The 72,089-nt window shown below is 34.0% G+C and overlaps 4 pseudogenes; all 4 read right to left on the bottom strand.

Annotated features, from left to right (window-relative positions):
• Positions 1-16,684: 16,684 nt before the first annotated feature.
• Positions 16,685-20,988, bottom strand: LOC107009843 (annotated as a pseudogene).
• Positions 20,989-36,882: 15,894 nt separating this feature from the next.
• On the bottom strand, positions 36,883-38,967 carry LOC107009841 (annotated as a pseudogene).
• Positions 38,968-40,724: 1,757 nt separating this feature from the next.
• Positions 40,725-44,391, bottom strand: LOC107009840 (annotated as a pseudogene).
• Positions 44,392-45,006: 615 nt separating this feature from the next.
• LOC107010913 lies at positions 45,007-47,004 on the bottom strand (annotated as a pseudogene).
• Between the last annotated feature and the right edge of the window lie 25,085 nt (positions 47,005-72,089).

Below are 72,089 nucleotides of genomic sequence, written 5' to 3'. Positions count from 1 at the left end.
ACCGAGTGAACTTGAATATGAGTGGTGTCCCTTTCTTATGTGGGAAGGAAGGTCTACCATAAATCTCATGAGGTGGATAACCACAATGCCTCAATAGGTATAAATAGGGTTTCCATAAGTGAATAACCATAATGCCCCATCTTGGCATAAAGAGGGTTTTCACATGTACCAAGTTCCATAACTATGCTTGCCACATAGGATCTAGCAAGTGAATTCACTTAGTATGCTAGCATGTGTTAATGTTCTACCTTGGCTAGGTAAGAACACCTTTCATTGGTGTAAAGCTCTACAACACCAAATTCCATGTTTAACACCCATGGACTTAGACTAAGTTAAGGCTATATTTTCCCTGAAGTAAAATGGACAATGGAAGTAAATGAATAAGACCCTAACTAGGATGACTTTAGGGAGCTTACTTAGGATACGTGGAAGTACATCTAGATATTGCACAAGTAGCTCCTTAGGAAGTTCTACGAAGGTGTTCTAAAGTGTATGATTATGATTATGTCTTTATGCATTGAATGGTAGTATTTTTCTATTTGTTATGAAGATTTCCATGGTATGAGTCTATGTGATGTGGTCTTATTCTTATATGCATTATGTGAGTCTTAATGATTATATGATGAAGATTGTTGACATGAATGGAGTTGTCTTCACTTACTTGTTGATGTATGAAAATAGAATGTTAAGGCTTGTGGTCTTATGATAGGTTTCCTAAGTATATGTGAGGTTATGGGGCTTTACACACACATTGCACTAGGATACTTAGTAGGACTATGAGTAAAGTCTTATAATTCATTGATGTGAAGTGAAAGTATATGTGTAAGTTGATGTAGCTTACTGTATTATTTCTAAGGCCTTTAGTTAAATGGGTCTATCATATGCTATACTTATATGATGATATGTGATTACTTGTGTAGGTTGTATGTATGCTTTCTTTGTGGCCTAAGGTGATGCATTGCACCAAGTATCACTAGAGAGTTACTTGGGAGGTTAATGAGTAAAATAAAGAATAGTTCACTGTAAAGCAAAAAGGAGCTCACTGTAAAGTGACCTAAAGAATGACTTAAATTCTATATGTGATTTTCTATGATGTTTGGCCTTTTAATATGTCAATATGAAGTATGTGAATGATATAAATGCAACTATCTTAAGGTTTTATGAAGATTTACTCAAAAAGGCATGAAATATGATTTCAAGAAAATGTCCCTTTTAAATGCATGTTTTTGCATGGTGGCCATACTTAGTGCATTCTTGTACTAATACCATTATTATCTACTTTTTACACCAAGTGTAGGTTATGGATGCTTAAAGTATGTCTTGAATGGTGTAGAGCTTGATAGATGATTCCCAAGCTCAATGAAATGAATCTTTAAGTTCAAGGATATCATAATTATGTTTACTGTAAAGTTTTATAAGTTGTATACTTAAGATTATGTAGTAAGGGTCGTGTCCCTATTGTACTCTCATGTTGTTTTGAATGTATGATGGCAAAGATACTTAGAGTTTAACTATGTAATAATATATTTTATATATATCAAGTGAAGTTTGTAGCCTATGATGTGCTATGAATAGTTTTAAATTTTCTGCTAAATTTACTATGACAATGCGATGAATAATAAATATGGGCTTGTATAAGACCTCCGAGAGGTGAAGTATGCCATGTTACTTCTAGGGGGTGCTACCCGGATGTGACATATCACTACTTTCTCTCTCCATAATTCGTTCTTTGAAGAAGGAACAAAGCTGAAGAAGAAGGTCAATTTTTCTAGGATTTCATTTCAATTTCATGGATTAATCTTCACTAAGGTATGAGTTTTTCACTCTTGAGATTCCTTTCCCCAATAGGTCCTTTCAAATTTGAATTCTAAATTACCCAATTCCATGGGATTCTCCAATTCTAATGGTTTTTCTTCTAAACTTCAAATTGTTGATTGATCTTGATTTATTGTGATTACTTATGATTGATTGAGTATATATTGTTGGTTAATTGATGTTAATTGATTGAATTTCATAATGATTATGTCCCTCCCCTAATTTCCCAAATCTTGGATCTTGATTGTAAATTGATGGGAATTGAAGTATGAATTGATCATTAGACTTTTTTTATATATTCTAATTGATGTATGGATTTACTAGGGTAAGGTATTGTTGGGAATGGATCGAATTCGTGATGAATCTATGATGAACCCTATTTCCCCTAACCCTAAGTTATGAATTGATGTTAATTGGGTAGTGATGATGCGATTCACCTAGTTCTTGTGTTAATTATTATTGATTGATGTTACTACACCTATTTATGGATGCAATTGGTTGGTTGATGTTAAAACCATGAAGATGTCTATTAAAAGAGATTGAGTAAGTCTTTATGATCCTAACCTTTCCTTCAATTAAGATGGCTAGTGATTGATAATGTAGTTCAATGATTAGCTTAAATAGGTGTTGGTTTGATGATGAATTGAAATGTCTTTACTATGTAATTGTGAGATTATGCTTAAGATGAAATAATATAAGGTTGGTTATGAAGTACCTATGTACCTTATTATGACGTGATGATGATGTTACGCTAATCTCACATATGAAGGTTGCCATGAAACGATATTCTCATGCAATTCCTAATGAGCTAATGACAATGACTATACAAGGTATTAGACCCTATGACTTACACTAAGCTATGATAATAAATAATTACATTAAACACATCTTAAAAACTGACTCTAGCTTAGCACCGACTGAACTACAATGAGGAGTGTCCCTTCCCACATAGGGAAGGTAGGATCACTAATGTACTCTTGAGATTGGAGACTATAATGCATGTATCTTAAAGAGGGTCTCAACTATATCTCCTAGTTCTTGAACTATGTTGCTCCCATAAGAATACTAGCTAGCGGATCCACGTAGTTGCTATGTTTATGTTTTGGTTCTACCTTGGCAAGTAGGCCGTCTTCCTTCGGTGTAGGGTTCCATGACACCAGATTCTACATTGTCTCATCTGGTCTATGTCGGTTAAGGCAAGATAGTTCCAAAATGTAAAATGAACTAAAGGAATGAACTCTAACTAGGATAACCTAAGTGGTTTAGCTTAGTCTAGGTAAGATTGTGGGAATGTACCTTAACATTGCACTAGTTAGCCTTGAAAGAAGACTTAGGAGGATGTTCTTATGTATGAATATGCTTACAATGGTACATGATATGTATATGATGAACTTGCACATTGTAGATACTATATGTTGATTGGTTTCGCTTATGAATATGTGTTGGTCTACATTGTTAAAGCATGATGATATGCACTCTTAAATGTCATGCTATTTGAAGTGGGATGTTGGTGATGATTCTTTTTGGGATACTTGATTAAGGTTATGGGGCTTTGCTTGGTCATTGCACTTGTTGACTTAATGAGGGTTCATGAGTATCTGTCTTGCTTTATTTATGTTACAATGAAATCTTATTCATGCTTGTGACTATTATAACTTGATGATAGAGTTTCTTGACTATGTGTCCAATCATGTGATATGCATGTTGACTTGACTAGACATAGTATTGTTGGTCTTGCGATATACATGTTTTGGACTTAATGAATGTGTCTAGTTAATTGGTATGGTCTTATTGAATGTGCATAAAGCTTTTCAAAGTAAATTGCATACTTTAATGAAATGTCCCTTTTTAGCATGCTTCATGATATGTGTGCATATGGTCTAATACTTAGTATAAGTGGTGTACTAACCCGATTTCTTCCTTTTCCCCAATATTTTAGGTTCCGGTCGTTGAAGGGCTTTTGGAGAAAACTTTAAAAAAGACTTGCAATTCTTAATCATCCAAGATGGTTAGGTCCTCACTTTCCGAGGGCAATGCTACTATCAATCTATGAAGTGGTTTTAGTTTTAAGACTCTTATGTTCTTTCCTTTTCATTTGAGTACTAAATATTGTATGACCTATACGTGGTCTTGTTATATTGATGTATACTCTTGTTAGATGGTTATGAGATAAGAGAACTATTTGAGACTATGTTATATTCTATATATTTATATGCAATAGAAGTAGAAGACTAAGTAATCTTGCTATACGAAAGGTCTATGTATACTTGTTATATAACTATTATGTGTATGTAGAGGTCTATATAAACGTCCATGTAGAAATAATGAAAAGTTTTTAAAATTTCTTTAATTTTGACCTATGAATGTAATGATGTAAGCTAAGAGGCTAGTCTTAGTACTCAAAGATTACGACGAAGCCGGTTACGTCTAGGGGTGCTTCCAGGATGTGACACTTCCTCCCATGGAGTCCCCTAGCATTCAATAATTTGAAGAAGAGTTTCCTCAATTTTAGATAGGGTTTATTCTAATGTAGTGGTTATGTTGAATGTTGATCCAATTGAGTAGATTATGATAGTTTATAATTAAATTGATATGATTACATGTACCTAGGCCTATTTCATGATTTGACCTAGAATTGATATATTTGGGTTGACGCCTTGAAGGGAAACTTTATGCATATTGATATCTCTTTATAGTATTGATGAATTACGATTAGAATTCATTTATATCAAAGAATATATGATGAATATGGTGTTAATTCTTGATAAGAAATCTTAGATGATGAAAATGTGAATTAGGGCTTTGAGAGTAAAGCTTGTAATATGAATCGTTGGTCATTGATGTTATTTTTTAGGAAGACATACTTCCCACGTGAATTGCTTAATTATGAATGTGTCAAAGTGAAAGTTTTAATCACATGAATGATTGTAAGTGGAAAGGATTGATCGCCTAAAATGAATATAGGCTATCATATGTAATTGATGTGGCTGGAGGCAATTACCCTTGATAATCCATATGTAAGGATATGAGATCATTCACACATTCCTTATAATTGATTAAGAGGTCAATCATTACGTTCTTACTATGATGAATGGACTTGGAGGCGAGTACAATTCTCCTTATGAAATGATGTGAAGGAGAGTACCCGTTTCATATAATGAGATTGTGGCAGCGAGTACATGTGATCTTAAAGTAAGTAAGGTAGGAGGCGAATACCCATTAGCCTTTGGAAGTTAGGCAAAGAGGCGAATCTCCATGTCTTTAAAAGTAAGTATGAACGATATGATTATGTTATGTAGATATTTTTCTTGGACTGTTGCTAAATGTTTCTTCCATGATGTGAGCTTGACTACAGGCTGATGACCAAAGTGTGGGCTAAGGTTAAGTGACGTTACTAAAGGGAGTATTCCTCTTTCATGACGATGCTTACTATGTCTTAATTATGTTTATGACTTATATGTTATGTTGACTAATGCAAATGTTATTGTCACATCCCACAAGTACACCCTAGAAGTTAGAGTATCCTTGAGATGTCACACGGCAAATGAGACTTCAAGAAGTCTCATCTAAGACTCTCGTATCATTCATTGCATAATAAGCATAACTAAAATGAGTAAAAATTTAAAACTTTCTCCACACACGAAGAACTGTTTCATAAACAATACGCATGAGGAAGACATTCATATAAGACAATAGAACTATACAACATCTCATTGAACCATCTAGACTTCAGAGGTTACAACACTTGGGACTAATCCCATACAAGACATAATATAAAGAGTTAAGTCTAAAGGAACATGTGGCTATTGTCCTCGAATCGATGAGGACTCACCAATACTTCATCTTCAACCATTACAAACCTATCCATCCATCATGAAACATCAATATTTCCATTTCCCTACACTTTAGTCAAAAAGTAAAAGAAGGGGTTAGCTCATTAGATGTACTAACTATGGAAGCCATGCAAAAACCATGAAAAATGGACATTTAGTAATAAGCATGTTTTTCATGAATTTCAATTAAAACATCATATTATAATCATAAGAACAACATTTAACAACTTAGAAACACATAACAAATGATTTAGGCAAAAAGTCACATTTTTAGCAAACATTACAGTGAAGTCACTTAACTTCACTTTAAACCCCCTTTAGCATGTAATATTCTCAGTCAAAGTTATCCTAACATTCACTTGAGTCACACAAAAAGAAACCGCTCATACACCCTCTCTAGATGTGCCTAAACGAACCTCAAGATTACTTATAATGAGTCACATACACACTTAAGAGACATTAACATAAGAACATGAGATTCTCCTACCAAGGTGACTCTAAGGTTCACTTGAGTGAGTTGTGAAGCGCCCGCCCATACAATCCCTTGAACACACACTTAAGAGATCCTATAGACTCCCTAAGATAGAGTCATTTTCATTTAACACATTACCATGTATGTGATATGACATTCTCCTTCCAAAGGCTATCAAAAGACTTACTTAGTAAATCAAGAAGATAACGTCCATAGTGACCTCTTCAAGATTACCTAAATAATCCTTAATATTACCTAAAGCTTAGATCATGTCCACATAATTGACCAACTTCCCTAACTAGAGTCATTATTAATACTTATCTAGGTAAGATAAGAAGTGACCATTCCTATGCCCCTTTACACATTAACTAGACAAACCTTAATTACTCTAGATAAGTACTACTTCATTTTAACATACTTCCTTAACTTAAGTCATTATTTTCATTAGTTCATTAAGAGACATTCATTACTTAAAGGACATTCAAGTAATGGTCTTATACAAGACCTAGGAACTCCAAATAAAATCTTCAAAGCATATTGTGCAATGTCTAGATAGCGTCCCATACCACCACCTAAACTTCATAGAACTTCTCAAATGCGAATTGGTATCCCACATGATGAGAATAGGCAATAACCGACATAGACCATGTTAGAAACTCATTGAATCTGGAGTTCTAACCTACTCCAATGAGGGTTTTCTACTTGCTAAGAGTAGAACTAGGACACATCTCATGAAGGCTCATGGTTAAGGACTATGAAGGGATTTTATGTATTGTAGTCTCATTCTCAAGTAGAGGTACATTGTACTCTAGTCTCATCTCAAGTAGAGCTACTTCCCATAACATAATCACTCGGTGATAGACTTCGTTCTCATAGAGTAATTCACATTAAGGTTCATATAGATGGGTCCCAAATCTAGTTCATGACCCAATTACATTCAACCAACCAAAGCAAGGTCCACTAGGGCATATATCACTATGGCGACAAGAATCACATCGGACTTTCCTAAGGTATGATATGATGTTGTTCCAGCCAATCAACCATAAGTACATCACTCATTACATGAAAGACACCATTACGGCTAACTACTTCACAATTTATAACCTTACCACTTGGTTCAAGGTTCCACATAAATTACCTTCGTATCGTCATGCAAGGTCTCACCTATATTCATTTATTATAGACTAAGACCCTTTAGGTTCCTAAGTCAAGACATCACATATTCACATAAGCATCAAGTAAGGGACACAAGTCAACCAAAACAAGACACCACATACTTCACCTTAACACATATTACTACTCATTCTATAAGCACATAGGAATAACCATTATTGTCTTTAAGTCATCCTACACACTACCATATCATCATCATCATAAATATTATAGAATCATATAGCCAAGTAGCAACAACCATGCATCAACCCTAAGACTACACATAGAAGCACATAGTCATAGTTTACATGATTTCCTAACATACATAACATGAACACATACTTTCATATTTCTTCACATAGAGATAGATATACTCATACTTCACATAAAATAACTATACAAAACATCATAGTACTTCAAGTAGTGCCGACAAGGCCATGATCATCATATTGCATAGAAGTAACGCCGGCAAGGCCACATCAATTGCAAGTAAAACACATAACACCGCCACCATATGTGGACCATACGAATCACAACATAATTGAAGTCTAATTAACATCAAAATAAAGGAATTAGGGCAGCATACCCCACTTTATCTTACCACTTCAATTTCAAGGCTAAATCATCCAATTCGATATTACAAGACCCTTACCCAAGGCCATAACCAAAAACTCAGTACAATTATATCGATATTCAATGAAACTAGGTAAATTCAATTCATACTTATCAATCTAATACAACCTAGATATCAATTGAATATAATTATTTTATCATTAGAAAGCCCATAGAAAATTACATTAGAAATCATAAGTCTTAAGTCAATATCAATTCAATAAGTTTAGCGTGCAATAGATCTAAGAGTATCCATTACTCAATTAATAAAATTGGAAAAGACTATACATCATACATACACAATATATACATGAATCAAAAGCCTATAACAATCTACACATGAATTCATGAATATCTAAGCATAATCAATTCACCCATATTTTAGTGAAATCTAGAGACTTGAGAAGACCAAGGGTTCATGGAGAATTTCATTGGAAAACATAAATTAAACATCAATAACATAATATCTTTACGTTTGGAAACCATTTTTGCAAGAACACAAGACTTAGAGTAGAAATTTGACTTTTTCATCTTTTTTCATCATTTGAAATCATCTTTGAAATTGTCTCTAAGGTGATAGCAATCCTTTGATGAAGAACTCCCATACCTTATTTGAAGAATCCAAAGCTAATTGAGAAGAAACTCCATTGAAGACGCATCTTCAAGCTCCATCTTCACTTTGAACTCACATGGAGGTTTTGGGATATTTTCTTAGTGTTTTGGGTTTATGATTTTGAAGAATGAAATCTTCCATGTGATTACCCCATATATACTTAATTAAAATATTCAAAATACCCTTAATAAACCTCCAATGACTTAATTTAGAAGTGAGGTGAATTTACCAATTCACCCCTTAATTGGAAGCAGCACCTGCGCAGGAACAAGTTGCGCATAACCCCTGCCCTTGACGGGGTGTCAAAGGCACGACGGGGCGTTCAGACCTCCGTCGTTGGATACAGTGGCTGCCCAAAGTTCCTATCTTAATCAATTGGCTATGTCCCTCATGACGGGACCCTTTGATGGGGCGTCACATCCACGACTGGTCGTTGACTGTTCCGTCGCTAGGGTCTACCTAGGACAGCCTGCACACTGATTTTTGGTCCTTCCTCAAGTACCCTTTGGTGGTCCTTGGGGATAATTTCCTGGATATTTCAAACCCAAGTACGACCGTCTGTAAGTTTAACACCTCTCACATGAATTTCATCCAAAACTAACACGAATAACTTGACGAAACTCGCCTAGACATACAAGGTTAACTCAAGACATATCTTTCGAACGTCATGGACGTTCTTGGTCTTTTGTCCTCCAAACTTCATGAAACTTAATACACTGTCTTTAAACACCATATAAATTCATTTAATAACCATATAAACTCATTAATCACACATAAAAACATAAAACCACATATGAGGCACTTAGGTGACTTAGTCGTCGAACGTCTTTGTCATCCCTTGATGTTTGACTTCCACTGCACCTAAACTCTTATCTAATGCCTCTTAACCACATTATAAACAAAATTTGGACCTTATATCACCATGGCAACCATGTTAGGCTCTAGATTTACCTAAATCATTTTAAGGGTCTTACAATCGGACAACATTCGTCCTCGAATGACATTTGTCACTCTCCGAACACTTCCAAGAGTAAGGATTAAATTAGAAACTCACTAAAATTCCATATAACACATAATCAAGAAGAACACATCAATCTCAAATAAATAAGAGAAACACAACACAACAAGAAACTAGAAAACATTCTATAACTCATCATGCTATAAAACTCACATGCTTCATTCCAATAGAAAAATCTCATTTTATATTCAATATCATACTTATATACATCAGTTCTAACCATATCACCACATTTTAGACCAACGAATCAATTATTCAAAAAATATCACAGTGAACTGGCAATGTGCATTACAGTGATTTGAGAAAATTTTTCAAAAATGCAATTTCTAGGCAATTCATGCTATAGATATGCTAATATTCAAGGTAACATCATATAAACATCTTTTACAACATAATCATGGCTTCATAAAATACAAAATTCAAGAAGTTAATGAAATTCAATTTCAACAAAACATCAATTAAACATGCATATCATAAGGAGAAAGTTAGGAACTCAAAATTCCACAAAAGACTCCTCTACAACCAAGTTACCAAGAACTCTTTGGTTTAGGCGTGAATAAACATATTATGAAAGGTTAAGGGAACTTCACTCCCAACAAGCATTACCCTTCACCATACTCTCCCACTTAGGAGAAACCCATTCTAAGGTCAACATAAAATTTACTATAAGGAACTCTCTCAAGGCACCTTAAACCATACTAATACTTTATCACCCAACTCTATCTCATGGAGACTGAAGGCTCTCAAAGGTCTCATTATCTAACAACTACATCCCCCTTACTAGGAGAACTCACCTTTACTGCTTCAAATCCCATCACCTCCCTTCCTATGGTTGGGGTCTTAACAGCATCAAACTATCTTAACAACTACTCCTTCATATTCTCACACTATATCTTACCATTCTTTCCAACTTAACTACCCTTCAAAAGGTAACCAAGCCAATCTAAGGTCAAAATCACCATCTATCAGGCCTCATCTGACAATTCACATCTTATCTTTTCGCTCCCTCAACCCAAACTTTATAAAGTCACCCTCTAGGGACCAACATATAAGGGAAACAAGGGAAAGACACCATATACCAAGCTCTTAGGAATGATTAGATGAATGAAGAACTGAAACTTTTTAGAAACCCATAGCCTCCTATTTATAACGTGGCGCGCTTCACATTATAAACAAGACTCTAATAGATATGGTTCATGACACAACTAAGACACTCCCAAACCTTATGCTCTGATACCAAGTTTGTCACATCCCACAAGTACACCGTAAAAGTTAGAGTATCCTTGCGATGTCACACGGCAAATGAGACTTCAAGAAGTCTCATCTAAGCCTATTGTATCATTCATTACATAATAAGCATAACTAAAATGTGTAAAATTTTAAAAATTTCTCCACACACGAAGAACTATTTCATAAACAATACGCAAGAGGAAGACTTTAATTTAAAACATAAGAACTATACAACATCTCATTGAACAATCTAGACTTTAGAGTTTACAACACTTGGGACTAATGTCATACAAGACATAAAATAAAGACTTAAGACATAAAGGAACATGTGGCTATTGTCCTTGAATCGATGAGGACTCATCAATACTTCATCTTCAACCCTTAGAAACCTATCCATTCATCATGACACATCAAGATTTCCATTTCCCTACACTTTAATCAAAAAGTAAAAGAAGGAGTTAGCACATTATATGTACTAAGTATGGAAGCCATGCAAAATCCATGAAAAAGGGACATTTTGTAATAAGCATGCTTTTCATGAATTTCGATTAAAACATCATATTATAATCATAAGAACAACATTTTAACAACTTAGAAACACATAAGAAATCATTTAGGCAAAAATTCACATTTTTAGCGAACATTATAGTGAAGTCACTTCACTTTACTTTAAACCCCTTTTAGCATGTAATCTTCTCACTCAAAGTTATCCTAAGATTCACTTAAGTCACACAAATAAAGACCGCCCATACACCCTCTCTAGATATGCCTAAACGACCCTCAAGATTACTTATAATGAGTCACATACACACTTAAGAGACATTAACATAAGAACATGAGATTCTCCTACAAAGGTGACTCTAAGGTTCACTTGAGTGAGTTGTGAAGAGACAGCCCATACAATCCCTTACACACACACTTAAGAGATCCTATAGACTCCCTAAGATAGAGTCATTGTCATTTAACACATTAGCATATAGGTGATATGACATTCTCCTTCCAAAGGCTATCAAAAGACTTACTTAAGTAAATCAAGAAGATAACGTCCATAGTGACCTCTTCGACATTACCTAAATAATCCTCAATATTACCTAAGGCTTAGATCATGTACATATAATTGACCAACTTCCCTAAGTAGAGTCATTCTTAGTACTTATCTAGGTAAGATAAGAAGTGACCATTCCTATGCCCCCTTTACACATTAACTAGACAAGCCTTAATTACTCTAGATAAGTGCTACTTCATTTTAACATACTTCCTTAACTTAAGTCATTATATTCATTAGTTCATTAAGAGACATTCATCACATAAATTAAATTAAAGTAATGGTATTATACAAGACCTAGGGACTCCAAATAACATCTTCAAAGCCTATTGTGCAATGTCTAGATAGCGTCCCATACCACTACCTAAACTTCATAGAATTTCTCAAATGCTAATAGGTATCCCACATGATGAGAATAGGCAATAACCAACATCGACCATGTTAGCAACTCATGGAATCCGGAGCTCTAACCTACTCCGATGAGAGTGTTCTACTTGACAAGGGTAGAACTAGGACACATCCTATGTAGGCATATGGTTAGAACTGTGGGGGGATTTTATGTACTCTAGTCTCATTCTCAAGTAGAGGTACATTGTACTCTAGTCTCATCTCAAGTAGAGCTACTTCCCGTAAAATAATCACTCTGTGCTAGCCTTTTTTCTCATAGAGTAATTCACATTAAGGTTCATATAAGTGGGTCCCATATCTAGTTTATGACCCAATTACATTCAGCTAACCAAAGCAAGGTCCACTAGGGCATATCTCACTATGGCGACAAGAATCTCATCGCGACTTTCCTAAGGTATGATATGATGTCATTCCAGCCAATCAACCTTAAGTCCATCACTCATTATATTAAGGATACCATTACGGCTAACTACATCACAATTTATAACCTTACCACTTGGTTCAAGGTTCCACATAAATGACCTTTGTATCAACATGCAAGGTCTCACCTCTATTAATTTTTTCAAGACTAGGACCCTTTAGGTTCCTAAGTCAAGACATCACATATTCACATAATCATCAAGTAAGGGACACAAGTCAACCAAGACAAGACACCACATACTTCACCTTAACACATATTACTAGTCATTCTATAAGAACATTGGAATAACCATTATTGTCTTTAAATCATCATACACACTACCATATCATCATCAACATAACTATTATAGACTCATATAGCAAAGTAGGAACAATCATGCATCAACCCTAAGACTACACATAGAAGCACATAGTCATAGTTTACATGATTTCCTAACATACATAACAAGAACACATACTTTCATAGTCCTTCACATATAGATAGATATATTCATACTTCACATAAAACAACTATACAAAACATCATAGTACTACAAGTAGTGCCGACAAGGCCATGATCATCATATTGCATAAAGTAGCACCGACAAGGCCACGTCAATTGCAAGTAAAACACATAACCCCGCCACCATAAGTGGACCATACCAATAAAAACATAATTGAAGTCTAATTAACATCAAAATACAGGAATTAGGTTAGCATAACCCACTACATCTTACCACTTCGATTTCAATGATAAATCATCTGATTCGATATAACAAGACCCTAACCCAAGGCCATAACCAACAACTCAATACAATTATATCGATATTCAATGAAACTAGGTCAATTCATTACATACTTATCAATCTAATACACCCTATATATTAATTGAATGTAATTATTGCATCATTAGAAAGCCCATAGAAAATTACATTAGAAATCATAAGCCTTAAGTCAATATCAATTCAATAAGCTTAGCATGTAATAGATCAAAGAGTATCCATCACTTAATTAATCAAGTTGGAACGGCCTATACACCATACATACACAATATATACATGATTCAAAAGCCCATAACAATCTACACATGAATTCATGCATATCAAAGCATAATCAATTCACCCATATTTTAGTGAAATTTAGAGATTTGAGAAGATCAAGGGTTCATGGAGAATTTCATTAGAAAAGATCAATTAAACATCAATAACATCATATCTTAATGTTTGAAAACCATTTATGCAAGAACCCAACACTTAGAGTAGAAATTGGAGTCTTTCATCTTTTTAAAATATTTGGAAATCATCTTTGAAATTGGCTCTAAGGTGATAGAAAGCCTTATATGAAGAACTCTCATACCTTATTTGAAGAATACAAATTTAATTGAAGAATAAATTCCATTAAAGGCCCATCTTCAAGCTCCATCTTCACTTTGAACTCACATGGAGGTTTTGGGATATTTTCTAAGTGTTTTGAGTTTATGATTTTGAAGAATGAAGTCTTCCATGTGATTACCCCATATATACTTAATTAAAATACCCAAAATATCCTAAATAAACCGCCAATGACTTAATTTATAAGTGGGCTGAATTACCCAATTCACCCCTTAATGGCAGCAGCACTTGCCAGACGCCTGCCCTTGACGGGGCGTCACAGGCACGACGTGGCGTCACAGCCCTCCGTTGTTGGCTAGAGTGGCTGGCCAAAGTTCCTCTCTTAAACCTTGTATATGTCCCTCACGACGGGACCCTTTCATGGGGCATCACAGCCACGATTGGCCGTTGACTGCTCCGTCGCCAGGGTCTGCCTGGGACAGCCTGCACACTGATTTTTTGTCCTTCCTCAAGGACCCTTTGGTAGTCCTTCGGGATAATTTCCTGGACGTTTCCAACCCAAATACGAACGTCTATAAGATTAACACCTCTCATATGAATTTCATCCAAAACGAACACGTAAAACTCGATGAAACTCACCTAGACGTACAAGGTCAACTCAAGACATATCTTTCGAACGTCACAGACGTTCTTGGTTGTTTCTCCTCCAAACTTCACAAAACTTAGCGCATTGAAATTAAACACCATATAAGATCATTTAACAACATAATCTCATTCATCACACATAAACACATAAAACCACATATGAGGTACTTAGGTGACTGAGTCGTCGAACGTTTTGGTCGTCCCTTGACGTTTGATTTCCAATGCACCTAAACTCTTAGATACTGACTCTTACTCAAATTATAAACCAAATTAGGACCTTATATAACCATTGAAACCACGTTAGGCTCTATCTTTACCTAAATCATTTTTGGGGTTTTACAGTTATGTTGCTTATGCTAGCCATCATATTTAGAACTTATTTATACCAACGCATACTCTTTCCTACATTATTATCAAATATACGGTCTAGAAATATATACTCTCACACTCCTGTCTAGATTCGTTGTTGATCAAGGAATTGATGATTTGGTGAGTCTTCATTGTGTTCGAGGATGTGATCACCGCATTCTTTTATGCCTTTCTTTTATGTCTTGAACTATTATATAGGGTGTGACCAAGACTTTATTCATGTTGTTAGATGGTTTGAGACAGTGTTGTTAGACTTCTAGTCATTTTACAAAAGGTATTTATTGTGTGGAAATGTTTTAAATTTTCGCACCTTTTTTATTACTTTATGTTATGATATGCTAAGTGTCTTGTATAAGGCCTCTTAGGGTCTTATACGCGTTGTTAAATCTAGGGAGCACCCTTAAGTCGTGAAAAACTTGATAATTAGAGCACAAGGTTAACGGTTCTAGGATGTTTCAAGCCACGTCTAGTACAGTCTTGTTCATAAGTGTGAAGCACACCACGTTTATGAATGAGAGGCTATTAGACCTTTAGGAAACTTCACTTCTTCATTTCTCTAAATTTTTCCATGGATTTTAACTCTATAAGTCCTTGTCTTAATTCTTACCAATTGTTTTCAGGATATGACTACTATAAGGGCTAATTCTAGAAGTATGGAGGGAGGCAATGTTGATCAACAGGTTCCTAAAGCTCCGACTGACCCATTAAATGAGAATGTAACATATACGGAGATTAGGTCGACTTTCTAAGCGCTAGTTCAAGCTGTGACGGCACAAGTCAATGGAGAGGTGGTAGCCCCCATGAACCCAATTATGGGTATGGCGGCGGTAAGAGTAAGAGGATTCTACAAGGATGAACCCTCTCTAATTTTATGGCTCCAAAGTAGACGAAGACCCTCAAGAACATATTGATGAGGTCGACAAGGTACTTTCTTTTAATGGAATGACACCAATATAGAAGGTGGATTTCGCGACTTACCTAATCAATGGAGTTGTACATATTTGGTTCAACCAATGAAAAGAGGCAAGGCAGGTGGAAGTTGGTCCCATAAAATGGGAAAGGTTCAAAAGTGTTTTTCTTAAAAGATCCTTCCTTCTTTACATAAAGATTCCAACAGGTTCATTAACCTTAGGCAAGGTAGGTAACATACCCATCGTCATCTTCTTATTTTTTTACTTGTTAGTTAGGACATTTGGTATAGATTGACCTAGAAATTACCTTAGCAAGCTGGAATCTTAATTTCTCAATGTAGATTTAATGTTATTTATCTCATGAAAATCAAGAAATTGAACGAAAAACAAATTCTGAAAAAGCTAATTCTCTCTCTCTCTCTCTATGTCCCTCTCTATCTAATTTACTATGAATAACAAAGAAAATAGTAGATTTAATTCATGTTATTGATAAATGTCTCAAATAAAAGTTAAATATTTGATATGTAGAGTTATTTAATATTTTTGTTGTTAAGAGATAGCAAGTGTTCGATATAATAGTTGAAATGTGTCTGATCAAAACCCAGGGGTTTGATAATTAAAAATTAAAAAATCGACAAACTAAGACAATCAATAGAAAAGTTTCATAAAATTGCTATGAAAGTACAAACTTGATTCCAATAAAAAACATACTAAAAGAAACAAGGTTTTTAAGTTCCAGGTGAACATAAAAAGTAAAGTCCGGTGCAGAAAGCATCTTGCATTCACGCAACGTTTAGAAAATTTATTTAACAACATATTCTGATTAAATAATTAACAAAATCCTATTTTGTCTCCACTAAGACACTTAATATCATCTTCAATAGCTATAACATCCATTGAAATACCAATAATTCCTGTTTTAGAAAATACAACTCAGTAGAGCCCATTCATTCCTTTCCAATTTATCAATGTGTCATATTCATGGAATATTGAGCTATAATCCTACATACAAAAAAACTGAGTACATTATTTGAGATAATGATGGTAAAACAAATAGTAAGTGAAATTAGTAATCAGGAGAACTTTTCGAGAAAAACATATACGCACAATATTTATAGGAAAGTGGAAAATTTTAAGACTCAAATTCAGAATTAAAAAAAATGAACATAGTGATAACTTGCAAAACTTACCTTTAGCCATTTGGTCACATGTTCTTGTATCCAATAGCGAAAATGATTGCATCAAATTGATGTTCATCTCCATTGTCAAACACTACTGTATGTTCCTTCACGCCTGATATTCCAGGAAGTACCTAATTAACAATTCACCAAAAGTTATTTCACAAAAAACCCAAGTATTATTTCCTTTTTTATAATAGACTATTAATGCATATTAAATGAACTATTTATACAAACTTATTGTATTGGCGAAAGTTACTAAATTCTACAGATTTCATATCTATAACATTTAAACTATTTCTCATGATAATGAACATGTCTTTTTACATTAAGTAGTACTACTAGGTTTTTTCTAAGAAACTAAATTTGAACTCGTGATATGTGCCTAATCATACATCACATGTTGTACTTTTACAATAAGACCAAAACCCTCGGGACACTAAAGCCATCTAATTTTCACATAATGTTTTTCAAAAAGAATGAAATAAAAAAAAGATGTATCATACCTTAATTTGTCCTAGTTTAATCTTTTAAATAGCACCAACATTAATTACTTGGGATCAACCTTTCTATATTTTAATAGAAAATGGGTCTTCTTCTGGTTGTGATATTCCTTATTTTGTGAAATTTATGAACTTAAATTTTGTGTACTTTGCAATTACAGTATCAACCAAATATATTGGTAAAATATTTGAGCCTTTTCCCTTTTTATTTTTAGCAAGATTTTTTTATAAAATTAAAAGGTAATTATTTTAAATAATTAATTTAGGAACCCCGCTAAAACTAGGCAAATATACTTTTCATCAAGTATCTTGAGGATCAAGTAAAGTATAAGAATCTCGAACAAACATATTTACACATTGAACTAGCGACAGCCAAATTGGGACAATGGACCACCAGACTCTATCTGTACAAAAAGGAAAAGATCAGATGAAACCCAAGGAGTCTTCTTCTTCTGAATAGTTGGGAAAATATACATAAAAAGTTGGTCCAAAATAAAGCACAACATTAAGCATGCACCTAAGTCTAAGTGGTCAAAAATGAAGATAAGAGGTTTGGGAGGAAAATAAATTAACCATTTGGTTCTGGATTAAGAAGGTTGTGTATATATAGATGAATCATCTGCAACAACTTTTCCATTCTTTCTAGGATGTTGAGAGTATTTCTTATGAGCTAGGTAACGTACCCGTCGTCATCTTCTTATTTTTGTACTTGTTTGTCAGCAAATTTTGTATATATTGACCTAGCAATTACCTTAGCAAGATGGAATGTTAACTACTCAATGTACATTTAATTTTATTTACCTTCTGAAAATCCAAAAATCCAAGGAAAAACAAATTCCTCAAAAAGCTAGTTCTCCCTCTCTCTATGTCCTCTCGATCTACTTTATTATGAATAATAGAGAAAAATGGAAGCTTTCATTCATGTTGCCAATAAATGTCTCAAATAAAAGTTACCCTATTTGATGTGTCGAGTTATTTAATATTTTTGTTGGTAAGAGATAGCAAGTGTTCAATATAATAGTTGAAATGTGTCTAATAAAAAACCCACACCATTATTAAAAATTAAAAAAAATCAACAAAGTAAGCCAATCAATAGAAAAGTTTCATAAAATTGCTATGACAGTAGAAACTTTATTCAAATAAAAAAATACTAAAAGAAACAAAGTTTTTAAGTTCTAGCTGAACATAACAAGTCAAGTTCGGTTCAGAAAACATATTGCATTCACGCAGGGTTTTGAAAATTTATTTAACAACATAGTTTGATATAATAACAACAATAATAATAATAATAATAATAATAATAATCTAACTTTTATCTCCTCTACGACCCTTAATATCATCGGCAATAGCTAGCATCCATTGAAATACCGAAAATCCCTCTTTTAGAAAATCCAGCACAGTAGAACTCATTCTCTCCTTTCCAATTTATCAACGTGCCATATTCATGGAATAAGGAGCTATAATGCTACATACAAAAAAAGAGTACATTATTTGAGATAATGATGGTAAAACTAATAGTAAGCGAAACTAGTAATCAGGAAAGCTTTTCGAGAAAAATTATCTGCACAAAATATTTATAGTAAAGTGGAATATTTTAATAATCAAATTTAGAATTAAAAAAATGAACGTAGTGATAATTTGCAAATGTACGTTTAGACATATGGTAGAAATTTTCTTGTATCCAGTAGCGAAAATGATTGCATTAAATTGATGTTCATCTCCATTGTCAAACACTACTATATGTTCCTTTATGTCCGATATTCCAGGAAGTACCTAATTAACAATTCACCAAAAGTTATTTCACAAAAATACCAAGTATTAATTCCTTTTTTTTATAATAGATTATTAATGCATATTAAATAAACTATTTATACAAATCTATTGTATTGGCCAAAGTTACTAAATTCTGCTAATTTCATAACTATCACAGTTCAACCGTTTCCCATTATAATGAACATGTATTTTTACTATTCTACATTAAAGACTACTACTAGGTTCTTAGAAGTAATCAAATTCGAACTAATGATATGCGCCTAACCATACATCACATGTTGTACATTTACAATAAGACCAGAACCCTCGAAGAAACTAAAGCCACCTATTTTTTACATAATATTTTTCAAAATAGAATGAAATAAAATAAATATCATACCTTATTTAATATTGTAAATGCACCAACATCGATTACTGGTGATCTACCTTTTGATATTTTAACATAAAATGGGCATTCATATGGTATTCCTAATTTTGGTAAATTTCTGAACTTAAATTTTGTGTACTTTGCAATTACAGTATCAACTGAATATATTGGTAAATATTTTAGCAAGACACTGCATTGTAAACCATCTCCCTTGTTATAACATGAATTTGAAAAAACATTATGATAAAATATATTAAAACTTTTAGAATTAACAATCATATTTATCAAAAAAATAATAACAGTAAGTAATTGTGCATGTGAAAAACTTGCATCATCTAACTATAGAAAGTTATAGCAATTTTTTAGAACATCATGAAGTATAATGTACATATTTATGTTTGGGTGGTCAATAAAGTAGAATAAAAATCATCACAAAATTATGTCCATATTCCGACCCTTTCATATAAGGGCATGACATGTCATTGATGATCAAGAAACTCATACCCAATCTCTTGATGAATCGAGTTACAACATTACAAATGTTAATATAAAGTAACTTGTACCATGTAAAATAGTTGATGTGCAACTAAACTAATCGAGCACGACCATTTCTTTATAACAAGCACAAACCTACTCACACGAAAACAAATAACGATAATAGCAAAGATAAAGCATAAAAAATAGAGAGACTTACTGGACTTCTTACAACAATGGATGTGTGACTTTCATAATTTTTGTAAGACCAAAAGCTATTTCCATTCTAGAATTACCTGATCCAACGATCAATACTTTTTTATATTTTTCATCAGATCTATAATTACTTGAATGGATTATTTCGCCTCCGAAATTTTCTATTCCTACCAAATTTTGAATATAACCGTCATTATTTTCTCTAGTTGCCAAAATCAAGAAATCACTAGCATATAATTCAATATCTTCGCTTGTCAAATTTCTTGATTTGACATTCCCTTTCTTTTCCTACTGTTGAAAAATGTCAATTCAACATAAGGTGTAAATTTCGGATTGATGTTGAAATGCTCAACATACTAATCTAAGTATTGAATAAATTCTTTTTCGGCATATACTTAGGTGATGAAGTTTTATGTGGAATATATGGCAATGAACAGAAGTCCTTTGACAGATGCAAATGAAGTCTATTATAAGTTTTTCCTTCCACAAATAAGCACAACAATATTGTTTTTCTAAAACAACGTTGTTTATACCCAAATTTTTTAAGATGAATGCAACAGTTATACCGGATGGTCCAGCTCATACAACAACAATGTCAATTTCTATCTCTGTGAAATTAGCCATCACAAATCTTTTGGGAAATAAAAGAGAAGTTCTTTTTGGGAATGTTTAAAAGAAAACTGTAAAAAGATTTCAAGAAAGAAATTCAGACGATGATGTACGTATATATGGTTTTCAAACAGGATAAATATGATACTTATTATTTTTTATCCTTTTTTAAAGTGTAATAGAAAACAATAGTAACAAGTAGTAAAACTTTTATTTTTGCAACAAAATCTGAGTTTTTTTCTCAACTCTGTGGAAGATGTAAAAACATTTAATTGCAAGTTATCTTTAGCTTAAGGTAAAATGTTTCATATTGATCTTTCTAAAAATGAAATTTACATTTTTCAGAAAGAGTTAAATTTCAAAAAGATTGAATTAGATTGAACTTTATTGATTAGCTAAAGTCAAAGTATATTTTTTTGTCTTTTATATGTGCCTTAGTTTTTGAGATAAATACTCAACTAATTAAATTTTATCAATTAATTTATATCAGCAAATTATTTTCTTTGTTAAAAAACAGAATTAAATACAAAGATGATATTTTGATATATTAAATAGGAAAAAACCTTAAATATGCCATTTAAAGAAAAGGCCCATCTATGCCTTTTATTTGAGCTATTTTTCAAACGGAAATGTCATATATGAGCTAAACTTGTAATAGATAACATGTAAGACCCCGAAATGACTTAGGTTAAATAGATCCTACATGTTGGCATTGATTTTCTGAGGTCCTAAATATTTCCAATATATGGTGTAGAGGCAGTAGCTAAAGTATTAGGGGTGTTGGAAGTCAAACATCAAGGGACGACTAAGACGTTTGACGACTAAGTCATCTAAATGTCTAAAATGTAGTTCTATGTGTTTATGTGTGTTTAATGGTGTTTTAAGGTTTTTAATAGAGTTAATATAGAATGTATAGGCAGTGTTTAAAGTTTCGTGAAGTTTGGAGGTCAAACGACCAAGAACGTCCAAGGTGTTCGAAAGATATGTCTTGAGTTGACCTTTTACGTCTAGGCGAGTTTCGTTGAGTTTTATGTGTTATTTTTGGATTAAATTCATTTGATAGGTGTTAAAGCTTATAAAGGTCATATTTTTGTTGGAAACGTCCGGTAAATTATCCCCAAGGACCACCAAAGGGTCCTTGAGAAATGACCCAAAAAGCAGTGTGCAGGCTATCCCAGGCAGACCCTGGAAACGAAGCAGTTAACGGCCATTCGTGGCTGTGAGGCTCCGTCAAAGGTTCCCGTCATGAGGGACTTAGACAAGGCTGAATAGAGGAAGCTTGCCAGCCACTGTTGCCACTGATGGGGGCCTGTGACGGCCCGTCGAGGGGGTGACGCCCCGTCAAGGACAGGCGTCGCACGCACCTGTTCACCTGTGTAGGTCTACTGCATAGTCAAGGGGTGAATAAGGGAATGAAGGTATGCTGCCCGGATTTCGTTAATTTGATATTAATTATAATTCGATTCTATTGTGGTTGGTATGGTCCACTTATGGTGGCGGTGTTATGTGTTTTACTTGCAATTGATGTGGCCTTGTCGGCGTTACTTTATGCAATATTATGAGCATGGACTTATTGGAAACTACTTGAAGTTATGTGGATATTTGTGTAGTTTGATTATGGAAAGCATTACATTATCTATCTACATGTGAAGTTATATAGTCATATATGTATTCTTCTAGTTATGTTGCCTTAAGTGATTATGTTAGACTTTGACTTGACATTATGAGTATAGTGTTAGGTTAAGTCTTGGTTATTCCTAATTGACTTTATGAGTCTATGTGGAGTATATTAATGATGTTATGATGATATATAGGATGACTTGAAGATGTTAGGTTGTTTTAGAGGTGTTTCTAGAATGACTAGTATTATGTGTTAAAAGTGAAGTATGTGATGTCTTGTCTTGAATGACTTGTATCTCTTGCTTGATGTATATATGGTTATGAATATGTGATGTTTTGATTTACGGTGTTAGAACTCTTATTCTTGAATATATGAATGATATGTGACCGTAAATTATGATATGAGAGTCTATTATGTGAAAACCATGATTTAAGGGTTAGGTTAAGATTATTGAAGCGTAGGCCGTAATTGTATCCTTCAAAGTAAAGGAATGATGGACTTAAGGTTAGATGGATGGAACTGCATCATATTAACACTTAGTAAAGTCATCATGAGATTCTTGTCGCCGTTGTAAGGTAGCCCTAGTGGACCTTTCTTGGTAGGGTAAATGTGATTGGGTTATGAACTTGTTATGGAACTCTTTTATGTGAACCTAATGTATGAATTACTCTACAAGAACAAGTCTAGCACTGAGTGAGTATGGTAAGGTAAAGTATTTCTAGTTAAGTATGAGACTATATTACAAAGCATGCCCTTCATATTCCTTATCCATGTGCCTACATGGGAAGTGTCTAAGTTCTACCATTGGCAAGTAAAACAACCTCATCGTAGACGATAGAACTCCGGGTTCCATGTCTAGCTATCATGGTCTATGTCGGTTATTTCCTATTCTCATCATATGGAATACCTATAAGCACTAGAGTAGTTTAAGAAGTTTAGGTGGTGGTATGGGACGCTATCTAGATATTGCACAATAGACTTTGAAGATGTTATGTGGAGTTCCTAGGTCTTGTCCAAGACCATTATTTGAAAGTCCTTTATGTGATGTATAAGTCATAACGAACTAATGAACTAATGACTTATGTTAAGGAGTATGTAAATAAATGAGTACCGTGACTTAAGGATTCCTTATCTAAAGTGTGAAGATGGCATAAGGGATGATCTCTTCATGTCTTATCTTTGGAAGTCTTGAGGATGACTCTAGTTTGGGAAGTTGGTTGATTTTGTGGACATGATCTAAGCCTTAGGTAGTCTTAAGGATTATTTAGGTAATCTTGAAGAGGTCACTATGGACGTTATCTTCTTGATTTACTTAAGTAGGTCTTTTGATAGCCTTTGGAAAGAGAATGTCATATCATCTATGTGTTGGTGATTTATGTTAGCATGATTCTATCTAAGGGAGTCTATAAGATCTCTTAAGTGTGGGTGTAAGGGATTGTATGGGCGGTCGCTTCACAACTAACTCAAGTGAGACTTAGAGTTCAACTTTTGTAGAAGAATATTACCTTGATGTTTATGATCTTACCTTGATGTTTATGATTGCTTTGTAAATATGTATGTGACTCATTATAGGTAATCTTAAGGGTCGTTTAGGCACATCTAGGGCGGTCTCTCTTTGTGTGACTTAAGTGAATCTTAGGATGACTTTTTGTGAGGAAATCACATACTAGAAGTATCTTATGCGTTTCTAAATTAATTAACGATGTTATTATGATTAAAATATGATTTGAAAAATTAAAAGATGCATTTTTCCAATAAAGTACATTTTCATGATTTTTTATGCATAAAGTCATACTTAGTACATATGGTTGTACTAATTCCATGCTTTTATATATCTATATAGTTCTTGTTAGGTGAGGAGCTTTGATAAGTGTAGACTTGGACTTAGAAGATCGTTCAAGAGAAGTTGAAGTATGTCTTCACTTGACTCGAGGGAATGTATGTCTTTTATGTTTTCATTCAAAGTATTGTAATAGACTAAGTATTTATATATTCCCATTTTGAAGTATGGGCCGTTTCCCAAGTATTCTTGTGTCTTAAGATGATGAGATTGAGACTTAGTATTTCCTATTACTTTTATATGAAAGAGATTTTGAAGACTATATTATTTTTTGTGAAAAGTTTTAATTCCGCACTACTTTTCACTATGTATATGCAATGAATGATATGAAAGAGGCTTGTCTAAGAACTCCGAGAGTTCAACGACGCCGGTTAGAATCCAAGATTGTACCCTATCTTCTAGGGTGTGGTCTTGGGATGTGACAAGCTTGGTATCAGAGAATTGGTTGGCGAAAGTAGTATTAGGAATCAAGAAGTCTCATCAAGACACGTATAGTAGAGTCTTGACCATCAATGTGAGTCGCCACACATCTATGGGCGAGAGGCTATAGGACGATAGAGTTTCCCTTCTTTTCTACTCCTATGTCGTGCGGTAGAGTAAATGTTATGATTATCCTTCTTATGAGTTTCCTTGTGTTTTCTAGGAGATGAATACTAGAAGGATGGCCGCTAGAAGGGTGGAAGAGGAGAGGGTGAATGAGGAGGTTCCCCCTCAAGTTGAGCAAGTTTGTCAAGGTGGGCAAAGAGTTCAAGGTGCTCAAGATTCCCAAGTGCCTCCCCAAGGTGATCCTATTCCTAATGTGAAAGGAGGTATTGAGGTACCGGAGATGTCTAATAGGGAGACTAGAGAGTCTTTGATTGCTATAGCCTGAGCCGTGACTATGCAAGCTAATTTGAATATGATTCCTAGGGTTGTGGAAAGCACTATGACATCTAGTTTGAGAGATTTTGTGAGGATGAATCCTCCTATCTTTCTTGGCTCTAAGGTAAATGAGGATCCCCAAGAGTTTCTTGATGGATTGTACAAAGTTTTGAGTGTTATGGGGGTTACATCTAGGGAAAAGGCGGAGTTGGCTTCGTAAAAATTGAGGGATGTTTCTCAAATTTGGTACACTCAATGGAAGGATAATAGGCCGGAAGGATCGGGTCCTATTGAATGGGAAGAATTTAAGGAAGCTTTTCTTGCTATGTACTTTCCCCGAGAGAGGAGAGAAATTAAGGTGGAGGAGTTTATCAATCTCAAGAAAGGAAATATGAGTGTTGCGGACTACTCTTTGAAATTCTCAACTTTGTCTAGGTATGCCCCTTCTCTTGTGTCTAATCCAAGAAATGAAATGAGTCATATTGTGACGGGGGTAGCCGACTTAGTTGTGGAAGAATGTCGTACCTCTATGTTGCATGATTATATGACCCTAACTAGACTCATGGTGTATGCACAATCAATTGAACAGTCTAAACTTAGGAGGATGGCTAGAAGTTTGAAAAGGAGTGGTGCTAGTAATCACGAGCAAACCAGGTTTAAGAAGAAGGTTCAATCTCAGGGAGAATCTAGGAGTGCTAAGTTCAAGGTTGAGAAAGGAGGTGGTTCCAAGGATGGCAATCCTACTTTGGCAAACTATGGCAAGAAATATTATGGTGAGTGTCTATTGGATTCCGGGAGTTGCTTTGGTTGTGGTAAAGATGGGCACAAAGTGAGAGATTGTCCTGTGATTGCTTCTAGAGGTAGAGAGGGTAAGAAAGTTGCTCCTAGTGTTCCAAAGGATGATGCTCCAACAAAGAGGCGTTTCTATGAGAAGCCGGATGAGAAGGAGAACGATGATGATGTTTGTAAGTTCTCTTCCTTTTGTTAAGATATGAGTTCCTTCTAATTGGGGTAGTATGGTTTGTAGATGGGATAGAAGTCCTTGAAATTGTTGCTTATGCATGATATTTTGGAGTTTGGTTGAAATTGAATTTCATTAACTTCTTGCATTATGTGTTGTATGAAGCATTGATTTAATTGTAAGAGGTGTCTATATGGTGTTACTTTGCATATTAGCATTTTTATATCATGAATTGTCTTAAATTAGAACTTTCATTTGAAAAATTGCTTTAAAATGGCTTAAAAATTCACTGTTGCATTAAAACTGCATGCTGCCATATTTTTGAGAAAATGACTAATCGATTATTTTGCCTAAAAATATTGTAATGTGGTTAGAACTAATGTATATGAGTAGGATAATGAATATAAAATGATTTTTTACTATTTGAATTGAAGCATGTGAGTTTGGTAGCACAATGAGTTATAGACTTGTCTTCTACTTTCTTGTTGTGTTGAGAATATCTTGACTATGTGAAATTGATGTTTTCTTCTTGGAAAGGGGTTTTATGGTTTGGTTATGTGCTGCTAGTCGAGTCTCTAATCTTGGAAGTGTTCGGAGAGTGGCAAGTGTCATTCGAGGACGAATGTTGTCCAAGTGGGGAAGATTGTAAGACCTCGAAAATGAATTAGGTTAACTAGAGACTAACATGTTGGTATTGATGTTCTGAGGTCCTAAGTATGTCTAATATATGGTATAGAGGCAGTAGCTAAAGTATTAGGGGTGTTGGAAGTCAAACGTCAAGGGACGACTAAGACGTTTGACAACTAAGTAACCTAAATGTCTAAAATGTGGTTCTATGTGTTTATGTGTGTTTCGTGGTGTTTTAAGGCTCTTAATAGAGTTAATATAGCATGTATAGGCAGTGGTTAAAGTTTCATGAAGTTTGGAGGTCAAACGACCAAGAACATCCAAGGTGTTCGAAAGATATATCTTGAGTTGACCTTGTACTTCTAGGCGAGTTTTGTTGAGTTTTACGTGTTCGTTTTGGATGAAATTCATGTTACAGGTGTTAAACTTATAGACGGTCATATTTGGGAGGCAAACCCTGGAAACGGAGCAGTCAACGTCCAGTCGTGGCTGTGACGCCCCGTCAAAGGGTCCCGAAGTGAGGGAATTATCCAAGGGTGAAGATAGGAAGCTTGGCCAGCTAATATTGCCACCGACGGAGGCCTGTGACGGACCATCGAGGTCGTGACGCCCCGTCAAGTGCAGGCGCCGCATGCACCTGTTCTCCTGCGCAGATCTGCTGCCAAGTCACAATTCACCCCACTTCTAAAATAAGTCATGGACTGTTATTTAAGGGTTATTTGGGTATTTTAATTAAGTATATAAAGGGTAATCACATGGAAGACCTTCTTCTTCAAAATCATAAACCCAAAACACTTAGAAAATATCCCAAAACCTCCATTAAAGTCCAACTTGAAAAGGCATCTTGGTAAGGGATTTTTGTGTCGAAATTCTTCATAAAAGTGAAGAATTATCATCCTTGAGGTATGGATTTTGATCCTTGAAACTTGTTTCATCAAGGAACTCAACTCTCAAGATGTTTTTCAAAGTTTTTCTAAAGTAAATTGCCCAGTTTAATGATTGTACCATGGGTTCTTGCATAAATGATTTCTAAACGTTGAATTGTGATATAATTGATATTGTATTGATGATTTCAATCTACAGTACCTATAAAACCATGTAAATTGATGAACCCTAGTTTTTAACTATAATGTGGGTTACTTGATATTAAGCTAATATTGATGAATTGTTATGTAGTTTCTTATGGGCTTTCTAATGATATAAGAATTGTATTCAATTGTTATCTAATTGATCCTATATTGTTAAACCTAGATTGAATTGATAGAGATTTCATTGGATTTTATGATTCTTGCTTGAATTGTTGGTTATGGCCTTGGGTAAGGGCCTTGTGATGTTGGATTGGACGATTTAGCATTGAATTGAACTATGAATCAGGGAATGAAGGTATGCTGCCCGGATTTCTTTAATTTGATATTAATTATACTTTGATTCTATTGTGATTAGTATGGTCCAGTTATGGTGGCGGTGTTATGTGTTTTACTTGCAATTGACGTGGCCTTGTCGGCGTCACTTTATGCAATATTATGAGCATGTCCTTATTGGCAACTACTTGAAGTTATGTGGATATTTGTCTAGTTTGATTATGTGAATCATGGAATTATCTATCTACATGTGAAGTTATATAGTCATATATGTATTCTTCTAGTTATGTTGTCTTAAGTGATCATTTTAGACTTTGACTTGACAGTATGAGTATAGTGTTAGGTTAAGTCTTGGTTGTTCCTAATTGACTTTATGAGTCTATGTGGAGTATTAATGATTCTATGATGATATATAGGATGACTTGAAGATGTTAGGTTGTTTTAGAGGTGTATCTAGAATGACTAGTATTATGTGTTAAAAGTGAAGTATGTGATGTTTTGTCTTGATTGTTGTATCTCTTGCTTGATGTATATATGGTTATTATTATGTGATGTCTTGATTTAGGGTGTTAGAACTCTTAGTCTTGAATATATGAATTATATGTGACCTTAAATGATGATACGAGAGTCTATTATGTGAAAACCTTAACTTAAGGGTTAGGTTAAGATTGTTGAAACGTAAGCCGTAATGGTATCCTTCAAAGTAAAGGAATGATGGACTTAAGATTAGTTGGCTGGAACGGCATCATATTAACTCTAAGGAAAGTCATCATGAGCTTCTTGTCGCCATTGTGAGGTAGCCCTAGTGGACCTTCCTTTGTAGGGTAACTGTGATTGGGTTATGAACTTGTTATGGAACCCTTTTATGTAAACCTAATGTATGAATTACATTATGAGAACAATGGCTAGCACCGAGTGAGTATGGTAAAGGAAAGTAGTTCTAGTTAAGTATGATACTAGATTACAAAGTATGCCCTTCATATTCCTTAACCATGTGCGTACATGGGATATGTCTAAGTTCTACCATTGGCAAGTAGAACAACCTCATCGGAGTAGGATAGAACTCCGGATTCCATGTCTAGCTACCATGGTCTATATCGGTTATTTCCTATTCTCATCATATGGAAAACCTATTAGCATTAGAGGAGTTTATAAAGTTTAGATGGTGGTATGGGACGCTATCTAGACATTGCACAATAGATATTGAAGGTGTTATGTGGAGTTCCTAGGTCTTGTCCAAGATCATTATTTGAATGTCCTTTATGTGATGTATGAGTCTTAATGAACTACTGAACTAGACTTATGTTAAGGAGTATGTAAATAAATGAGTTCCTAATGTAAAGAGACATAAGGATTCCTTATCTAAAGTGTGAAGATGGCATAAGGGATGATCTCTTCATGTCTTATCTTTGGAAGTCTTGAGGATGACTCTAGTTTGGGAAGTTGGTTGATTTTGTGGACATGATCTAAGCCTTAGGTAGGCATAAGGATTATTTAGGTAATCTTTAAAAGGTCACTATGGACGTTATCTTCTTGATTTACTTAAGTAGGTCTTTTGATAGCCTTTGGGAAGAGAATTTCATATCATCTATGTGTTGGTGATTTATGTGAGCATGATTCTATCTTAGGGAGTCTATAGGATCTCTTAAGTGCGGGTGTAAGGGATTGTATGGGTGGTCGCTTCACAACTCACTCAAGTGAGATTTAGAGTTCACCTTTGGTAGAAGAATATTACCTTGATGTTTATGATTGCTTTGTAAGTATGTATGTGACTCATTATAGGTAATCTTAAGGGTCGTTTAGGCACATCTAGGGCGGTCTCTCTTTGTCTGACTTAAGTGAATCTTAGGATGACTTTTTGCGAGGAAATCACATACTAGAAGTATCTTATGCGTTTCTAAATTAACTAATGATGTTATTATGATTAAAATATGATTTGAAAAATGAAAAGATGCATATTTCCAATAAAGTCCGTTTTCATGATTTTCTCTGCATAAAGTCATACTTAGTACATGTGGTTGTACTAATTCCATGCTTTTATCTATCTATATAGTTCTTGGTAGGTGAGGAGCTTTGAGAAGTGAAGGCTTGGACATAGAAGATCATTCAAGAGAAGTTGAAGTATGTGCTCACTTGACTCGAGGGCATATATGTCTTTTATGTTTTCACTCAAAGTATTGTAATAGACTAAGTATTTCTATATTCGTATTTTGAAGTATGGGCCGTGTCCCAAGTATTCTTGTGTCTTAAGATGATGAGATTGAGACTTAGTAGTTGCTATTACTTTTATATGAAAGAGATTTTTAAGACTATATTATGTTTTGTGAAAAGTTTTAATTCCGCACTACTTTTCACTATGTATATGCAATGAATGATATGAAAGAGGCTTGTCTAAGAACTCCGAGAGTTCGACGACCGCCGGTTACAATCAAAGATTTTACGCTACCTTCTAGGGTATGTTCTTGGGATGTGACGCAACATAAATGAACGTTTTCTCATAATTTGATAAAAAAATGAGTCTTTTCCCTTTTATTTTTAGCCAGATTCTTAACAAAATTAAAAGGTAATTATTTTAACTGATTAATTGAATAACCCGCTAAAACTAGGAAAATATATTTTATGTTTTGGATAATGGGTCGCCCATGTGGATCGATCCCACCCAATCTGTTTTAATGTCTTATCCAATTAATTAATTAATGAGTTTATTAATTAGGATAATCCTTTAATGGACAAGACTGAACAGTTACATTGTAACTGTTCAACCTCTCTTTAAAAGACTCTTAGCGGAAGCGTTATCTGATACGTATGAGATGAAACAAGGAACGTGAAACATGATAACTGAAAAGTTAAACATGAAAAGAGATGAAAATCTGAAAAACAGAAAGTCAAAAACCAAGAGTTCAGTCTAGAAACAAAAGTATTGAGTTTCTCAGGCAGATTCATCAACACACAAAAACAGACTTCTTGTTTGTGAACAAAATATCTGTTTCCTAGTGATTCAAAGATGGACTTGAGCACCAACTTGTCAAAGAAGCAGATCGACGACTTTCGCTGTGAATTACAAGATACACATCTTGTTGTTGATTCCTCTTAAAAATCCTACAATGGTATTAGAGCCATTGTTTTTAATATCATTATACGTTAATTTCTAAGCTATTCACTTTGTTTGTTTATAAGAAAATAAATTGAGTATATTTCTTTTAAAAATCAGTGAATAGAAAGAAGAAGAAAAATTTGAATAAAGTTAAATTCTTATTTCACGTTTTTTTATTGTGAATTAATAATATGGAAAATAGGATTCAAAATCCTAATAATTGTATATCATGAAAGAGATAGGATTACTTGTCCTACTATGAAAATAACTCTGCAAAATTTTTTTTTAATGAAAAAAAATTGCTTCTATTTAATAGCGATTAGAAATTGTTTGAAAGATATTTTTGATCGAAACTTATTTGATCAAAATCTGGTTGTGTATATCTTTCCAAAAAAAATATCATAATAGAAAAAATGAAATTAAAACGAGTTAGATATGAATTGTTGAAAAATTGGTTGTTTATTTGACAGTTTTCCGAAAAGAACTTAATCTGTCTGGAGCAATCTGAAAATTTGTTTTGCAGTTTTTGGATGTAGACTTAATTTTTTTAAGATCTGCTCATTCTAAGCTTTCCGAAAATATATTATAATAGAGAAATTGCCTTAAAACGAATACGATATGAATTTTTTAAGTTGGGCTAAAAAAGAATTTTTAAAAAAATATAATTATATTTTTTTGGATTGAGACAAGAGTCCTATTCAAAAACAATTTATGTGTCCTCTTTAGGATCTTATTGGTTTTTTGTATTCATTTAGTCCTAATGTTCCTCAAACAGTTGCTTGCCTTTTATGAAAAATTTGTGACATGTATTGTCACATTAAATGGATTTACCATATTTCTTTTTGTTCCAATTTCAGATGTGGCTGAAAAGGAACATGCTCAAATTACTCCAAGTGGGAGTTCTCAAAGTAGAGAAAAAGGACAAGGTCGAAAAGCAACCCGCCGTAAGATGTGTTTCAGATGGCGAGAAATCGTACATATTGGTGTCCCAAAAGAGACACAAAGCATGTTAAGGAATGAAAGGACCATTCGAACAAAAAGGAAAAAAGAGCTAAGAGAGTTTGAGCCTTTGAGCATTCAAAGAAAAAGAGAAAAAGATCTATGAGAGTTTAAATCTGTTAAGATGAATCCCCATGGTTGTTTAATAGGATTCTTCCAGATGTTTATCAAAAAATTTGAAAAACTTAATGAAAGTGAAATTCAAGTTTCAGAGAGAGAAGGGTATGATGTTTTGCATCATTCCTTGCCAGAATACTTGAAGAATGAACTAAATCAAGTTAGAATTGAAATTGGGGATAATGAAGAATTATGGAAATACTATGTAAAAATAGTAGTTAAGTGGGTAAAACTTCACCGACAGTGTATTCACATACTCCCTTTTTTTTATCAGAATAGTTTTTTATTATCGTAATTTTTTTATTAAACTTTGAAGTGAACATATTTAATTATGGTTTAATTTGAATATTTAGAGTTTTAATTCTCTTTTATTTTAAATGATTGAATGATTATTCTATTGCCTTATAATATGGTGTTTAATAGTTAGACATGCAAATATGTGTGATTATAGTCTAAAATAAATTAGTGTACACATTAAGAAGTTAATTTCAAATATTGGTTAAATATTTAATTCGTAAATGATGAATGGATGTTTAAGTGTCTTTTCGATTTTACATTTAAATATGAAAGCTTTATGAGAATCGATTTGCTTGAATGTGTATGTCACATGCATACTCATTAAAACTCTTGTCAAATTATATGTCATTAATAGACATGGTATGCTAGAATAGGTCACATAGGGCAAGATTGAATGAAATAGTTGGCAAAAGAAGGACATTTAGGTTCTTTGATCAAAATTGAAATCCCAACCTATGATAATTGTCTTGCTGGAAAGATTACGCGTAAACCATTTGAAAGGCTAAGAGAGTTGAATTTCCACTTGAATTAATATTTGTGGTCCAATGAATATAAAGACAAAGTCTGGTGCTTCATACTTCATTAAATCACTTGAGTGCTTTAAAAGATATATAAATGATGTTGAACTTCTGTTTGAAATGTTTAATAGAGAAGATCAGATAATATTGTCACACATATTTGTTAATTAAATTGATCAAGAAATGATTCCTGGACCAAGGGGGAGTTATGAATCCCTACCTCTACACCAAATATTGAATTAGAAGATCATATAATGTTGTCAAACATACTTGATAATTCAATGGATCAAAAAATGATTCCGGTCCAACTGGAAGTTATGAATCCTAAAATCCTATCGAGGAATCTGAAGAAGTATAAGAAAAAGGTGTACATAAACGATCTTATGAGATTGAGGATTATATTTTCTTTCTATCTCCCACAGAATTAGATGAACCTAATTCGGTGGAGGCTTTATCAAACCCTAAAAGGGATGAATGGTTAAAAGCGATGAAAAACTAACAAAGTCTTGAATCTAGTTGACCTTCCTAAGTAACGTTAAGCTATTAGGATCAAATGAATTCTTAAAGTTAGACGTAAATCAATAAGTCAATAGAAAAACAAGTCTCAACTTCCTTATTCTAGTATTGTCAGGAGTTTGACGTATGATATGATGTGTTCTCGCCCAGACATTAACTATGTCACGAGTCTAGTTAGCAGATATCAATCCTATATTAGAAAAGATCACTGGAAAGTAGTAAAGAGAATATTCTGATATAAGAAGAGAACTACAGATCATATATTGTGTTAAGGTGGATCTAATTTATTCATAAAAGGTTATATAGATATTGATTGGACTGATGACCAGGATGATAGAAAATCAACATCCGTTTTTTTTTTCTTTCTTACTAAATAGTGGTACTATTTCATGGAAAAATAAGAAGCAAACTTGTACAGCTCTTTCAACTATGGAATTTGAATTTGTGGCATGTGTGTGTGCATTACAAAAAGCTATTTTATCATGGAGATTCTTTGAACATTTGAATATTACAAAGAATTTGGAGGGTCCAATAATTCTACACTATGATATTCAAGCCACTATCGTGTACGTAAAGGATCCTAAGTATCACAGAAGAATAAATCTCATATCAAGTATAAATTTATGAGAGATATAGTGGCAAGATGAGAAATAACTTAACAAAATATTCATACACGTAAAAAATTTTTATGGTCATCTCTAGAGACTTGTTTGAAAAACATTTTAAGGCTCTAGATTTACATAGAGTATGATGATATTTCAATATTGTAAACTGACTTGATTGTCTGGTATTCTATTTTATATTGAACTACTGAATTTATGTTCTAATATAGTATGCATGTTATAATATGTAAGATATATAATGTGTCGAACAAGTCGCGAGATTGTCTCTCTCACACGAGCAATCACCTCTTACGTCGGGGAACGTGAAGAGATGTATTTCACCACCATCTGTACGATGTTGAATAATCAATAGAATGAGACACATACACCAATTTAAGGTGTAAACATCGTAGCACGTGTTTCATACCACGTGTGTGTAGTGATCAATGGGTCAATGAAAGAATATTCCCTACTTCTTCATTGTGTGAGACCTAGAAAAGTTAAATAAACTTTTCAATGAAATATCCTTTGACCATTTGTGGTTTCTTGAAGTTTCAATCAGTGTTGCTACTTTAGCATGTTACTAATAGATATGAGCGATTCAGCAATGCAGTACATGTCTAGAAAAGCAGTTGATATGGAACAGATAGATTCGAGTAGAAAGGGAAGATTATTTAATGAACAATTCAACTTGTATGCATAAGCCGGCTATTACACAATTGTAATTTTGTGTATAAAGTTAAACATGAACTCGAGTTCACCTCATTAAGAGGTTGAGGGATCGAATAAGTAACTACTGAAGTAGAGAATAACGTCTAGGGTATTGTGAGTAATAGTGATCTTTAATAGCATTGAATTCTTTCCACATGTGATTGAATTCATAAATAGGGCTTGTAAAACTTAAAGATAAGCTCTTCATGCTCACAGGTCGCACGAACTATTTGTCGTATGAATTGTGTGTCTAAATGACATAATATTGACTTGGGTCTTGCCCACCATGTGTGAAGTGGGAGATGTAAGTTTTGGGTAATGGGTCGCCCATGTGGACCGACCCGACCCAATCTGTTTTAATGTCTTATCCAATTAATTAATTAATGAGTTAATTAATTAGGATAATCCTTTAAAAGATAAGACTGAACGGTTATATTGTAACTGTTCAAGCTCTCTTTAAAAGACTCCTAGTGGGAGCATTATCTGATACATGTGACATGAAACAAGGAACGTGAAACTTAATAACTGAAAAGTTAAACGTTAAAACAGAGGAAAATCTGAAAAATAGAAGGTCAAAAACCAAGTGTTCAGTTTAGAAACAAAATTATTGAGTTTCTCAGGCAGATTCATCAACACACAGAAACAGACTTCTAGATTGTGAACAAAATCTCTATTTCCTAGTGATTCAAACATGGACTTGAGCACCAACTTGTCAAAGAAGCAGATCGACGACTTTCGCTGAGAATTACAAGATACACATATTGTTGTTGATTCCTCTTAAAAATCCTACATATATTTTTCATCAAGTATCCTGAGGATCAAGTAAAGTATAAGAATCTCGAGCAAATATTTTTACATATTGAACTGGCGACATCCAAATGGGGACAATGGACCACGAAACTCTATCTGGACAAAAAGGAAAAGATCAGATGAAACCCAGGAAGGCTTCTTCTTCTCAATGGTTGGAAAATATACAAAAAAAGTTGGACCAAAATAAAGCACAACAACAAGCATGCACCTAAGGCTAAGTGGTCAAAATGAAGATAAGAGGTTTGGGAGGAAACTAAATTAATCATTTGGTTCTGGATTAAGTAGGTTGTGGATATCTAGTTAAATCATCTGCAACAACTGTTACATTCTTGCTAGGACATTGAGAGTATTTCTTATGAGCTAGGTAACGTACCCGTCGTCATCTTCTTGTTTTTGTACTTCTTTGTTTGGATATTTTGTATGGATTGACCTACCAATTACCTTAGCAAGATGAAATGTTAACTTCTCATTGTACATTTAGTTTTATTTATCTTCTGAGAATCTAGAAATTGAAGGAAATACATATTCTAAAAAAGCTAATTCTCTCTCTCTCTATGTCCCTCTCGATCTACTTTACTATGAATAACAGATAAAAATAGAAGATTCCATTCATTACGTCAATAAGTGTCACAAATAGAAGTTACCATATTTGATGTGTAGAGTTATTCAATATTTCTATTGGTAAGAGATAGCAAGTGTTCGATATAATAATTGAAATGTATTTTATCAAAAACCCACACCATTATTAATAAATAAATAAACCGACAAAGTAATACAATCAATAAAAAAGTTTCATAAAATTTCTATGAAAGTAGAAACGTGATTCCAATAAAAAATATATTAAAAGAAATAAGGTTTTTAAGTTCAAGATGAACATTAAAAGTAAAGTCCGGTGCAGAAAGCATCTCGCATTCACACAAGGTTAAGAAAATTTATTTAACAACATAGTCTGATATAATAATAATAATAAAAATCTAAATTTTGTCTCCTCTAAGATATTTAATATCATCTGCAACCCGCGTTTTAGAAAAACCAGCTCAGTAGAGCCCATTCTGTCCTTTCCAATTTATCAATGTGTCATATTCATGATATATTAAGCTATAATCCTACATAGAAATGAAAAAAAAATTGCACATTATTTGAGATAATGATGGTAAATTTAATAGTAAGTGAAATTAGTAATCAGGAAAACTTATTGAGAAAAACTTATCAGCACACAATATTTATAGGCAAGTGAAAAATTGTAAGACTCAAATTTAAAATTTAAAAAAAAAGAACATAGTGATAAATTCAAAATGTACCTCTAGTTATTTAGTCGAAATTTTCTTGTATCCAGAAGCAAAGACGATTGCCTCAAATTGATGTTCATCTTCATTGTCAAACACTATTGTATGTTCTTTTATGTCTGATATTCCAGGAAGTACCTAATTAACAATTCACTAAAAGTTATTTTGCAAAAAAGTAACTTATTATTTCTTTTTTTTTTTATAATAGATTATTAATGCATATTAAATGAACTATTTATACAAATTTACTGTATTGGCAAAAATTACTAAATTCTAGCGATTTCATAACTATAACAGTTCAATTGTTGCCAATGATAATGAACATGTATTTTTACTCTTCTTCATTAAGTACTACAACTAGGTTCTTGGAAGAAATCTAATTTGACTTTTTGATGTGCACCAAACCATACATCGTATGTTGTACATTTACAATAAGACCAAACCCCTCAGAAAAATGAAAGCCATCTATTTTTCACATAATACTTTTAATAATAGAATGAAATAAAATAAACATAGTATCATACCTTTATTTGTCCAAGTTTAATTTAGTCAATAGAACCAACATCAATTACTAGGAATCTACCTTTTGATATTTTAACCGAAAATGGGCCATCTTCTAGTGGTGGTATTCCTAATTTTGTTAAATTTCTGAACTTAAATTTTGCGTACTTTACAGTTACAGTATCAATCAATATATTGGTAAACATTTTAGCAACAACATTTCAATGTACACCATGTCCCTTATTAGAAGATGAATCTGCAAAGCATTCGGACAAAATATATTAAAACTTATAGAATTAACAATCATATTTATCAAAAATTATAATAACTATTTGTGCATGTGATAAACTTGCATCATTTAACTATATAAAAGTTATAGCACTTTCTGAGAACATCATGAACTACAATGTACATATTTATGATTGGGTGGTCAATAAAGTAGAATGAAAATTATGAGAAATTAATGATGATCAAGAAACTCATACCAAATCTCCTAATGAATCGAGTTACAACATTACAAATGCTAGTAAAAGTAACTTATAGCATGTAAAATAGTTGATGTACAACTAAACTGATCGAACACAATCATTTTTTATAACAAACACAAACCTACTAACATTCAAACAAATAACGATAAAAGTAAAGATAAAGCATAAAAAGATAGAGAGACTTACTGGAGTTCTTTCAATAACTGAGGAATAACTTTCATAATTTGAAAGATCAAAAGTTATTTTCATCCCAGAATTACCTGATCCAATGATCAACACCTTTTTATATTAATATTTTTCACTAGATTTATTATCACTTGAATGGTATATTCATACCATTTTTGCAACATAACCTTCGTTTTTTTCTCCAGTAGCCAAAATAAGAAAATCGTTAGCATATAATTCAATATCTCCGATTGTAAAATTTGTTTATTTGACATACCATTTCTTTTCCCCAATATTGTAAAATACCGATTCAGCACATTTTGAATTTTGGCTTGATGTTGAAACGCTCAACATGTTCATCTAAGTATTGAATAAATTCTTTTTTAGGCATATACTTAGGTGATGAAGTCTTATGTGACATATATGTCCATGAAAAAATGTCCTTTGATAGATGCAAATAAAGTTAAGTCTTTTCCTTCCACAAATAACCACAACAATCTTAATTTTCTAAAACAACATTGTTTATGCCCAAATTGTTTAGGCAGTCTGGAACAGCTATACCAGATGGTCCAGCTCCAACCACAACAATGTCAATTTCTTTCTTTCTGAAATTAGCCATCGCAAAATTATTGGGAAATTAAAGAGAATTTTTTTTTTGAGAATGTTTAGAAGAAAAGTGCAAAAAGATTTAAAGAAAGAAATTTACAGGATGATGTATGTTTATATGGTCTTCAAACAGGATAAAGATAATACTTATTATTTTTTATCCTTTTTTAAAGTTTAATAGAAAACAATAGTTGAAAGTAAATGTAGAATTTTTATAATTGCAACAAAATCTGAGTTTTTTCTGAACTCTTTGGTAGATGTAAAACATTTACTTGCAAGTTATCTGTAGCTTAAGCTAAGACGTGTCATATGTATTTTCCTATAAATAAATTTTACATTTTTAGAAAGAGTTAAATTACAAAAAGATAATTGAATTAGACTCAAGTTTATTGACTCGCTAAATTCAAAGTATATTTTTCTTGTGTTTTTATCTGTGTCTTAGATTTTCAGATAGACACTCAACTAATTAAATTTTATTAATTAATTTATGTCAGCAAATTAGTTTCTTTGTTAAAAAAAAGAATTAAGAAGAAAGATGATTTTCTGATATATTAAATAAGAAAAAAAGCTTAAATATGGCATCAAACTTTGAGAAAAGGCTCATCTATGCCATTCATTTGAGCTAGTTTCAAAACGAAAATGACATATTTGAGCCAAACTTTTAACTGATATCACAGATGAACATTTTCTCAATGTTTGATAACATAATTTTTTATTTTCCTTTTTTATTTTAAGCTAGATTTATAAATAATAAAAAGGTTATTATTTTAACCAAATAATTGAAGAACCCCGCTAAAAATGGGAAAATATATCTTTCATCAAGTATCTTGAGGCTCAAGTCAAGTATAAAAATCTCGAGCAAACATTTACATATTGAAACCGGCAACAACCAAATCTGGACACTGCACCACTAGACTCTATCTAGAAAAAAGGAAAAGATCATATGAAACCCGCGGAGGCTTCTTCTTCTCAATGGTTGGGAATATACACACAAAAGTTGGCCGAAAAGAAACCACAACAAGAATGCACCTAAGGCTAAGTGGTCGGAAATGAAGATGAGAGGTTGGGAGGAAACTAAATTAACCATTTGGTTCTGGATTAAGCAGGTTATGTGTTTCTAGTTAAATCATCTGCAACAACTTTTACATTCTTTATAGGATGTTGGGAGTATCTCTTATGAGCTAGGTAACATACTCGTCGTCATCCTCTTGTTTTTGTACTTGTTTGTTAGGACATTTTTTTTATATATCGACCTATCAATCACCTTAGAAAGATGTACATTTAAATTTATTTACTTTACGAAAATCAAGAAATTGAAGGAAAAGTAGATTCTCACAAATCATATTTTCTCTCTCTATGTTTCTCTCAATTTACTTTACTTTGAATAACAGAAGAATAGAAGATTTCATTCATGCTGTATATAAATGTCTTAAACAACCCCATTTGATGTGTAGAGTTATTCAATATTTTTTTTGGTAAGAGATAGAAACTGTTTGATAGAATAGTTTGAAATGTGTGTGATCTACACCCCACACAATTATTATAAACATAAAAAATTCGACAATGAAAGAAAATCAATAGAAAATTTTCACCAAATTTCTATGAGAGTAGAAACTTGATTCCAATAAAAAAAAACATACTAAAAGAGACAGGGTATTTAAGTTCTAGCTTAACATAACAAGTCAAGTCCGGTGCAAAAAGCATCTTGCATTCACACATGGTTTAGAAAATTTATTTAACAACATAGTGTAAAATGATAATAATAAAAATCTAATTTTTTTCTCCTCTAAGACTCTTGATATCATCGGCAATGGCTATAGTATCCATTAAATTACCAGCAATCCCTCTTTCAGAAAATCCAGCGCGGTAGAACCCATTCTCTCCTTTCCAATTTATAAATGTGACATCTTCAAGGAATATTGAGCTATAATCCTATATACAAAAGAAAAAAAATGTACATTATCTGAGATAATGATGGTAAAATTAATAGTAAGTGAAACTAGTAATCACGAAAATTTATCGAGAAAAACTTATTCGCAAACAGTATTTACTGAAAAGTGAAAAATTTAAAGACTCAAATTTAGAATTTACAAAAAAGAACATAGTGATAACTTGCAAAACATACCTTTAGCCATTTGGTAGCAATATTCTTGGATCCAGTAGCAAAAATGATTGCATCAAATTGATGTTAATCTTCATTGTCAAACACTAGTGTATGTTCGTTTATGTCCGATATTTCAGGAAGTACCTAATTAACAATTCACCAAAAGTTATTTCGCAAAAAAAAATATTATTATTTCATTTTTGATAATAGATTATTAATGCATATTAAATGAACTATTTACACAAATTTACTATATTGGCAAAAATTACTAAATTCTAGCGATTTCATAACTATAACATTTCAACTGTTGCCCATGATGATGAACATGTATTTTTACTCTTCTTCATTAATTAGTACTACTAGGTTCTTGAAAGTAATCAAATTTGAACTCATGATGTGCGCCTACCATACATCATATGTTGTACTTTTACAATAAGACTAAAACCTTTGGAGGAATTAATGCCGTCTGTTTTTCACATAATATTTTTTTAAATAGAATGAAATAAAATAAAGATAGTATCATACCTTAATATGTCCAAGTTTAATCTTGTCAATAGCACCAACTTCAGTTATTGGGGATCTAACTTTTGATACTTTAATAGAAAATGGGCCTTCTTCTTGTTGTGGTATTCCTAATTTTGTTAAATTTCGAACTTAAATTTGCGTACTTTGAAATTATAGTAATCAACAAAATATATTGGTAAATATTTTAGCAACAACATTGCAGTGTACACAATGTCCCTTGATAGAACATGAATCTGCAAAAAACTTTAGGACAAAATATATTAAAACTTTTAGAATTAACAATCATATTTATCAAAAAAAATAATAGCTAATTGTGCATGTGAAAAAATGTCATCATCTAACTATAGAAAAGTTATAACACTTTGGGATAACATCATGAACTCTAATGTACATATTTATGATTGGGTGGTCAACAAAGTAGAATAAAAATCATGAGAAACTATGTCCATACTCCGACCCTTTCACATAAGGGTATGACCAGTTTCTGATGATCAAGAAACCCATACCCAATCTCTGGATGAATCGAGTTACAACATTGCAAATGCTAGTAATAAGTAACTTGTAGCATGTAAAATAGTTCATGTCTAATTAAACTGATCGAACACAATCATTTCTTTTTATAACAAACACAAACCAATTCACATGCAAACAAATGACGACAAAAGTAATTGTAAAGCATAAAAAGTTAGAGAGACTTACTGACTTATTACAACAGTTGATGTGTGACTTTCATAATTTGAAAGATCAAAAGTTATTTCCATCCCAGAACTAACGTATCCAACGACAACCACTTTTTTATCTTTATATTTTCACCAGATCTATAATCACTTGAATGTAACATTTCGCATCTGAAATTTTCTATTCCGGCTATTTTTGGGTTTTAACCTTCATTATTTTCTCCAGTAGCAAAAATCAAGAAATCACTAGCATATAATTCAATATCTCTCTGCTTGTCAAATTTCTTGATTTGACATACCATTTCTTTCCCCCGCTGTTGTAAAATGTTGATTCAACACAAGTTTTGAATTTTTTGCTTGATGTTGAAATGCTCAACATACTCATCTAAATGTTGAATAAATTCTTTTTTCGGCATATACTTAGGTGATTAAGTTTTATGTGGAATATATGGCAATGAGCAGAAGTGCTTTGATATAAGTTTTTTCCTTCCACAAATAAAGCACAATAATCTTGTTTTTCTAAAACAACATTGTTTATGCCTAAATTATTTAAGCAAGCTGCAACAGCTATACCGGATGGTCCAGCTCCAACCACAACAATGTCATTTCTTTCTTTTGGAAATTAGTCATCGCAAATTTTTTGGGAAATTAAAGAGAAGTTCTTTTCTGAGAATGTTTGAAAGAAAATCGCAACAAGATTTCAAGAAAGAAATTTAGACGATGATGTTTGTATATATGGTCTTCAAATATGATAAAGATGATACTTATTATTTTTTATCCTTTTTAAAAGTGTAATCGAAAACAATAGTTAACAAGTAAATGTATAATTTTTATTTTTGCAACAAAATCTGAGTTTTTTTCTCAACTCTTTCGTAAATGTGGAAACATTTAATTGAAAGTTATCTTTAGCTTTAGCTAAAACGTGTCATATGCATTTGTCTTTAAATGAATTTTACATTTATAGAAGGATTTAATTTTTGAATTTGACTAAAGTTTATTGACTAGCTAAATTCAAAATATATTAGTTTTTATGTTTTTATCTATGCTTTAGATTTTCATAAACACTCAACCGATTAAAGTTTATGGAAAATGCACAAGTACCCCCTCAACCTATGGCCGAAATCCCAGAGATACATTTATACTTTACTAAGATCCTATTACCCCTTCGAACTTATTTTAAAAATATTTTTCTACCCCTTTTCGGCCTACGTGGCACTATCATTGAAAAATTCTCAACACGCGCTAGGCCCAAAAGATAGTGTCACGTAAGCTGAAAAGGGGTAGAAAATGATTTATCAAATAAGCTCAGGGGGTAATAGGACCTTATTATAGTATAAGTGTGTCTCTGAGATTTCAAACGTAGTTCAGGGCAGTACTTAAATCATTTTCCCTAAATTTTATTAATTAAGTTATATCAGCAAATTATTTTCTTTGTTAAAAAAGTAGAACTAAGAAGAAAGATGATTTTCTGATATATTAAATAGGAAAAAATCTTTAAAATGCCATCAAATTTTTAGAATAGGCTCATCTATGCCATTCATTTGAGTTATTTTTCAAACGGAAATGAGGTATATGAGTCATACTTTTAATGGATAACACAGATGAACATTTTCTCAAAGTTTGATAACATATTTGAGTATTTTCCCTTTTTATTTTAAGCCAGATTTATAAGAAATAAAAAGGTTATTATTTTTCCTATTAATTGGAGAACCCTGCTAAAATGGCAAATATATTTTTCATCGGTATCTTTAGGATCAAGTCACGTATAAGAATGTCGAGCAAAAATATATACATATTGAACTGGGGACATCCAAATGGGGACAATGGACCACCACACTCTATCTGGAAAAAAAAAGGAAAAGTTCAAATGGAACTTGGGGAGGCTTTTTCTACTCAATGGTTGGAAAAATATGCATACAAACTTGGCCCAAGGAAAACACTACAATAAGCATGCACCTAAGGCTAAGTGGTCGAAAATAAAAATAAGAGGTCTTAGAGGAATCTAAATTAACTATTTGGTTCTAGATTAAGTAGGTTGTGCGTATCTAGTTGAATCATCTGCAACAACTTTTACATTCTTTCTAGGACGTTGGAGTATTTCTTATGAGCTAGGTAACATACCCGTCGTCATTCTCTTGCTTTTGTACTTGTTTGTTAGGACATGTTGTATAGCTCAACCTAGCAATTAGCTTAGAAAGATGGAATGTTAACTGCTCAATGTACATTTAATTTTATTTACCTTATGAAAATCAGAAATTGATGGAAAAAACAAATTCTCTCTCTCAATATATATATGACTCTCTTGATCTACATTTTTATGAATAAAAGAGGTATTAGAAGATTTCGTTCATGTTGTCAGTAAATGTCTCAAAAAAAAGTTACCCATTAGATGCGTAGAGTTATTTGATATTTTTGTTTGTAAGAGATAGCAAGTGTTCGATATAATAGTTGAAATGTGTGTGATCTAAACCCCACACCATTATTATAAAATAAAAAAAATGAAAAAGAAAGACAATCAATAGAAAAGTTTCATCAAATTTCCATGACAGTAGAAACTTGATTCCAGTAAAAAACATATTAAAAGAAACAAGGTTTTTAAGTTCTAGTTGAACATAACAAGTAAAGTCCGATGCAGAAAGCATGACGCATTCACGCAAGGTTTAGAAAATTTATTTAACAATATATGTGATATAATAATAATAATAATAATAAAAATAATAATAATAATAAAAATAAAAATAAAAATCTAAATTTTGTCTCCTCTAAGTCTCTTAATATCATCGGCAATAGCTGTAGCATCCATTGAAATACCAGCAATCCATGTTTTAGAAAATCCAGCACAGTAGAGCCCATTCTCTCCTTTCGAATTTATCAATGTGACATCTTCAAGGAATAATGAGCTATAATCATACATACAATAGAAAAAAGTTATACATTAAGACACAAATTTATAATTAAAAACAAAAGAACATAGTGATAATTTGCAAAACGTACCCTTAGCCATTTGGTAGCAATATTCTTGTATCCACTAGCAGAAATGATGGCATCAAATTAGGTTTCAATCTCCATTGTCAAACACTACTGTATTCTCCTTTATGTATGAAATTCTAGGAAGTACCTAATTAACAATTCACCATAAGTTATTTCACGAAAAAAACGTAGCATCAGTTCCGCTTGTTATAATAGATTATTAATGAATACTCGATGAACAATTTACACAAATTTACTGTATCGACCAAAATTACTAAATTCTATCTATTTCGTCACAACAGTTAAATTTTTTCCCGTGATGATGCACATGTATTTTTACTCTCCTTCATTAAGTATACATCACATGTTCTACTTTTACAATAATACCAAAACCCTCGGAGACACTAAAGTCATCTGTTTTGAATATAAATATTTTTCAAAATAGAATGAAATAAAATATAGATAGTATCATACCTTAATCTGTACAAGTTTAATCTTGTCAATAGCACCAACATCAATTATTGGGATCTACCTTTTGTTATATAACGAAAAATGGGCCTTCTTCTGGTTGTCGTGTTCTTAATTCTATTAAATTTTCAAACATAATTTTTTTGTACTTTGCAACTACAGTATCAACCAAAGATATTGGTAATATTTTAGCAACAACAATGCATTGTACACCATCTCCTTTGTTAGAACATGAATATGCAAAAACATTAGGACAAAATATATTAAAAATTTTAGAATTAACAATCATATTTTTCCAAAAAAAATAATTGTGCATGTAAAAAACTTGCATCATCTAACTATAGAAAAGTCATAGAACTTTGGGAGAACATCCTGAACTATAATGTTCATATTTATGACTGAGTGGTCAATAATGTAGAATAAAAATCATGAGGAATCATGTCCATATTATGACCCTATCACATAAGGGTATGACTTGTTGATGATGGTCAAGAAACCCATATCCAATCTTTTGATGAATCGAGTTACAACATTACAAATGCTAATAAAAAGTAACGTGTACCATGTAAAATAGTTTATGTACAACTAAAATAATCAAACACAACCATTTCTTTTTATAACAAACAGAAACCTATTCACATGCAAACAAATCACGATAAAAGTAAAGATAAACCATAAAAAGATAGAGAGACTTACTGGACTTCTTACAACAATTGATGTGTGACTCTCATAATTTGAAAGATCAAAAGTTATTTCCATCCCAAATTACCCGATCAAATGACCAATACCTTTTTATTATATTCTTCACCAGATCTATATATTATTTCGCCTCTGAAATTTTCTATTCCTACCATTTATGGAATATGACCTTTGTTATTTTCTCAAGTAGCCAAAATCAAAAAGTCACTAGCATATACTTCAATATCTCTGGTTGTCAAATTTGTTGATTTGACATTCCATTTATTTTTACCACTGTTGTAAAATGCATATTCAACACAAGTTTTGAATTTTCGCTTGATGTTGAAATGCTCAACATACTCATCTATGTATTGAATAAATTCTTTTTTTGGCATATACTTAGGTGATGAAGTTTTATGTGGCATATGTGGCGATGAACAAAAGTCCTTTGATAGATGCAAAAGAAAGTTTTATCATAAGTCTTCTCCTTCGACAAATAAGCACAACAATCTTGTATTTCTAAAAGAACATTGTTTATGTCCAAATTATTTAAGCAGGCTGCAGCTATACTGGATGGTCCAACTCCAACCACAACAGTGTAAATTTCTTTCTCTGTGAAATTAGCCATCGCAAAATTTTCAGGAAATAAACAAGAAGTTCTTTTTGACAAGAATGAAAAAAAATTGCAAGAAGATTTCAAGAAAGGAATTTAGACGATGATATATGTGTATATGGTCTTCAAACAGGATAAAAATGATACTTTTTATTATTTATCCCTTTATAAAGTGTAATAGAAAACAATAGTTACAAGAAAATGTAGAATTTTTATTATTGCAACAAAATCTTAGTTTTTTCTCAACTCTTTGGTAGATGACATTCGATTGAAAGTTATCTTTAGCTTAACGTAAACGTGTCATATGCATTTTTCTATAAATGAATTTTACATTTTTAGAAAGAGTTAAATTACAAAAATTTAATTCATTTTGACTGAAGTTTATTGACTAGCTTATTCACAGTATATTTTTCTTTGTCTTTTTATATGTGTCTTAGATTTTCAGATAAACAGTTAAATTTTATTAATTAATTTATATCAACAAATTATTTTCTGAGTTAAAAAAATTTAGAATTAAGAATAAAGATGACTTTCTGATATATTAAATAGGAAAAAAAATAATTATGCCATCAAATTTTGAGAAAAAGCTCATCTATGCCATTCATTTGAGTTGTTTATCAAACAAAAATGATATATATGAGCCAAACATTTAGCGGATAACACAGATGAGCATTTTCTAAAAGTTTGTTAGAATATTTGAGTTTTTTCCCTTTTTATTTTAAGCTAAATTTTAAATAAATAAAAAGATACTTATTTGACCAATTCATTGACGAACCCCGCTAAAACTGGACAAATATATTTTTCATTAAGTATCTTGAGGATCAATTCGAGCATGGGAATATCAGGCAAAAATTTTTGCACATTGAAACTTAAGGTGACATTTTGGTTGTGGTTGCGTCAACTTTCATGATATACAATTCAAAGGGTAATTCACTTAGAGATTCACATGTTATGAACGTTGATATATACCTCGGGTGAGAGAGAAATCTACATCGAAAACATAGTTTTGTATAGGAGGCCGATTGACAAATTCTATTTGTTATTTGAAACATAGAACAACCAATTCATATGTAAAGCACACATTCTATAAATTAAAGGCAATTATTTTTCCAGGGGATTTTGTTAGTCATTTTCCTTTCTAAATTTTCAGTAACAAATAATTTTGTGTTCAATTTCATGTTAAATGGCGTTGTAAATTGTTTCTTTTATTGAACAGTGCTTCAAGAGGATGTTATGCCTCCAGAAAATATAAAAAACAAAGAAGCACGGAAATCTTTGCTCAGGTCCTTCTTAGACTTCTGATTAGTTTTTTCTAAGGAAAAAAAATTAGTTAGGGAAAAAAAGGGAACTTGGCATAAGTGTTGTATGATCTAGATTTTAGCTAGGAAAAATCACTTTCCAATATTATAAGACAATTAATGGAAGTTATTTGAATGAAAAATCGTGAACACAAGTTTTCTCATTTCAAGCATATCAAATGACTGATTTCAAACCATAAGCTGAAGTTGGTATGAAATAGGAGTTACATTTTCTTCTTTGAACTAAAACTTGTGTTTAATTTGCTACTTACATTTATGATAATATTAGTGAAACCGTTTGTCTCACTCCGATAAATTACCTTTGATGCATCTTTTCAACACTGAGTCCTTAGATATCGGAGAACAATTATTTGTTCAATACAAAATAAATGAATAAAACAAATGCTCGTAGTTCATTTGGTACTATTTTACCCTTTTAAGTGATCGACTTCCCAATGTCTTATGGTTTTGCAAATTGCAGCTTCAAAATTATAAGGCTAACATCCTTGATGTGGAGCACGTACGTAACACACATATAGTTTACTAATGCATTAGCAACTATTTGTTCCTCTTTGGAATTTTTATTTTGGACATTTGGACATTTAATATTGTTTCGAGTTTAATTTTATTAATCAAAATATATATAGTTTAAATTTACATTTTGTTCTTCAGATAAAATAGTTTCATCTTAAAAATGACTCGTGCACATACTAAATCAAGTCATTGCATGTATAACATATCAATAAATTGTTGCATGAACAGAAGACGAATGCCAAAGAGGAAAGGTTTGAGTAATAAATAGTTGCTAGAATGCATTAATAAGTAACGATCATTTTCTGAAAACGCACAATATTGATTAGCCCAAAAGATGAACATTGAATATCTCTTAAATAACTGTTCAGAGCTTTGTAATAGAAATATTCATTTGACATAAATTTTACCTCAACAAAAATTCAAAAGGTACTAACAAAATGTGATATGCAATCAACGAGCATATATAAATCTTGTTTTAACACACAAGAAAATAACATTGGTACATTACAACGAATAGTAAAAACAGAGAAAGCTCATCATACTTCATTGTAAACAGTGGAGTGAGACTAGATTCATTGTCCAAACATCAGCATTCACTTCCTGAAAGTTTAGTAGAACATAATAATTAATAAAACACTATTTATGAAGAAACAAAATTCAGTAGTTGTTGAGGAAAATGTATACAGAACTCTCACTAATTATTTAGCACACAGTTTTCGTCTTCATCTGAGCTTTTACTGCCTGTGATGTTGTTGCATATATTCCTGATACGTTTCGCGAAAGGGCCAAACAAGGCTTTCAATGTAGAGTTGTGTCTCTTCAAGGTGATCATATTTGGATTTTCTTGGAAATATCTTTGAGTCATCATGTGAATTGTCGATCATGAAAAATGATGTGTTCTTAAACAAAAATATACCTTCACTTGACATGCAAAAGGACGGACCAAATAAATAAGGGAACATGCATAAGTACCCACTCAACCATAATCGAAATCCCAGAGACACACTTATACTATACTAAGGTACTATTATCGTTCCCCCCTCCCTTATTTTATAAGTAATTTTCTACCCCTTTCGGCTACATTGCATTAGATTGAAAAATATGTCAACACATGCTGGGCCCACAAGATAGTGCCACGTAGGCCGAAAAGGGGTAGAAAATAATTTATAAAATAAGTTCACGGGGTAATAGGACTTTAGTATAGTATAAGTGTGTCTCTGAGATTTCGGAAATAGGTTGAGGGGATACTTGTGCATTTTTCCAAGAAATAATACACCCCATCGCTAATGTTAAACATCTTTGTCCAAGATCCTTAACTCCGTACTCCTCCGTAACCGATACATCTACCTGATTCATGGTAGATTGAAAAATCATAGAGAGTTCATTTCCTAATTTACTGAGGTACGGACTAGAAAAAATAGGTTCCTTTTCCCTAGCGTGGGTTCTCTAATTCTTTCCATCTCCGATCAACCAAGTCAATAACAAGGATGACCCAATCATTATATTTGATAGAAACTTTATTAGTAATATCTCAATTAAGCCTCCCATTTACAAGCATACTTGATTTATAAATTTGCATGGCACTTTGTATATCATCCAAACGTTTCCAATAATTACTATTTAGACTTTATATTTTTCCCACATTATCGCGTGAATTGTCATCACCCAAAATTCTGGTGATTACCATGTAAGACCCCAAAATGAGTTAGGGTGTCTAGATACTAACATGTTTTACTTAAGGTTATTAGGTCATAAAATGTATTATAGTATGGTTTAGAGGAAGTGTGTAAATCTTGAGGTGATTTGGAAGTCGAATGTCAAGGGACGACCAAAATAGTCGACGACTAATCGTCTATGTGCCTCATATGTCTATGCATGCTTATATTTGTATGTCATGATTTTATGAAGCCCTTAAATGAGTTATAATTATGTATAATGGTTTTATATGTAATTTTGAGAATTTTTGAGGCCAAGCAGCCAAGAACGTCCAAGGCGTTTGAAAGATAGCCCTTAAGACACTCAACATGTGTCTTGATGGGGCCTAGCCTGTTTGGACGACTTGTAGGTTTTTGTTTTAGGTGAAACTTATGGGGAAGGTCAAAAACTTTTTAGGGGTTGTATTTACGTTGGAAACGTCTGAGTACGACTTCTAAAGGTCCCCGTGAAAGGCCCCACCAGAAGGACCCAAGGCTGGTCGAGACACTGCGGTCAATCGACAGACCAAACGACGACCTATTGGTCAACCAACAGCCCGTAGGTGAGGTATCATCGATTTTTAATTAGATTGGGAAGGTCTCAACCCAAAATTTGTCCAAGGACCAATCAACGAAAGGCAAAGGACGGCCAATAGACTGACCTACGGCCAGTCGATTGCTCCGTCGATGGTGGCCTTCAACTGGTGCATGTGTCTGTTTTATTTAAGGGGTGAATGCGAAATTCACCCCACATACTAACCTGACTATAATAGGTTCATTTAGCTACTTTTAAGTGTATATAATTCACCTAACACATGAACTTAACATTCCCAAACCAACTCACACAAATTAAACTTTTCCCTCCAAAATATTTTCTCTAGAAATCACCATTGTTGGTGAAGATCAAGAACTGATTGGAGCTTGGATTTCCATGGATGAATAATCATGTTTTAGAGGTTTTCAACTAGACAAAGGTATGGTTATCCTTCATCTCTAAGTAACCTTTAACTTGGAGAGTTCTTTTCTCAAAGTTTTCAAAGAAGATTTTATGATCAATCTTTCAATCGAGCCATGAGTTCCTTCTCAAAACGTTTTTAATAGTTAAATAATTATGAATTGATGTTAGTGTAATGGTTTGAACGTGATTTTACTCCAATTGCACGAGGAACCATGTTCCCTTCCAAAATTGATTTAGCTCTTGCGTGGGCATTATGATCATGGCTTGTTCTTGATTGAATTATAATTCTATTATATTGAAGTGGTAATATCTAATGTTTTTTACGTGAACTGATGTTGAATTGATGTTGAAGAATCCATGTGGATAGATGTACGAATATTTTAACATGCTTAGCCTAGTTTTCCATGATTCACTGTTATGTTGGTCTTTTGATGATTTAATGGATAATTCGATTGGGTAGGGATGGTTGTAACTACTATCTTAATTGGATATTATTTATGAACTGTAAATAAGTGATTCATGTTGATCACTGTTGGTTAGCCTATGACTCTTCTACTTTCCGTTGATGTCTTAAATAGCATGTTCATTGTGATCTGATGGTAATAGCAACGGTAGTAGGATTTCTGGTAGAGTATGTTGTCCTTATCTACTGACTTATATTGATGATATTAATGGAATGCGGGTATGAATTCTTGATGATCAAAGAAAGGAATCTTGGCATGAATTGATATAGGTTCTTCTAGCCTACAATTTGAATGTTGTAATAAACCCTATATGATCTTAATTCTAGGGTAGATGAAACATGATTTAGATTTGATTTATATCTATTTAGGTACTGCCCTAAATGTATATTATTGATACATGGTGATTGATGAACTAAACTAGGGAGATTAGTTGATGATTTAGGACCCTCTACCTTCTAGTACATATGGGATGCCTTGTATTTTGTTATAAAATAATCTTGTAGCGACTTGTATATGGTTTCTTTTATGATTAAAGTACATGTAGCTACTTCCCTATATATGAATTGTTGATAAACAAGGTGTATTAATCAATGATGATCAAAGGTTGAGAAGTTGGTAAGAATGTTTATTTCCTCTACTCGGTCTACTTTCTACTTCTTTATAGTAATGTTGATGAAACCTTGTATGGAATTCTGTGGTATGATCCATTTATGGTGGCGGTGTTTACTTTATTGTCATTATATATGTGTTGATCATGGCCTTTAAGGCAAATTGATGAATATGTGAATATGTGGTTATGATGATTACACTATGTGAAGTTTATGCCTACTTTCTTATTCTAGTTGTGATCTAAGTTGTATGGCTATTGTATAAGCATGTGTATATCTATGTTAGGGTAAAGTATGGGTGCTTCCATTGATGAGTTAAAATGGTTAACAATCCCTTACCTATGTACCCCTATGTGAACGCATGAATAGCATAAGTTAGGAGTCTTAAGTGTAATATGAAGTTGACTTGTCTCCTATACTATTGTGTGTTGTGTGGTCTATGTTTGAAAGAGTATTATGGTGTAAGAGGGTGGCTGCATCAATGTGTTGTTGATAGCCATTATGTGATCATGTTTGTCAATGTACACACAAACTCACTTTACATGCATGTTCCAAGTAGTATATGTCATGGTATTTAAATGAAAGGTAGTTATCATATTCACTAGTGTTTACTATTATGCATGTTAAGACGATGTTTATGAAAGCATAATATGTGTTTCCTTAGCTAGGATGACTTTATAGGTGTACTAGTATGGGCAAGGGTATGGGACTTTGCCTATGCATTGCACATGTGTACCTTGATAGGATAGTTCTAGTTTTGGTTTCTATATGTATGAATATGTATGTATGAACATGTGTAACTTAAGGTGTTATGAGAAATGTTTTCTCACATACATGTATACACACACATGTATTAAGATCTAGTCAAGAGAGGGGCCTTGAATGGTGTATTCATGTGTACCCTAAACTAGATGATGCTTTACATATGCTATGTTCATGGGAAGGGATTCTTTACATAATTTAGGTTGATGAACTCTCATCTATGACCTATGATGTAAGAATATGGGGGCATGACTCTCCTAAACCTATGTTTTATAAAGTGAAAATATAATAAAGGTTTTCAATAACGGGAACTTATCTTAGCACCGATTGAATTTGAATATGAGTGTGTGTTTCTACCTGTGGTAGGAAGGTATGTCACCATAAACCTCATGGGGTGGATAGCCTCATGACCTAAAAGGGTGTTAGAGTGATGTTTCCATAACTGAATAACTACAATGCCTAATCTTGGCATAAAGAGGATTTTCACATGTACCCCCAAGTTCCATAACTATGTTGCCATCATAGGATACTAGCTAGATTTGGACGTGAATAGATCGCATAGTCTTGTCGATGAGAAAAAGACTTGTTTCTATGGAATCCATCAATTAGAACGTACAAGAAATTTCCTAGTCCTAGTTCTGAAACTAGAATAATAGATGTTTCCGATTATAGTTATTGTTTTATGTATATGATGAGTTTCATGATGATTATAAGATAGTAGCCATTTTCTTTAATTTCAAACATGTCAGTTAGATTCACTTGAGGTCAAAATATATATAATGTTCTATATTTCGAATATGAAATGTTAAACATCTAGGTGCAATTGTTGTATTTCCCCGAGGGAAAGATAAAAAACATTGGTTAATGCATTTTAATTGTCACTCTATAATCATCATGCCATATTTTGTGATATTCTAAAAATTTGACCTAATTGATGGCTTGTGTGTATCCACCACGGGACCAAGTCCATGACTGAGAACTACTAAGAACAACACACAATATTTATGTGGAAACATCCTTGCCCAAAAAATACAAGAGTAGCAGATACACTTTGTGCGAAGAAGAAACTCACTAATTAGAGGCTCAAAATGCGAAATCCAAATAATCATTCTGATTAATCTTGAATTGAATTTAATAAAATCAATCAAATCTGAACGAATCCAAAATTTAAACCGAAGTTCTCAAATCTAATCTGAATATGAACGATGTGTATACTTAAGGGATCAATTTCCTAATTTTATCTAGAGCTGTCAATATCCACACAAACATTGAAATTTAATGAGCTAGCGGGCTTATTTGGTCCAAATTAAGTAGTGGGTTTTCTAATATAAAGTTGAGTTAGACTTTTACATGACCACGTGGAACTTCTAGAAAAAAATACATTCCACGCCTCAAACTCACAGATCATTCTCAATTTTCATCAACTTCAATGCAAGAACAATTTTCATAAACTTCAATGCAAGACTAGAATTCGATATTCGCTATCCTTCCATCAAAACTCATCAGTAAAATCTTTTTAAGGCTTCCTGTGCAATCTCTCTTGCATTACAAGTTGTTTTCAAAATATTGGTTTGATTTAATATCTAGCCCTAAATTTATCAAATCTCAATTCAGTTTATCGAATACTAACAATGAAAACACCCATCATAGGCTTATGGTGTGAATTTCTGGGCCCGGAACAATCATTTTATGGATTGTTCTTTAGATCTCTACTCTATGATTTTGTTATAGAGACATCCGACTTGAATTTTCCCATTAAAGAACCTTATGAATTTTATCATGTTTTGGGTTTGTTGAGTGGATTGATTTTTTTGGCTTATCTTGTCGACGACATTAGAAGAGACTAGTTTCTATGGAATCCATCGATTAGAAAGTACATGAAATTGCCTAGTTATGAAACTGGAGTAATAGATTTTCTCCATTATCATTATGGTTTTATATATTATGAGTTTTGTGATGATTATAAGGTACTATTAATTCTCTATAATATCAGTTTAATTCTAGTTGAGGTCAAATTATATAGTTTAATGAGTAATTCTTGGACAAGTGTTGATAATAGTTGTCCTCCGAGTGGGTTATCTTCTAAACGGGAAATTTCATTGGGCTACTCCTCCTTTTGGTGTTGAATATTGTTAGGTTTTATTTGCCATAAATTTCTTACCATAAATAGGTTTTCCTTTTAGGAAAAGGTTTTGAATTTAATCCTTTTTCTGGTAGGAAAAAGTTTAGGACTCTATAAATATAGGAATGTTCCTTCTAACTTAATCAGCATTCACAATGTAGTCTTAAAGGGATTTGAGAGTTTTGATTAGAGGGAGAATTTGTGGGTCACAAGCTTGATACATTATCACTTGTGAACCTCCCATGTATTCCGAGTGAATTGGTTGAGGTTGTTTCCCTCTTTATTTTGTACTCTCATATTTATAGTGGATTGCTCATCTCCTATGAGGACGTAGGTCGATTGACCGAACCACGTTAAATCTTTGTTTCTTTTGGTGTATTTCTCGTCGTCCTCTCACTCGTGGTATTTTGGGGGTTGCTTTGCTAGCTTCCGCGTTTACACCTGCTTTCTGGTCCTAACAAGTGGTATCAGAGAAAATTTCTATGACGGAGTCAGGTTCAGTGGTTCGATAATCAATGATTGAACCAGGTTAGAAAGAGGTGTTCATCTTGAAGGGTTTAGTTCTAGCGGCAACCTTTTTTGACAGTAATGAAGAATTTTGTTGGAGAAATTGTTTCAAAGTGGTTCTCTGTGTTGAGACATAAATTTTACAAAGGAGATTATGGAAAGGAGAAGAAAGTTGTTGAAGATTATGTGAAAAAAGGTGGACAATTTTATTTTTTTAGAAATTCAGGTCAAGGGGGAGATTTGTTAGGTTTTACTTGCCCTAAATTTCTTACCATAAATAGGTATTCCTTTTAGGAAAAGGTTTTGGATTGACTAATGCTTTTTATGGTAGGAAAAGGTTTAGGAGTCTATAAATATAGGAATGTTCCTTCTAACTTAATCAGCATTCACAAAGTAGTCTTAAAGGGCTTTGAGAGTTTTGGTAAGAGGGAGAATTTGTGGGTCATAATCTTGATACGTTATCACTTACGTGAACCTCCCATGTATTCCGAGTGAATTTGTTGAGGTTGTTTCCCTCTGCATTTTGTACTCTCATATTTATGGTGGATTGCTCATCTCCTTTGTGGACGTAGGTCGATTGATCGAACCACGTTAAATCCTTGTGTCTTTTGGTATATTTCTCGTTGTCTTCTTACTCGTGGTATTTTGAGGTTTGCTTTGCTAGCTTCCGCGTTTACACCTGCTTATTTCCGGTCCTAACAAGTGGTATAAGAGCCAGATTCAATGACGGAGTCAGGTTCAGTAGTTCGATAATCAATGATTGAACCAAGTTAGAAAGAGGTGTTCATCTTGAAGGGTGTAGTTCTAGCCGCAACCTTTTTTGACAGTAATGAAGAATTTTGTTGGAGAAATTGTTTCAGAGTGGTTGTCTGTGTTGAGACATAAATTTTGCAAAGGAGATTATGGAAAGGAGAAGAAAGTTGTTGAAGATTAAGTGAAGAAGGTGGACAAATTTATTTTGTTAGAAATTCAGGCCAAGGGGGAGATTTATTAGGTTTTATTTGCCCTAAATTTCTTAACATAAATAGGTTTTTATATTAAGAAAATGTTTTGGTTTGACTAATCCTTTTTCTTGTAGGAAAAGGTTTAGGACTCTATCAATAGAGAAATGTTCCTTCTAACTTAATTAGCATTCACAATGTAGTCTTAAAGGGCTTTGAGAGTTTTGGTTAGAGGGAGATTTTGTGGGTCACAAGCTTGATTTTTTATCACTTGTGTGAACCTCCCATGTATTCTGAGTGAATTTGTTGAGGTTGTTTTCCTCTGTATTTTTTACTCTCATATTTATAGTGTATTGCTCATCTCCTTTGTGGACGTAGGTCGATTGACCGAACCCCGTTAAATCTTTGTGTCTTTTGGTATATTTCTCGTTGTCTTCTTACTCGTGGTCTTTTGAGGTTTGCTTTGCTAGCTTCCGCGTTTACACCTGCTTACTTCCAGTCCTAACAAATATAACCCCATGAATCGCGATTGGAACATCATCTCTTTTTATTTAGCTGATTAAAATGTCAATATAGGCTTACATCAATATCCAAATGAAAGAGGAATGAACAATGTCTTTATGACAATACAACATTAAAAGCTAGAGTGCGAAAAATGTAACATCCCCAAATGCGAGGACCTACTAATACTTGTTAAATAGGATCCAAGTCTTCTTCAATTGGCCTTCTAAGAACTCAATGACCGGAACCTACATAATTGTAGAAAACAAAGAAAACCACTTGTACTAAGTATAGGTATATGCACATAACACATTTGACGACATGCATGAAAAGGAACTATTTCTTTAGAAAACATGCTAAGTCATTTAGAAATCTTTAATGTACATACAAGAGAGCATATACAACATAAGGATCTTAATAAAACAAGACATGTTCATAACCAAAGGCAACATCAACATAAAGCCATATCAACATTTCCTTTTCAATAGTTCATATCAACATAGTTTACAAAGACCTTACCAATAATCTTATCCCAAGCCTACAAGTGCAATGCTCATGTGAAGCCACATAACTAGACATAATAAAGTAAACAAGATAAGAGATCATAGGTAATGCTTTGCATCGTACAACATATCCTCATAGGTAGTGATTACCTCATATAGCAATTTAGACCAATAGCATATTCATTAACATAGTCAACATCATATAACAGTGTCATCATATAAACCCAACATTTCATATTACATGATATCATAATACATAAGACAATCTCCTATCACTCCTTTTAGAGTTGACTTGTGCAATGTCTAGGTAGAGTCCCATGCCCCTACCCATCATAAGTAGACCCCTCAAGTTAACCTAATCGATGTCCATCTTAATATAGTCATTCATTTTACTTTCGGGAACACTTGCCTTAACCGACATAGACCACATAAGCTAATGTGGAATCCAGTGTTATGAAACCCTACACCGAAAGAAGGTGGAATACTTGCCAAGGTAATACAAAAATATGAACATTGCATCTAGGTGGATCCACTAGCTAGTATTCCTACGGGGGAAACATAGTTCAAGAACTAGGAGATATGCTTGAGCCCTCATTCCATTGGCATTATTATCTCTATCTCATGAGTATAATAGTGAACCTAACTTCCTTACTTGGGAAGGGACACTCCTCACTACTAATTCAGTCAGTGCTAAGCTAGAGTCCCTTTTTGAAATGTCTTAAGCCTTTATTAATTATCATATCTTAGTATAGGACTATCCCTGGTATATCATCATCATTAGGTCATTAGGAATTGCATGAGAATGTCCTTTCATGGCAACCCTTCATTTGTGAGATTAATACATTATCATCATCATGTCATAGTAAGGCACATAGGTAGTTCATAACCAACCTTATATCATCACATCTTAATCATAATATCACAATCCACATAGTCAAGACATTTCAATTACATTCTTCATTTCATCTCTAATATGATCTAATCACAATTAACACTTCAATTGAACATCATCATTACGTACAAGTCATCACAATTGAAGTACGGATTCCAGATCTTAGGTTTTACCAATTCACCTTCAAAGCTTTCCTCAAGATCTTACCATCAAACCAACCACATTCACCCATCAATAGGTGTAACGACATAAAACAATAGTAATCTATACATGAAATAAGTCAATTGTATCATCACTATCCAATTCACTTTAATGCATCATCTAGGGTTAGGGGAATAGGGTTCATCATGAGTTCTTTAAGAAATATATCCAATCCCAACAATACATGACCCTAGGTAATCCATGAATGAATTAGAATATATAAAGCCGGTCTAACAATTAATACATTCATCAATTCCCATCAACTCATAAGAAAGATCCAAGATTTGGGGAAATTGGGGAAAGGACATGATCTACATGAAATTACCCTCCATTAGCATCAATTACTCAACAATCTACACCTAATTAGCCATCTATAATCACATATAGACATAATCAATCATAAATTTCATGTTTATAAGAATACCTATTTGTAGAAGAAAACCCTAGGAATTGGGTGATTTAGAAATAAACATCGAAAAGACCTCTTGGAGAAACGAATCCCAAGAATGAAGAACCCATACCTTAATGAAGCTTCGTCCACGAAATTTGAGTGAAAACCTTGGAGACTTTGTCTTCTTCCTCAATCTTCCTTGTTCTTCAATGGAGGATGAATAGAAAGAGAGACTAGAGAGAAATGGGAGCAATTTGGATTTCAATTTGTGTTTGAGTTTTGGAGTGGGAAATGAATGATATTTGACCTAAAGTCATTATATAGTCCACCCCTAAAATACCCAAGCTACCCCTCATTAAGTTGGACTTCCAAAAGTGAAGTCCAACTTCACTTTGATTGTGCAGTACCGTCCACTTTCACGCCCCACTTCACGGTCTGTGAAGTGCATGATGGACTATGTGTATGGTCGTGGAAGGTGAGGCAGTAGCTCCTCCAAACGAGCCGCCTACATTTTTCCCTGTAAGGCAGCTCCACGAGCCCCCTTGGTCCCTTCCGTGAAGATCCACCACGGCCCGTCAAGTGTCTTGTGGTGCTCTTGGGCATTAGCTCACCAACACCCCACAAAACTCCCCTCAATTGGCTAAGGCATTTTCATGGCTACCCCTCTCCTTCCGTCAAGTGCTCCAAGAGTCATTAAGTGGCTCGTGGTGTCTTGGACAGTAGCTAGGTATCAATAACTATTTTCCTCCATGCCCAAGTAATCTTCATAAGATCCCCACCTTGGACATGGTCATGACCACGAGCCGTGGTTATGCTTGTGAAGAGTGAGGACGTAGCCTCCTTTCTTGGGCAGTCTTTGCCTCTTGGCTTTGCCTTGCTCTTGAAGGTTGACTCCTCACTTGGCCTTTCTTCCTTGTACTCCTTCTTAGGCACTTTCAACTCTCATCACTTCGCCATGACTAACCTTTTATATACCTCTTTAACCATCAAGTCACCACAATGTTCTAGTTACAATTTCACCGGACGTCGTGGACGTTCCTTGACATTTTGACTCCAACACCTCCTAAATGTTTTTATATTCATTATTTTAGGTCATAATGAAATTTTACAAGTATTAGTTCATCATGTGAGGCTATAGATTAGGTCATGGACTTCCGGAGTGTTACATTATCCCCCCTTAGGGACATTCGTCCCTGAATGACACTGAAATCTTTTGTAGGGAGAGGATAGATTAAATACTAGCAACCCAACCAAACCACTTATAAAATCAAAACGAGATACAACCCAAATCAATAAAAAAACGTGGCATCAACACATAGAAACTCAAAGCATCATTTTACCACTTATAAGAGCTCAATATCACAACATGAGGAACTACCTTCTCAATCACAACATAAGCTCAACACCATATAAAGGGTCACTTATGCCCTAAATTTCTTTCAAAACACCTCAACATGATCAATACCATTTCATGAAGGCAATAATACATCAACTACACAAATATGTCCAACTCAAGCAAAAGAGTATTTTCCATGAAAACTCATTTTTTAGCATAAACCTTTTACCATAATCATGCATATTTTTGCAAAACAAGTTAAATTCAAATTTACTCATTTTGTAAATTATTAATACGAACAACTAACCTTACTTTGGAAAAAAATTAGGATAACGGGACTTCATGTTGGACTCGACCTCCCATGTTGCTCTCTCAACTAGGTGGTTTATTCATAGAAGCTTTACGGAGGTCACCTCTTTGTTCCTTAATTTCTTAACTTGGCGATCTAAAATTTCCACCGGAACCTCTTCATAAGAAAGGTCCTCATACACACCAAGCCCTTTAATAGGAAGTATGGACACGGAATCATTGATACACTTCTTAAGCATGGAAACATGGAATACCGGATGAACCGAAGCTAATTCACTAGGTAATCTCAACTCATATTGTAACACTTTGAAAATCCAAGACATATTGTTAAGCCTAAAATAGGTGTTATAAAGTTTAAAAACCGTTTCTAAGTTCATTTTTAATGAATATAGGTCAATTAGGAGGCTTAAGAACCAAACCGTCCGATAAGTTGGTACAAAGGGTTGTTTGTGTGCCTTAGCCTTTTTGACTAACTTTCAGTAGTCGGAAATGTACGAAAATTTGTGTAAAGGTATATAATAGGTGTTTGAGTTGTTACATGGTTGAAACGTCCAAGTACGATTCTCCAAGGACAAACCAAGGGCCCTTAAGGAAAACCCCTGTAGTTTGATGCAACACTTCCTGGCAGTGTTCATCAACGGGATAGAAGACGGCCCGTGTGTGGATCGACGAGGCGTCTATGCCACCGTCATCCCACACATAGGCTGGTGGATAAGGTCCTTTCACCTGCACAGTCTCTGGACTCATCTACGGAGTACAGAGGTGCAGGCTACGGTCCGTTTGTGGATCGATGGGGCATCGATGCCACCATCAACCCAGACTTAGAGAAATTGGAGGAAGCCCTCTCCTGCACAGTCTCTGACCAAGACGACGGAGTGTAGGACGGAGGGGATGTTGTCCGTCGACTTACAGACAACCCGTCGATTGGGGTCTCGTCTACGAGGGTCCAATTTCACTGCAAAATTTTAAATTATTTCATTTAATTAACTAAGTGGTTTAGGGGTTAGTTGGGGATCAAAGGGAGACTAATTAAGTTGATTAAGCCCCACTATAAATACCCTAAACCCTCATTAACCTTATGAAAACTCTCAAAATAAACTCTCTTCTTTCTCTCTTCTTTCTCTCTGTAATTGAAAGACTCCATAGAATCTTACCTTGGGAAATGAATTGGGGGCTAAAAAAGGGTGGATTCATCTTCAATTCTCAAAAAAACATTATTGTATGGGTTTTATTCACCTTTGAGATTCTTTCCTCAAAGGGTTCCTTCAAAATAGATTTCAAAAAGTTGAGTGTTCATATGAGTTTCATTCAATTACAAAATTGAAGTTATGGATTGAGTTGATAATGAATTCTTAGGGTATTGAAGAATATGATCCTCTATCCCTAACCCTAGGTAGTAATCCTGACCTATATTGTATTGTGAGAATTGAGTTGGTTGTGGATTAAATTACTATCCTATAGTGTTATTATTATTAAATTAAGAAGAATTATTGTCCTATCATGCTAGTTCTTGAGATGTGATTTAGGTTATTAATTATAATGTGAAATTAGCCTATGTACCTTGTGTCAAGTTGTGATCTAAAGATGAATTGTGTTATAGAGATGCAATTGGCCTTGTTGTTCTATTGGTTATCAATGTTTGATGATGTTACTCCCCATCTTGGGATTAGTTATGGATTGATGGTAAGACCTTGATGATAGACTATGAGGAAGAGTTTGTAAGTCTTAGAATCTCTATCTTTTCTTGCATTTGTGATTAATTGTTGTTAAGTCATGATATTACATTGGAGTACGCCTTATACTAGGATTATAGGGTGATATGATGGTGAATTGAAATGTCTTGACTTTGTTGTGAGGTTGATTAAGGTTTATGTGATATAAGGATGGTAAAAACTATCAATGTGCCGCAATATGTTATGAAATGCTAAAGTGTTAACCTCACTTATATGAATTGTGATGAAAGGACTTATACTCATACAATTCTTATTGAGCTATTGATGATAATGAGTATACAAGTGGTAGACCCTATGGCCTAAATTAACCTATGATTGATAATCAAAGGCTTAAAGACATTTCAAAAAGGGACTCTAGCTTAGCACCGAGTGAACTAGATAGAGGAGTGTCCTTTCCAACATAGGGAAGGTAGGTACACTATGTTACTCTTGAGATTGGAGACTATAATGCATGGCGCATAAAGAGGGTCCCAACTAAATCTCCTAGTTTTTTAACTATGTTGCCCCCATAGGAATACTAGCTAGTGGATCCACATAGTTTCTATGTTTCATGTTTTGATACTACCTTGGCAAGTAGTATGCCTTCTTTCGGTGTAGGGTCTTATGACACCTGATTCTACACTAGCTCATGTGGTCTATGTAGGTTAGGGCAAGATGTTCCCAAAAGGTAAAATGAATTAAAGGAATTGAACTCTAACTTAGATAACCTAAGGCGTCTACCTTAGTCTAGGTAGGGGTATGAGAATCTACCTAGACATTGTATTAGTTTGCCTTGAGGGGAGACTTAGGAGGAGTTTCTTATGTATGTTTATGTTATGATGATATATGATGTATATATAGTGAACATGACACATTGTTTATACTATATGTTGATTAGTTCATTTATGAATATGACTTGGGTTATAATTATAATATATGATTAAATGCAAGCCTAAATGCCATTATATGTAAAGTTGGACATTGGTCATGTTTTGTTGTTGAGGATACTTGATTGAGTAAGGTTATGGGGCTTTGATTGGTCATTGCACTTGTTGACTTGATAAGGACTTGTGAGTAGTTGTCTTACTTATTATAATATGTTTAACTCTTATTCATTCTTGTGATATTATTCCTTGATGTTAGGGTTGTAGTAAATCATGGTTTTAAGTATGTTGGTATAAGTATTATTTGTTGAGATAGTAATAATGTTGGTTGATTGATATGACTTACATGACTTAGCATTAAGTCCCTAAAGTGGTAAAATGATATGTTTTGACTAAAAAGTCCCATTTAGCATGTTTTGCTTGTGTATGTGCATAAGATCTCATACTTAGTACATGTGGAGTACTAACCCCATTTTCTTCCCTTTTCCCAAACATTTTAGGTTCCAGTCTTTGAGGAATTTGGAAGGCGACATTGTTGAAGGCTTGGATTCTTCCTTTCATCCAAGTAGGGTAGGTCCTCAACTTTCGAGGGCAATGCTATCCTCTAGCTTTGGATTTTGTTATGAGCTCATTGACTCTATAATCCCTTTCCTCTTTAATTGGATATTATACTTTTGTATGACCTATACATGGTCTTGTTGAATTGATGTAAGGATATGCCCATATTGTGATATTCGTTTAAATGGTATGAGATGAGACAATCGTTGAGACTATTTCTATATATTTTATATATGTATGTGCAATAAAAGTAGAAGGCTATGTAACCTTCTTATATGAAGGGTCTATGTATACTCAATATGAATATATATTATGTGTATGTAGAGGTCTATGTAAACCTCCATGTAGTGAAAATGAAAGTTGTAAATTTTTCCGCATTTTTCAAACTATGAATGTAATGATATGAAACTAAGAGGCTAGTCTTAGTCCTTCAAAAGGATGACACCGCCGGCTACGTCTAGGGGGTAAACTCGGATGTGATAAACTTGGTATCAGAGCATGAGGTTGAATATCGTTGGGTTATGTATCTCTCTATACCACGTCTATGTAGGTTTGTATTTATAATTGTGAAGCGCGCCACACTTATGTGTAGGAACCTATATGATGCTTAGGAATCACTCTCTTTCTTGTAAATCTTATATCATGCCAATAGAGTATACATATGGTGAGCTTTTGCATGTAATCCTGTTGTTGTTCTTATAGGAAGCATGAACACTTGAAGGAATGCGGCTCGAAGACTTGAGGAGGAAGTTGCTAATGCGGGAGCTCCTCCCTATGATGAGAAAGTTCCTCCACTTGAGGAAAATGCTAATGTTGATCAAGCCACGGATAACCCTCCACCTATGACGGTGGCGAAGATGAGGGCTATTCTTGCTCGAACGGTCCAAGCCATGACTACTTAAGCACAAGTCGCGAGGGTTCAAGCCCAAGCTATGATGGACCAAGCCAATCGAGATATTGCTCCCGGTCCTCATCAACAAGTCACTACTATGACTTCCCGTCTAAGGGACTTCTCTTGAATGAACCCTCTTACTTTATATGGGTATAAGGTTGATGAAGACCCCCATTAATTCATTGACGAGGTCTATAAGATATCATATGCTCTGGGGGTGTCTTCAAGTGAGAAGGCCGAGTTGGTAACATACCAACTCAAGAATGTCGCTCAAACTTTGTATGTGCAATGGAGGGATAATAGGCCGTTGAGGGGTGGTCCGGTGACTTGGGAGATTTTTAAGGCAGCTTCTAGATCGGTTCTTCCCTAGAGAGATGATGGAGGAGAAAGTGACGGAGTTCATCAATCTTCGTCAAGGAGGGAAGAGTGTCCATGAGTACTCTTTGGAATTCATTAAGTTGTCCAAATATGCTCCTTCTTTGGTTTCTGATCCTAGAGACCAAATGAGCCATTTTGTGATGAGGGTTTCGGAGGACTTAGAAGAGGAGTGCCAATCGGCCATGCTACATGACAATATGAACATTCCCCGTAATATGGTTCATGCAAGAAGGGTTGAGGAGGCAAGGGCTAAGAGAAAAAGTAGAGATGCTAAGAGGGCAATGTCATTTGGAGGTTCTTCAAAGAATAGGCTAGAGATACAAGACATGCCTAAATTTAAGAAGCGGGTTTCTAATCAAGTCCCTTCCAAATTCTCAAGAGCTAGTGGTGATAGGGTGTCTAACGCTAAATTCAAGAAGGGAAAAGGTACTAACTCACCCAATGAGAAGCCAACTTGTGGAAAGTGTGGTAAAAGCACTATGGTGATTGCCTTAAGGGGAAGGATAATTGCTTTAGTTATGGCAAGAGTGGTCATAAGATGAGAGATTGTCCAAACTTGAAGAGTCAAGACAAGGGTTGTAGACAAGCTCAAGCGAGTGGTTCTAGTGATGATCCAAAGAAGAACCGTTTCTATGCTCTCCGCTCTAGGGGTGAGCAAGAGACCTCTCTCGATGTGGTGACCGATATGTTGAAAGTTTTCTCTCTTGATTATATGCCCTACTTGATCCCGACGCTTCTTTATCATTTTTTACACCTCTAGTAGCTAAAAAGTTTGAAATTTTAGCCGATATTTTGCATGAACCTTTTATAGTGTGTACTCCGGTGGGTGAGTCGGTTGTTGCAAAAAGGGTGTATAGAAGTTGTCCTATAATGTTGCCCAATAGAGTTTATTATGTTGATCTAGTAGAACTCGATATCCTTGATTTTAATATTATATTGGGTATGGATTGGTTGCATGCATGTTTTGCATCCATTGGTTGTAGGACAAGAGTGGTAAGGTTTAACTTCCCAAATGAACCCGTTGTTGAGCGGAAAAGAGGAAATTCTATTCCTAGAGGTCGTATTATTTCTTGTGTAAAAGCATACAAAATGATCTCAAAAGGGTGTCTTTATCATATAGTAAGAGTCCAAGATCTAGACTCCGAAGTTCCTTCCATTGAGTCGGTACCCGTTGTGAATGAGTTTCCGGAGGTCTTCCCTAATGACCTTCCCGGTATTCCTCCCGAATGGGAAATTGACTTTGGCATTGATTTTCTACCGGATACGAATCCCATATCAATTCCTCATTATCGGATGGCACCGGCCGAGTTGAAAGAGTTGAAGGCTCAACTCAAGGATTTACTAGATAAGGGTTTTATAAGGCCTAGTATTTCTCCTTGGGGTGCTCCGGTTTTGTTTTGAAGATGAAGGATGGGTTATTGAGGATGTGTATTGATTACCTCCAACTCAACAAGGTCACCATTAAGAATAATCTCTCGGATTGATGACTTATTTGACCAACTCCAATGGGCGAGTTACTTTTCAAAGATAGACTTGAGGTCGGGATATCATCAAATTAGTGTGAGAGGGGTGGATATACCAAAGACGGCCTTTTGTTATAGGTATGAACATCATGAGTTCTTCACTCATGTCTTTCGGTCTTACTAATGCTTCAGCGACATTTATGGACTTAATGAATAGAGTATTTTGAAATTACCTATATTCATTTGCAATTGTCTTCATTGATAATATCGTGGTATATTCGAAGAATGAGGATGATCATATGGGTCATTTGAGAGCAGTATTGCAAACCCTTATGTCATCAATTGTATGACAAATATAGTAAGTGTGAGTATTGGTTGAGGTCGATGACTTTTATTGGACACATCATCTCTAGTGAGGGAGTTGAGGTAGACCCAAGGAAAATGAAAGCGGTGAAAAACTAGCCTACACCATTGACTCCGACTGACACTAGGAGTTTCTTGGGCTTAGCAGGTTACTATCGGAGGTTCATGGATGGTTTCGCGTCCACTGCGTCTCCTTTGACTACTTTGACCCAAGAGAGTGAAAAAATTGAGTGGTCGGAGGCATGTGAGAAGAGTTTCCAATTGTTAAAAGAAAGGCTTACTTCTTCTCCGGTGTTGACCTTACCGGAGGGTACAAAGGGTTTTGTGGTGTATTGTGACGCATCCCTAGTGGGTTTAGGGTATGTGCTTATGCAACAGGGGAAGGTGGTAGCTTATTCCTCTAGGCAACTAACAGTACATGTGAGAAACTACCCTACGCATGACATTGAATTAGCAGCCGTGGTGTTTGCTTTTAAAATTTGAAGGCATTACTTGTCCTTTATCACCCCGGCAAGGCTAATGTAGTTGCGGATGCCCTAAGTCGGATGACAATGGGTAGTGTATCCCATCTTGACGAAGCTAAAAAGGACCTAGCAAGGCAAGTACATAGGTTGGCTAGGTTGGGGGTGAGGTTGGAGAGTTCTCCATATGGGGGTTCCATAGTTCATCATAACTCCGAGTCATCTTTAGTGGTTGAGGTGAAGTCCGAACAACACCTTGATTTAGCCTTAATAGAGTTGAAACAATCAGTTCTAGGCAAGTTTAATGAATCATTCTCCATAGGGGGGATGGTGTATTAAGGTACCAAGGGAGATTATGTGTTCCCGATGTAGATAGGTTGAGGGATTGGATCCTAAAAGAAGATCATGGGTCCCGCTACACATTTCATCCGGGGTTGACAAAAATGTACCATGACCTAAGGGAGATATATTGGTCGGAAGGTCTAAAAAGGGAGATAGCGGAGTTTGTCGCTAAGTATCAAAATTGCCAACAAGTAAAGGCCGAACACCTAAAGTCGGGTGGCTTACTATAAGAGATCCAAATTCCTACTTGGAAGTGGGAAGACATCAATATGGACTTTGTAGTAGGTTTACCTCGGACCCAAAAGTCCTATGATTCCATATGGTTGGTTGTGGATCGATTGACTAAGTGCGCTCATTTTATTCCCGTAAAATCTTCATATTCGGCGGAGGATTATACAAAGATCTTCCTATATGAAATTGTGTGCTGCCATGGCAGTTCGTTATCCGTCATATCAGATTGGGGCGGACAATTTACATCTAGATTTTGGACGTCGTTCCAAAAAGGGTTAGGTACTACGGTTAAGTTGAGCACCGCTTTTCATCCCCAAACAAATTGTCAAGCAGCGCGTACGATTTAAATCTTCGAAGATATGCTTAGGTCGTGCATTATTGATTTTAAAGGCAGTTGGGATAGACACTTACCTTTGATGGAGTTTTCCTACAACAATAGTTTTCATTCATCCATTTCCATGGCTTCCTATGAAGCCTTGTATGGTAAGAGGTATAGGTCTCCTATTGGATGGTTTGAAGTGGGTGAGCCATCGCTTCTTGGTCCCGAATTGATTTATAAGACTTTCAAAAAGGTTCATATCATAAGGAACCGGTTGCCTATAGTCGGCAAAAGTCTTATGCCGATCATAGGAGAAGGGATTTGGAATTTGAAGAAGGTGATAAGGTGTATTTGAAAATTTCACCAATGAAAGGTGTGGTTAGATTTGGCAAGAAAGGGAAATTGAGTCCTCGTTATATGGGTCCCTGTGAAATGTTGCAAGGGCTTGGTAAGGTTGCCTATGAATTGAAACTTCCTATTTAATTAGCTTCGGTTCATCCGATTTTCCATGTTTCTATGTTAAAAAGTGTATCGGTGATCCCGAGTTCATTATTCCTATTGAGGGTTTTGGTGTCAAAGGATAAACTTTCTTATGATGAAGTTCCGGTTCAAATTATTGATAGGGAAGTCAAGAAGTTGAGGAATAAAGAAGTGGGTTCCGTAAAGGTGTTATAAAAAAATCATCTAGTTGAGGCTTCAACATGGGAGGCCGAGGTCGACATGAAGTCCTGTTACCCTCATCTTTTTGAGAATTAAGGTTAGTCATTCTTTTTAATAATATATATATGACTAGAAATTTAAGTTTCTTGATTTTTGGGTGAAGTTTTGCACATTATGCATTTTTGAAAGAACTTACAGTGAAATTACTGTAGTATTGCTCTTAACCACTTGAAATTTGCTTTTTGATTGCTTTGAGTTATGTTGTGCATTTTGATATGGTTAATCTTCATGAAATGATAGGTATCATGTTGTTAAGTCGAACTTTGTGCTAATTGACTCATGTAATGTATGTTGAGCTCATAAGTTTTGTGAGAAGGAAATGCCTCATGATAAAGTGTTTTGAGCCTTATGTGTGGTAATATTAGTTTTGATATTTGCCTTGTTGAAATGACATGAGTTATGTTGATTTGATATTGTTGATTAGTTGGGTTGCTAGTCTTGATTCTATTCCTGCCTTCAAAAGAGTATTGGTGTCATTCGGGGATGAATGTTGCTGGGGAGGGGTGGTGGTGGTGGTAATGTAACACCTTGAAAATCCAAGACATATTGTGAAGCATAACATAGGTGTCATAAAGTCTAAACACTGTTTCTATGTCTATTTTTTATGAATATAGGTCATTTAAGAGGCTTAAGAACCAAAACGTCCAAATCGTACGGGAAGTTGGTTCAAAGGGATGTTAGTGTGCCTTAGCCTTTTTTACTAACTTTTAGGAGTCGGAATTTTACGAAAATTGGTCGAAAGGTAACTAATAGGTGTTTGAGTTATACCATGGTTGAAACGTCCGGGTACAAATCCATAAGGACCAACCAAGGGACCTTGAGGAAGACCGCTATAGTTTGATGCAGCACTGCTTGGAAGTGTACATCGACGGGATAGAAGATGGCCCATATGTGGATACATGGGGCATCGATGCCACCGTCGTCCCACACTTAGGCTTGTGGAGAAGGTCCCTTCACCTGCACAGTCTCTGGACTCATCGACGGAGTGCAAAGGTGCAGGGTTACGGTCCATTTGTGGATCGACGAGGCGTCGATGCCACCGTCGTCCCACACTTAGACAAATTGGAGGAAGCTCTCGCCTACATAGTCTCTATCCAAGACGACGGAGTGAAGGATGGAGGGTGGGTTTTCCATCGACTCACAGACGGCCCGTCGATCGGGGTCTCGTCTGTGAGGGTCGATTTTGAATGCCAAATGTTAAATGATTTCATTTAATTAATTAAGTGATTTAGGGGTTAGTTGGGGATTAAATGGATATCAATTAACTTGATTAAGCCCCACTATAAATACCTTCAACCCTCATTAACCTAAACACAACTCTCAAAATAAACTCTCTTCCTTCTCTCTTCTTTTTCTCTCTAATTGGAAGATTCCGTAGAAGCTTACCTTGGGAGGTGAATTGGGGGCTGAAGAAGGATGGATTCATCTTCAATTCTCAACAAAACATTAAGGTATGAGTTCTCACCTTTGAGATTCTTTCCTCAAAGGGTTTATTCAAAATAGATTTCAAAAAGTTGAGTTTTCTTATGGGTTTCATTCGATTACGAAATTGAAGTCATGGATTGAGTTGTTAATGAATTCCTAGGGTTATATTGAGTATATTAACATGTAATTCGACTTGTTTATGGTAATTGTTTATGGTTTGGTCTAAATTGATGAATATGATCCTCTATCCCTAACCGTAGGTAGTAATCTTGACCTATATTGTATTGTGATCATTCAATTGAGTTGGTTGTTGATTAAATTACTATCCTAAGGTGTTATTTTTATTAAATTAAGATGAATTATTGGCCTATCATGCTAGTTCTTGAGATATGATTTAGGTTATTAATTGTAATGTTAAATTAGCCTATGTACCTTGTGTCAAGTTGTGATTTAAAGATAAATTGTGTTATCGAGATGCAATTGGCCTTGTTGTTCTATTGGTTATCAATGTGTGATGATGTTACTCCCCAAGTTGGGTTAGTTATATATTGATGGTAAGACCTTGATAATAGACTCTGAGGAAGACTTGGTAAGTCTTAGAATCTCTATCTTTACTTCCATTTGTGATTAATTGTTGCTAAGTCATGATATTAAATTGGAGTACGCCTTATACTTAGATTATAGGGTGGTATGATGTTGAATTGAAATGTCTTGACATTGTTGTGAGGTTGATTAAGGTGTATGTGATATAAGGATGGTGATAACTACCAGTATGCCTTAATATGTTATGAAATTCTAAAGTGTTAACCTCACTTATATGAATTGTGATGAAAGGACTTATACTCATAAAATTCTTATTGAGATATTGATGATAATGAGTATACAAGGGGTAGACCCTATGGCCTAAATTAAGCTATGATTGATAATTAAAGGCTTAAAGACATTTCAAAAAGGGACTCTAGCTTAGCACCGAGTGAACTAGATAGAGGAGTGTCCTTTCCCACAAAGGGAAGGTAGGTACACTATGTTACTCTTGATATTGGAGAATATAATGCATGGCGCTTAAAGAGGGTCCCAACTAAATCTCCTAGTTTTTTAACTATGTCGCCCCCATAGGAATACTAGCTAGTGGATCCACATATTTTCTATGTTTCATGTTTTGATACTACCTTGGCAAGTAGTATGCCTTCGTTCGGTGTAGGTTCTTATGACATATGATTCTACACTAGCTCATGTGGTCTATGTAGGTTAGGGCAAGATGTTCCCAAAAGGTAAAATGAATTAAAGGACTTGAACTCTAACTTAGATAACCTAAGGGGTCTAGCTTAGTC

The sequence above is a fragment of the Solanum pennellii genome, chromosome 2, assembly GCF_001406875.1.
Source record: "Solanum pennellii chromosome 2, SPENNV200".
NCBI classification, from domain to species: Eukaryota; Viridiplantae; Streptophyta; class Magnoliopsida; order Solanales; family Solanaceae; genus Solanum; species Solanum pennellii.
Note: the sequence above shows the minus strand (reverse complement) of the source record. Positions and strands in the feature narration are given on the sequence as shown.